This window comes from Alosa alosa, chromosome 18 (assembly GCF_017589495.1).
Source record: "Alosa alosa isolate M-15738 ecotype Scorff River chromosome 18, AALO_Geno_1.1, whole genome shotgun sequence".
NCBI classification, from domain to species: Eukaryota; Metazoa; Chordata; class Actinopteri; order Clupeiformes; family Clupeidae; genus Alosa; species Alosa alosa.
Window position 1 is genome coordinate 22686170 of NC_063206.1, and position 63506 is coordinate 22749675.

The window sequence follows — 63506 nt, forward strand, 5'->3', positions numbered from 1 at the left end:
TTTTTCTCTCGCCGGCTTTCACCTGCAGAGCGCAATTATGATGTTGGAAACTGTGAGCTGTTGGCTGTCAAGCTTGCCCTGGAGGAGTGGCGTCACTGGCTGGAGGGGTCCACAGTTCCGTTCCTGGTCTGGACCGATCACAAAAACCTCATACATCCGCATTGCCAAACGTCTTAACCCCAGACAGTCCCGCTGGGCCTTGTTTTTCACCAGATTCAACTTCACCCTGTCATACCGCCCAGGTTCTCGGAACACCAAGCCGGATGCTCTCCCGTCAGTTTCAGAAGGATGACTCCCCTTCCCAGGAACCTGCATCAATTCTGCCCGATCCCTGCGTCGTAGCTGCCCTGACCTGGGATATCGAGGAGGAAATTCAAGAGGCCCTCTGTGACCATCCCAGTCCCAGTGCATGCCCAGACGGGTCGCCTCTTCGTTCCCAGAGAATTTGAGGTCCCCGGTCATACAGTGGGGACACAACTCCCCGCCTTGCCTGCCACCCGGGCTCACCAAGACCTGCCATCTCCCTTGCCCAGCTTCTGGTGGTCTTCTTTGAGAAGGGATGTCCGAGAATTCGTCCGTGCCTGCCCCACCTGCAATCAGAACAAGTCCTCCACTCGGCCCCCCGCTGGTTTACTCCAGCCCTTGCCTGTGCCCACACGACCCTGGTCCCACGTCTCCTTGGACTTTGTAACTGGCCTCCCACCATCAGGTGGGATGACTGTCATTCTCACTGTGGTTGACCAGTTCAGCAAGATGGCACACTTCATTCCCCTCCCTAAACTGCCATCTGCCAGAGAGACTGCCCAGGCTGTTCTTGATCATGTCTTCCGTCTACACGGGCTGCCCAGGGATGTTGTCTCTGACCGAGGCCCGCAATTCACCTCTACATTCTGGAAGGAGTTCTGCCGTCTTCTAGGAGCCACAGTGAGTCTCACCTCTGGGTTCCCCCCCGAGTCCAATGGTCAGTCCGAGTGGGCAAACCAGGAGTTGGAGAAGGCGCTGCGGTGCATGGTTTTCGCAAACCCCAGGCTTTGGCGCAACAACTGATGTGGATAGAGTATGCTCACAACTCCCTCACCTGCTCTGCCACTGGTATGTCACCTTTCCAGTGTGTGTATGGCTACCCGTCTGCCCTCGCCTATGCCCGCTGTTGCCGTCGTACCTAGTCACAAGCTCGTGCCACGCTACTCAAGTCAGCTGTCAGCTATGCCACTAGCCCAACCGCAGTCCGGCTCCAGTTGCCAACATCCATGAGGGTGCACCCTACTTTCCATGTTTCGAAAGTCAAGCCGACGCATGAAAGCCCGCTGGTCCCTGTGGTGCTTCCTCCTCGCCTCGTTGACGGTGGGCTGGTGTACACCATTCGATGCCTGCTTCGGTCCAGACGGCGAGGTAGGGGCCTCCAGTATCTCGTCGACTGGGAGGGCTATGGACCTGAGGAGAGGACCTGGGTGCCAGCCAGTCGGATTGTGGACCGGACACTCGTCGCCGACTTCCACCGTCTGCATCCTGATCAACCTGCAATCCGTAGGGGCCGCCCCAGAGGGATCCCTAACCGGCCTGCCCGCCCGGCTTCCTGTCCTGTGCCTGACCCTGTCTCGGTACCTGTCCCGTCTTCTGTCCACGACCCTCCAGCTCCCTCCGAGGATGAGGATGTTCACTGACCGCCGGAGGAATTCTAGCCTCCACCGGCTCCCCTCCTCCCCTCGGCGTGGTGTCACTCTTGGGGACTTCTGGGGCCGTCCCTTAGGGGGGGGGGGGTTCTGTCATGAGCGCTCTCTCTGCCTGGTAACACACGCTGATTGAAGTCTGATGACCTCCACCTGTTCCTGCTCTGCTCTGCTCTGCCTCACCCTCGTTACCTACCAGCTGCACTGCATTCACCACTCATCATGCCCTGTATATAAAGCCTTGCTTTTCAGTCTACACTTGTCAGATCGTCTGCAACCAGCACCAGTTACCTGCCTGTTTTGGAAAACGCCTCTGACTCTTTGCCTGTGATCCCGGACCCGCTCGACTACTTCTGTGTTCTCCAGCCCCGGTAATCTTGACCTGCCTTCTGTCCCTCTTCTACGAATACCGCCTAGTCCTTGACTGTACTGCTGCTTCGTTTCAATTGTGTGTGTGTGTGTGTGTGTGTGTGTGTGTGTGTGTGTGTGTGTCCCAGGACTTCCTGGATCATCCAGCTCCTGCCATCGCTGTTCGGCTACTGGGGTAACACACACACGCAGACTCTTGGAACTCCCGGAACCCCTGAAACCCCCATAATCCCCAACCCTTAAACTTTTGAACGTGACGCTTTTGTGGTCCTTGTCCTGTTTGGTGTCTGACACTGTGTATTTAGTGAAGCATATCCTTAAGGTATGCCTTTTGTATGTGAACATATGTTCTAAGAAGCATATAATAGGGCATTTATTCCATGTTTTTAACTACCAGTGGTAATGCTGGTCATACGCCATGAAGTTTAAATAGTTCTGCATGCTCACAATAAAAAAAAAAAAAAAAAATACCACAAGCTGTAACTTAACATCTCTTATATGTAACTCTCTTTTTTAATTATCACATGATGCCTCAGGCATCTGAGGCAGAATGGGCATCATATGTTTTTCAGAAACCACTTATGTGCTTCTGATATGAACTAATAAAGACCAGCTGTCCACCTCAATATTCTCTGTCAGGTAACCCCAGAGAGAGCCTAGTGTGTGTTTTTGTGAGTGTTTACGATTGGTCACATGCCCGAGGGCAGACAATTCTTCAGGTCAAGTTGTGGCCTGACAGTAAGATTTCATGCTTGGGCCAAGTAGATGAACAAAATAAACAAAACAAAGTTGTTTAAGGAAACACATCACTGACTAATGTGGAATTTAATTTTCTGTATATGTAGTGTGATTCTCTTTTTGTACAGAGTTTTCTCACTATGACAGCATCACCACTGAGGGATAAAGATGAAGCATGAATTCAGTCATTTTTATAAGCCAAAATAAGTATCACCAAGGTATCATTTAATGATATTCCTTCTCTTATGCTGCAGAAAAGAGACCATAGACTTCGGTTTGCATCCATATAAGTTAAGCACCTTTGAAGGAAAGTTCCCCTCCCTTTCCCTGTACAGTTTCCCTCCTAGATGCCGTAAAACCATCTCTGTTTCTGTTAATTAGACAGTAGATGGTGGGAGGCCTGATATTATCTCACACCACAAAACCAACCATCTCTCTCCAGGAGGCACCTCTGGGAAGTCGCTGCAAAGGTGGATATTACCACAGCCACAGTTAATCAGCTTGTTTCTGTGGTTCCCCCTTTTTGGACCAGCACACCCACAAAATCTGTTGTGTCAGACTGACTAACAAGCGTTTTAAGGAGTGTCATGTAAACAAAAATAACAGGAACGCATATAAACATATAACAAACCAAAAATGGTCCAAAGCTCAACTGTGTTTCTGAGAGGGGAAAATACTGGGGTGTATATAAGTCTGTAAGTCTGTATGCAGTTGTTATTGTAGGGCCACACAGTAACTCAACTGTGTGCTAATTTTTCTCGAGAAAGTTATGCTCCCTATATGTGCACAATGTGGAAGCAAAGGATTTCTGAGAGGCCACTCTCTGTTTAAGACCCAGATACAGACACGGTGTGCAAGGGCAAGACTAAATGACTACAGTGTCCGTCCTTCACACAAGGAGATTATATTGTCAAATTAACTCCTCATGGAAATGCACGGAATTTCCTATTATTTCCTGCCCGCTATTTCCCTACATGCCACATATATTTGAAATATGAGGTCCAAGCTCGGGCTATTTTTAACGAATGCAATTAAGGTACATAGACCATTTTTGTTTCTTTTTCTACTTTCTATCACTTTTTGGGGTTTGTTTTATTTTTCACCTCACCATGAGTCCAGTTTCCCACCTCTCTCTAAAGCAGCCTTTTATTACACCCAGATTTACTTTACATTACTGCTTGTATCATACCATGCCAACCTATGAAGGAATTCAAAATGATCTCACACTCCGACACACTAGACCATGTTATTTGGGACGGCAGGCTACGGGCAAGTCATGTGCAGTAAAAATAAACAACTCAGACATGGCTATCTGATATAGAATGCAATTTTGACTTTGTGCCTCCCAAGAGAGGGAAAGATAATACTCCCATAGCTAATTAGGTTATATTATGGCTCAGAGCCCATGGAAGAGGCCACAGTCAAGATCATAAACATTTAGGCCTCAAGGCTACCTTCTGTGTGAGCACTATGAACTTAAGGTCTTCCTTTGTCAAGCTCGGACTGCAGTCTGTAATATTGCACGTTTAGACATTTATTTTTATTTCAAGTGACAGTGTTTAAAACCACTAGGGTCAAGGTCAGTTCATGACTACATAATGTAAATATGGCACTATGACACTAATTATTTTGCTAAACATTGCATTATTGGAAGCATTCAGCAGTGTTCATTTTTATACCAAACACGATTGAAGTTTTCTCCTGAAAAGGATGATGGTTGTTTCCTGATACCAAGCATAACAACTATACAGGCCCCCTCTTATTTCTTCAGTGTTAACCACAATTACCCTACCCTTGAAATCACAAGCTTATGATGTGACTATTGCGTGCTCTGGAGAGAGAGATGCAGCTGGTCATTAAGTTGAAATGGCTGATCAGATGTGCTTTGAAAGGAAAGAAACAAAACATTCTCCCTGCACAACACTGACACAGACATGTGTCGATGCAGCTCCTTTGACATGTATGCAGAGGCATGGAGCTGTTTTAGAAACAAAACTGGAAAGAATGTGAAAAGTTAACCCATCATGTGAAAAGGAACCTTCTGTCAGACCTACACTTGAAATTAATTGTATGGTGTGTGTGTGTGTGTGTGTGTGTGTTTGTGGTATGTGTGTATGTGTGGGGGGGGCACAGACAAAGTCTGAGGCCCTTCAGGAGACTGACATTTCCCTGTGTAAAGTGTGGAGGCCTACGGTGGCAGTGAAAACAGACGCTTGACATGCTGCACACCACGCTACTGGGGCTTGAAAGGGCCTCTTCAGTTATGGCACATACCGCCCTCAGAGAAATAAAAATACTAAAATCCAAGACCCCTGTTTACCCTGGGGGTGGGCGTGTATATATGTGTGTGTGTGTGTGTGTGTGTGTGTGTGTGTGCATGTTAATGTGAGTATATATGTGTGTATGCTTACATTTTTGAGTGTGTGTGTGTGTGTGTGTGTTTGTGTGTGTGTGTGTGTGTGTGTGCGTGTTAATGTGAGTATATATGTGTGTATGATTACATTTTGTGTGTGTGTGTGTGTGTGTGTGTGTGTGTGTGTGTGTGTTGCACACATGTTTGAGTATGAGTGTGCATGTGGGTGCGGTGTGTATTTTCATTCCTCTCCACCTGGTTTTGGACTTTGGCTCGTGAGCAGAAATAAAAGGCAGCCCATGGGGTAGCCTGCAGAGCCTGTTTTCACACTGCGAGCACAAGGTCGGCTTTTACACCCCTAACACACACACAAACATGGCTCGCTCTCAGACTGTCAAAGCCCATCACTGATCAACAGACGTCTAGAGAGTGAAAACATCAATGCCTCAGATTTTTTGAAACATTGAATATGGCTATTTGAAGCACTGGACACTGACAGTCACAGTCAATTTGTGGTCAATACAATTACTGGAAATAATAGCATGGGAGGGGTCAGAGACAATCCCTGAAATTAAAATATAGTGCTCCTGTCTTTCCTTCAGACCTCAAGGTAATATTTCATTCAGAGGCTTCAACTAAACAAATCATAAGCTATCACACACACACATCAGCAGAAAGGTTGTACAGCATAGTTTAAAACCAACAGGGGCAGGCCTCCTCGGGTGAACGGGAGAGAAAAGCAGTGATTTACAACTTTACTCCTCCTGTAGGTGGCAGGTAGCCCCTTTGAAAATGTCTCAGGCATGAATGATGGGACATGGGGTCGGTCAGATGCTCTGCCAGGCTCAACAAAAATGCTATGACCTGCCCTGTGATGACATGTTCATACATTAACACAGCCCACAGGCTGTACTGCTGAAGACATGTCTCCCATATAATATAATATATGATCATTCAGTCACGCCCTGGATATACATTATCCATCTCTTCTCTCACCTGTGTGTTCATGTCATGACATTTATTAATCCAAACACAGGCATATTATACATGAAGGATAAGCCTGCTATGAAGCCTTTTCCATCAAATGTTTGATGGAATCACTATGACATGCAATTTCACCTAATTACAAAGGTAGAACATATGATTAAAGTCAGTGATGTGGGTTTTTCTTCCAGTAAGTGCACAATGTGAAACTGAATTTCAGCTGTTTCAACAAAATAAGGATAAGACAGGAATCTTGTCAAGACACTTGTATAATCTAGTAAGGCAGAAACAGGGTCTAATGTTTGATGTGGGCGACATCATGTCCCAGAAGCACGAGGCAAATAACTATCAACAGGATGCAATACACGTTCTGTACAGCAGTTTTTTCACCAGCGACCTTGGCTGCCCTATTACACTTTCCATGCCACGTTTGCTGTATGTCATGATATCATTCCTAACATTTCTTAAGTCAGGGTTTAGTTGTAGCCTACCAGTTAAAACACTTCAATCCCTTGAGATGCAGTGACCTTATTCTCTGGCTAATTGTTTGTGTTGTGCTGCCTTCTAGTGGTACAGCACTTTCATTATCCATCTATTTTCTATAAGGTCTATGTGAATGGTTAGCATTTGAAGTGTTGTATTTGAACAAAATGGACTGTAAATGAACAGAACTTCTGTTGATAGTAAATTAATTTATCAACAGAAGAGGTATACCTTACCTAGGCTATATCACCTATCAGGTTTGATTAAAATTACAGTATGCATCATTTTAATCAAACCTGATATTTTAGAATATTAGCCTGAACAAAACACAAACTGTGGTAAGGACATGCAGGTTATAATTGTCATACACATGAGAAATCATGCAGCTCTTCAACGAGTTGCAATAAATAGGAATTTCATGAGAGCAGATCTGATGAAAACTCTTCACACAAAATATCTATTTTCTAAGAGAACAGTCTGGATATTTCAAATAGGCTAGCTGATATTTTCATAATCAGTCACCTGCTTCTGAAATGTGTTTTTGCTTTGGCTATTCCCTAACTTGTGAAAATATTGGCATTAGGCTATCGTTTTTAATAAAACCATAGTTACTTTTAGACTTTGTTAAATAGGCCTAATTCAAGACAGACTTTTTATAAATCCTTTGCAATATCTATGCCCACCAAAATATTTGATGTCTGTCAACCATAGTGTCTGCCCTTCCTTTCAGGCCATAGTGACAAGGTTGACAATCCAGCCTTTTCATTCGTAGATCAAGCAGCTTCAAGCGATCAATATAAACCACGCCCGGAATTATTTTTCAGCAAATCGGTTGTCTTTAACGCTGTCAAGTGACCAATCCCCTTAGTCTTACGTAATTTCTTGAACGATTTGTACACGCCTCTTACCTGTCTAAACAAAATGACCAATCAGAGTCAGCTATGAAAAAACAGCAGCCAATCGGTCGTCTCCAAATCCTACAGCACGGTAGCCGAGTTATGCCAAACTGTACTAAGGGTATACATTTGGCACCACTCCGATGAACTGGTTCAAGCTTTTGTTCTTCCAAAACTGACTTTGTCAACCGTGCGGCTAGCTACATTTTGAAGATTTGACTGGGCCTTTTACAGAAGTGTTGTGTTAAACATTTTATCATATACTGATACAATCCACTTTAACCATCATCAGTCGACAGCTCCTTTTGCCGTTCACTAGCTGTCCTTATTTTTCCACACTTTTTCCTCTGATAACGGTTGTAGCTGACCAAGATAGGAGGCTCGAGTGCTAAGATGTCGAACCGAATGGTGTGCAGAGAAGCAAGTCATGCCGGCAGCTGGTACACGGCCTCAGGTAATGTTAGGCTAGAACCGGAGACAAGGGGTGTACAAATGTTTTTTCGCCCGAGGTCCGGGGAAGCAACAACGGGTGGTGGTGGTGATCAGCTGTGCATGTTTAAATGCCTCAAGAGGTTTCTTTAAAGGAGAAGGCCGTGCTATCAAATCCCTGCAATTGTCCCCAGCTAGGACTCGCTATCACTTTTCATTGCAACGTTACTCATTATTTCTAGTAATTCGAGCAGTCATTCAAGCAGTCTCGTTCATGTCCCTTTTTTTTTTTTTTTTTTTACTTTTTTGAGTGGAAGCTAACTGTAGCAACCTCTACAACCAATTGAACCGGTAACGTTAGTCCTAAAGATTACTGGATACTTAGCTATCAGTCGGTACTAGCTAACAGTTAGCGCTACTTTTAAACTAACATTAATTCACTATCAATCCTTTGTCACCACTTTAATTGTGCTAGGTGCCACTGCTATAACGTTCAAGCCTGTGATGGGATGGATATAATCTGCCATTGGCTGTTATTATGCTGCAACGTTAAATGTTTACTCAAGCATACTATGCTAGCGATAACTCGCTAGCTTGCATGTCCAGACTTGGTGCTATGTCTGAACAAGTCGACAACTATAATGTTTTTATGTTACCTTTACCCATCCTTGTTTGTTGTATTGGATGTTTATTATGGAATAGCAAGTCCAAGATGGATGAACTGAAACCATCAAAGTTCGCATGTCCAGTTTGCAACTCACAAAAGTAGTAAAATGTGATCTTTAAGTGTATAAAGAAGCATGGCGCTCTTAGAAAGATGATTTCAAAGGAATGGGTGGATGTTGGACTTATGTAAAACTACTCTTGGACAGGAAGAGTAAAGGGTAAATAATATGCACAATTCGGGCAACAGTAGTTTGAGGCTACACAAGGCAAGCTGAACTTGTCAAAATGTGTCCTTCTCACGGAAAAACAAACAACATATAGCGCTGGCCAACATTTATTTTTAGCAAAGCTAGCCAAGATTTTTCTTTCCGGTTGGCTAACGCTAACCTAGCCTTGTGCGCTCTCCGTTGTATTTCGGTGTTTGAAATGAAGAATAGAAAAGGGGAAAATACCAATAGCTGCACTATTTAGCTGGCTCACATAGTGATCTGGCTTACTCGGCACATTCACACTGTTCGAGTGCCTTTGTTGGAGGGGGTGACAATCCCAACGTAGTCTTATCACAATGGATGTATAGCCTACTAGCTACTATATGGTTTATGCAGAGAATGTCTAGGCTCTGGTTTATGTCAGCTTGCCGAAGTGAACTGCAAATGACAAGCATATTTTTGGAATGATGACAGGTTTTGCTATACATAGTCTACTAACACAAGACACGCCCCACGTCTTTTAACGTTGGTAGATCTGTTTAATTGCGATGAAATCATCGAACGTTATTGTGTCGGCCTGTTTGGTAGCAAGCTAACGTTAGCTATATGTAAACGACCATAGGAATAGTTAGCTTTGCCCTAGATATGTCTTTGTCCGTCCAAGAAACCCGATTCCTACGATATATCCATCCAATATCGATGGCCAGACGTTGAACTAATATGTAACATGTTATTTCTGCCCTTTAACCCTTCCAATAGTGCCTTTGAGATCATTTGACTCCTCCATAATAAATGCACTGTTTTGGCAGATCGCATGGGAAACAAAAGAATGGACAAGGCCCCTAAGGTGTCATATTGCACAAACAAATTTGCGTTCCAATGCCATTTAAACTGGGAATGTGGATGAGTAAATAGGCTTACACAAATTGGATACTGTTCTTTGAACTTATCAGTAACAACATAACACTGATCATGTCAAACTTTGCAGCAAATTAAATTCTGCTTTTCACTAGCAGAGTAAAGAAGATGTCAATAACACAAGTGTGTTGTCTGACACTTTCCATCACCACTGACATGAACACCATTTCAGAAATGGCCTGCCTTTTGAGTGTTCTGCTAACCCTTAATTTTCCTAGACTTCAGTGGTATAAGTATAATACTCTGGGGGCCCATTCGACTGCAGTGTTAGACCATGGTATGCATGGATATACTGTATGGTAACCTCATTAAATCTGCTGGCTCAATCTCTCTGACTCCCGTGGCCTTGCACACGTACTGTACCACTTCCACAGTAGCTGTGAAAGTCAAACCACATCCGACTGGAACAATAAGAAACACTATAAATATTGTATGGAAAAAAAAAACACATTTACAATATACTAATGGCGAAACGGCTGAACTCCCGTTCAGTTAAACTTTCATTGATTGTATTATGTCTCCTATTCTGCATGCTTGGGCATTAATATAGATACTACGGCAGTCAGCCTCAATGACGTCAGTGATAAAATGGTCAGAGGTCATGCTGCCTCGACCACATAGCAGTCTCTCTCCTCATGCCAAATGGCTTGCGATGCCTCTCAAAGGTCAGCAGGTCCAAGAATGGGATTAGGTTGCATAGACTGTCTCAATTGATGGTGGAAGACCGACTGTTTGGGATGAACCTGTTTGGTTTCTCTTTGTACCAAAGAATGTTGCTGAGCTTGGTCAAAGGTTTTGTTTCAAGCAAATTCCTGGACAATCTAATAACATAGCTTAGATTTGGTTGGTCACCCTATGTAAAGTCAGTCTAGCAGTACACTCTGAGGTCATCTGACAGTGCCACATAAGATGCATGTTTCCATTAATTTGTTTGTCAGTGCTGCTGTCACAATTAGAATGACAAATTAGAGGCAGCTCGATGAGTCATAGATTGATCAATTCTAATCACCCCCTGTTCTTCCTCTATTTTTCTCTGAAGGATCCCAGCTGAACGCACAATTAGAGGGCTGGTTATCTCAAGCACAAGGCACAGATAAGCCTGCGAGAGCCATCATTGCACCGTAAGCATTGTGAAAATTTCTTCTGTTGCAGAAAATGTCATCCAGCAAGTTTTTTTTTTCTCCGTTGGTGCAAAACACCTAAGGCTATTGATCTTAATTTGCCTCTGCAGTCACCACATGCTTTTGATTCAAAAGCGCAGACTGATACACTGCCGGTTAAAGTTTGAGGTCACTTAGAAATTTCCATTCCACTCCATTATAGACAGAATACCAGCTGAGATCAGTTAAATTGTTTTTTTAATCAGGGCAGCAGTTTACATAATTGCAAAAGGGTTCTCCCATGTTTTCTCAGTTAGCCTTTTAAAATGAGATCAGATTAGTAAACAGAATGTGCCTTTGAAACATTGGAAGAATGGTTGTTAATAATGGGCAATGTAGATACTGCATTAAAGATCAGCAGTCGAGAACTATTTTGCAATTATGTAAGCACATAATGTAATCTGAAAACTGTTGCCCTGATTAAAAAAAACAATGCAACTGATCTCGGCTGGTATTCTGTCTATAATGGAGTGGAATGGACATTTCTAAGTGACCCCAAGCTTTTGACCGGTAGTGTATTTTGTGACATATATTTCCTGTTTTGCAGACATGCTGGATATACCTACTGCGGCGCTTGTGCTGCACACGCTTACAAACAGGTTGACCCCTCTGTCACGTGAGTGCTTTTCTCTCCATCCTTAAGCGATCTCTTAAACAGGCCTGACTTGAGTAGTTAGTAAAGATAAACACTATCAATGTCAGCCTGTCTGCTGTGAGCGCAAAAAAAAAAGCTGTATATTTCAACTGCGAGCCTCCATACTTTCTGGGAAAGTGACGGCGGAACCAGCTCTGTGAGAGTGATAAGGAGCTTTAACATTAAGTGGACCTAAACACTGTCAATGTCGACCTGTCTGCTGTGAATGCAAAAAAAATGCTGTATACTGTTGGGCTCCACAACACAACTTTCAACTGCGAGCCTCCATACTTTCTTGGAAAGTAATGTTGGAACCATCTCTGTATGGGTGATAAAGAGCTGTGACCTAAAGTGGACATAAACTGTAAAGAGCGAGACTCCCTTACCAGATCCCAGTTCTAACCTAAAACATTTCCAGCCTTAACACCAGGGATTAGAAATGGGTCGAAGAACGAAAATGAAAACTGGAAAATAACACAATTCTTGGATGAACGTAGCCGAAAACGGGAACAAAACTAATTTCACTTGTTCCGGAGTGAAAATGCTTATTTTTCAAAAGTCCAAGTCACCTGCCTACACAGTGTTCCACAGACCCCTTATAGGATGTATTTAGTCAGATTGTATGAATCTGTGTCTCCCCACCTACTACTTGATAAAGGATTTTCATATCCAACACTATCTAACTGCCTTTTCCAAGTATGTAGCCTAAATTACTGAAACGTGTGAAATAACATGGGCTACTACAGACACTAGGGAAATATCTATAGGCCTGTCATGCAGTTTGTTGCACCACACATAGATTAGGCTATTACAGGGCAGACATTTAAGATCTGATATTATATAGGCTAATTGCCTACTTTCAAATCTCGCCCCATACACCTGAATTCAGGCACAGTGTTTTTAACAGTTATCCTTGTTATATCAGTACATCAGTTATATCTAATATGCTTTGCTTTTAAAGCTTTAAGGCTGTTGGGCAAAAGAAAGCCTATAGTATTGTGCCACCGGCCATAAATCAATTTGTAAAGGCAATGTCATTTTTAAAGGAACGTTATTCACCGTTCTTCTAAAATGTTCTAGCCGGTTACCATTTAGAGAAGAGGCCTTGGAACACTGGAACAGCAACAAAAAAAATAATGTTTCCCCCAAAAGTGGTGTTCAGCTACCTGGCCTGTATTCCTTACAGGGCTGCTGTTAATCTTCTTATTCATATTCAGCCACAAATACCACTAAAAGATGGCGAGACATTTCGACCACTCTTTCTGGCTTAAGAGGCTGTAGTTTACATTGATCAACACAGTTGACATCAATGTTGACTCTGCTTTAATGGAACCCTCTCTCTGCTGCCATGACGCCCTGTGACTGCAGCCGGAGGGTGTTCATCCTGGGACCCTCGCACCACGTACCGCTGTCCCGCTGCGCACTCTCGCCTGCTGAAGTCTACAGAACTCCGCTGTACGACCTCAAGATTGACCAGAAGGGTAACTCATCACACCCATCTACCTAGATCCTATTTGACCTGGTGTAGAAGTTCTTCTTGAAAAATGTTCAGAAATCTATATTGAGTTTGCAAAAAAAAACATAATTTATAAACAATGCATTAACATACTGGAATCTGAACAGCACATACTTAAATACAAGACTCTTGTTAAAGTTTTGTCAAAAGTCCTATCATCTGAAGTAATTGTTATATCTATAGTATTGACTTATTCTGAAAAGTGCTATCTGAGTAACTTTTGTTTACAGGGAAACTGCTAAAATGTCTGTTGTTTATAAAATACTGACCCTGTGGTCAGCCGTTGGGCTTGGTATCGCACGCTCACATCTGCAGACTTGGATGGAAAAATGTGCCTCTGTGTTTGTTTTGTCAGATGTTGTTGTCTTAATCGCTGTCGTCATCAAACCACAGTTTTGTGCACTAGCCTCAAAAACAACCCTCCAGGAAGCCGGCGCTCCGGCATGAGTTTGTCTCCTTTCAGGCACTGCCAAGAAATTCCACTGAGAGAGACCCACGCTCACAGTTTAGTGTATTTGCATAACTAGAGTAGTTGCGGTGCCGTGGGCTGTTGTATTTCACCTCCTTGGCGGCTTGTATTTGCACAGTTTATGCTGACCTCTGGAAAACGGGGATGTTTGAGCGGATGAGCCTCCAGACGGACGAGGACGAGCACAGCATCGAGATGCACCTGCCTTACACTGCTAAAGCCATGGAGAGGTAGGGCTGCAGGGGCTCTCATCGCCTGAGGCGCAGTGTCTCAGTGCTACTTCCCAGCCAGTTCAGTCCTCCAAAACGAATTTCTGAGTTCATTTAGTACTGTAAAGTGCAAGTTAATGCTGTAAGTGCACCTCCATGTGCTTAATGTTGTTATGATGTCCTGTGATGATTATTATTCTGTGTGACGAAATTTTAAGTCTTAAAACGGTTTCATCGGTGCCATAAATTTCATACTGGGTGAAGTACAATCCATCTTCTAAATTGATGCATGTTTTTACAAGATATAAGGAATTAAGGTTAGCAGCAGCAGTAATATTATGCATGTTTATCAGAAATACATTATTATGCAAAGACCGTGTGGGACAGTGAGATTTCCTCATTGGTCTGTGCAGCTTCTATGTGAGCCCACTCAGCAGACTGCAGTCCTGCCCTCATCAGCATGCAAAGCGGGAGACGGGCATTATTGAGCCCCAGCACTCGCTCTCTCTAATTCATCACCTCCCGCTCCTGCCTTTAGGCCTGCAGTCGGATCTGTTTACACTTTCTAGAGGAAGTCTTAATTAGTTCTCAGAAATGGATGTCCAGTGATAAATGGATCCTGCTATTAATGCAGGAGCTGTCAACCGCCCGCGCGCCCGCCCACTCACCACCCCCACCGTCCTCCCATCTCCATCCTGCACTCACACATATAGTCTGTAACTCCGAAGTGTTGGCTCAGCACATCAGGGTGAGGTTGTTTTTTTTTTTGCGGCTGCAGCCATAAAGAGGAGTTCAGCATCGTCCCTGTGCTGGTGGGGGCCTTGAGCGAGTCCAAAGAGCAGGAGTATGGGAAGCTGCTCAGCAAGTACTTGGCTGACCCCAGCAACCTCTTCATCATCTCGTCAGACTTCTGCCACTGGGGTAGGCACTCCCCCCACCCCCACCCTCTCCTCACACTGGGATTGGGTTTTACTCAAGCTCTTGACTGGTATGGGTCCGTACTTTACCAGGCCAGACTCTATACCAGAATAGGATGCAACCAAGGAGTATTGTATCCATGTTATAAACATGTTTTAACTTTATCTGTAATCTATTGCTGAAATTGGTATGAAAGGTCATGTAGATTTCGTGTCTTAGTGGCAGACCACTATGCGTACCTTTTAAGCGTACCTTTTAGAGGTTTACCTGTAAGTTTATGTCTGTGCTTGTGTGGCTCTTCTGTGTCCTTTTAAAGGTCAGCGGTTCCGGTACACATACTATGACGAAAGCCAAGGAGAGATTTACAGATCCATTGAACATATTGACAAAATGGTAAATACTTACCTTTTCAGCATTTCGCTGACATTCAACAAAGCTGTGGTGTGCTACATAGGTGAGCTACGAAAAGCAATCAAACTGAGCTCTGATGTAACACTGGCAGGATACCTCCTGTGGACAGTGTTCCCTTGGCAGGATGTTGCCATGCGAACAGTGATGTGTCATCGCTGGAATTTTAATTGCTGCCTCAGAGGTTTATCCAGTGCCAGATATGCTCAACCAAAATTTCCCTCATTATTAGATTTTGTTAGACACACACACACACACACACACACATACACACATACACACACACACACACACACACACACACACACACACACACACACACTTCTTCCTTTAAAAAGCTGTCTGAGGAAATTGTGCATCACCTACTTTGAAATCTTTTAAATTAGTCCTGTGTCCAGCCATATTTTTTAATCATGTTTGCATGGCTATAAGAGAAATCATGAATTGCATGCATATAATTGAATACTATACTGTTGTGTTAGAAATTATAAATTTTTTCCACAGGGAATGGGAATCATAGAGCAGTTGGATCCTATGTCTTTTAGCAACTACTTGAAGAAGTACCACAATACTATTTGTGGTCGCCATCCTATTGGAGTGCTTCTAAATGTGAGTGTTTTTCCAAGGGATGGCCTCATATCAGCTGACTCATTATGTTTACAGGCTTAACTGAATTACAGAAAGGGAATAAAAAGCCCATATTCATTTAATTTGGAACTGATTGGCGTCACGGTTCATTTGCCATGTAATGTTACTGATTTTGTGTGTGTGTGTGTGTTTGTTTGCTTGCAGGCTGTGGCTGAACTGAAGAAGACTGGTATGGACATGAACTTCTCTTTCCTGAACTATGCCCAGTCGAGCCAATGCAGGAACTGGCAGGACAGCTCTGTGAGCTACGCTGCTGGGACCCTCACCGTTCATTGAGGTCAAACTTCTCAGGCGCCATTGGAGCTCCCAGAACCCCCCCCCATCCTCCTTGTTTTCCTCCCTAATGCCCCTCTCCAAACCTATTTCCCCAGTCAGGGATGGATAGCTTAGCTCCCTTCACCCCCCACACACACACCCCCCTTTCCCCCTTTTTAGTAGAATGACCTGCAAAGTCTGATGCAGTTTGGGATCCTTTTACTTGCAGAGCTGATGTATAATGCATTACAAACTAACTCCTTCTTTCTCTCTCTCTCTTTCTTTTTCTCTTTCTCTCTCTTTCTCTTTCTCTCTCTCTTTCTCTCTCTTTCTCTCTCTCTCTCTCTTTCTCTCTCTCATTACCGAGAGCACCGAGTTGAAATTCCAACTCCAAGTTGCAGTCTGGAATGGTCTTGGATGGCGTTTAGTGTTTGTTCCTCGGTTGGGGTTTGCTGAATGGTAGTAGGAACAGATTTTGGGGTCTAAAGGGGACTTAAGTTATCTGTCAAGTCATTATTATCCAGTCAAATACTGATATGATATTAGAAGTAAAAAAAAAGAATCACAAAGACTTAAAATATGTGCACTCTTTGTAGATATGTGCATATGTAACCTTGTGATAAAAATAATAAAAAATACTTATGAAACATATGGAAGTGATAACAAATTTCACCAAGTCATACTTGATGAGAAAGAAAAAGCAGAGTGCTACTAGCTATATCCTTGTAAGCCCTTGAGAGTAGCAGCATAAGTAGCTACTGCCATATGTTTTCAATGTAGGCCTGTTGTTTATTGTTGCTAACAAAGGGCTACACACTACCAAGTTCACTAACCCGCAGCCGTATGAAAATATATATACTATATATAGATATATATATAAACCAAAAAATGTTTTTTATGCTTTCACAGTAGTCTATTAAAATGTCTCCCTTTCCTTTGCATTCATATATTTTTGTTTATTTAGGGTAAGCGTCTTTTCCTCTTTTAATTTGTAGTATTTGTCATTATTACCCTATTTTGTATGTATACAAGTAGGCAGTGTGGTAGTGGATTTGAGAGGTGCCCCGACTTAAGGCCTTTGCACACTGAAATCCGTAATTTTGTATGAATCCATTTTTTTCGGTCCATCAAATTCAGAACGCTGCAGTCAAAAACTTAATTCTCTGACAGTATACAGATGCAAAAAACGTAAATGCACAAAAACAAAAAACATTTTTGTCAGACTAAAATTTCAGAGTCAGTGTGCAAATGTGATTGAGACAACGTGAGATTATATATATTTTTCAATCTGACAATTTTGCACGAAAATACGAACTCTGTGCAAAAGGCCTTTAGAGGGTGCCCTGTGTTGGTAGTCTTCTGGGCACATAGAACAGCTCCAAGAGCCCCTGGTAGCAGTGGGTTTTTACAGCTGAGAGACTGGCGTGCCCCTGAAAAAAAGAAGATAAGAAGGAGGGGGGCGGGGGGCAGGGGTGTAATAAACCCTGAATAAACGTAGGATCCTGACGCACTGTAATAGTTCCGCTCTACTGTAGGCTAGTTGTCTAACCCCCATGTATTGTACTATTTCCATAACCTCCCCCCGATGAGCACAACGCAACAAGAGACACCCTCTTCCTCTCCACATCAAGTCCTGTGACACCTGTCAATCAAAGCCTGTGCCCTCCACAACTCCACCAAGGGAAGAAAAAAAAACATGTAGAGTTTGAGTGCTTCAAACTGTTCTGTGGAAACAGTGGGGCAGTTCACACCATGCAGATGTGCCTTGGGTCACTGTTACAACGTCTTTATTATTATTCTTTTTTTTGTTTGTTGATGTAATGCTCTGTGTTCTCCTCCTGGTTCTTCTGCTCCTGCCCCCCACCCCACCCCACCTCCAAAAAAAACCTCAGTCTTTTGCAGCGCTGGACCAGCTGTTTGTTTTTGAACTCCACAACCCTTGTCTTTCTCAGAGGAAGGACTGCATCCATGTCTACTGTCCGCTAAAGTCAGCACAACCCCCTCACTCCCATCTGGAGGATGTTCCCCTTGTTGTGATTGTTTTTCATTGTTTTTGTTTTTCATTATGTCTGTTTTACTTCATAGCAAGTAACGTTCTTAAGTTTTTAATGCGTTGTCACACATCAATGTCAAGGAGTCAACTGATGCTCCAACTGGAGCTTGATTATTATGTTTATTTTAATCTCAGGTTACATTGATGAAGCATCACAGGATGCTTGCCAGATATGACAAGGGTCATGCCCAATGTTACAAAGAAGAAAAAAAACAGAGTAAAATAAGTGAAAAGTGTCCCTGCGCTGAGGTGTTTTCCTTCCTTGTGTGTTCAATTCAAGCTTCAAGTTTTATTGTCACATGTACTTTGCAATACAACAACATTTCACACATTCTTATGCCACAATTACAGTAGTGTAAGGATAAAAGGGGAAAATAAACGTGGGGAGGGGGGGGGCATAGATAAAGAGAGTTGTAGAAGAGACTTGGTTTGGAGCTCTTTGGCACTAAATAATAGTTTATTTTTCCCTGTGAACCAAGTCATTCCAGGATTCCGGTATGCACCCGACACCCTCTGCTGATGACTCATCCTTGGTTCCATTCTAAACTGGTGGAAATGCAGACTGGTTCACTAGATGGCACCAAGATTTTGCCAAGATACCAAAGAATTCGGAATGAAATCGGTTCAAGAAGCAGTTCTTTGTTGGTCAAGAAATGCTTTTAGTGTTTCAGACTTTGCAGACAGTGATGAAATATGAATTTCTATATGTTTGTGTTGGAAAAATTCTTTACCCCCCAGTGTAAGGAGATTTGCATTGTGTTGGTCAGTTGAGCCAGCCGACACGAAACTGAAACAGGATTCATGATGGAACCGGATTGCATTCTAGTCAGATTTCAGCTGATTGTACAATCAGATGTTATGTCATCATCGCGAGAAATGACTCATTAGGAGGCTTTCCCCAAAGGGTCATGATCGAGTCCATAGTGGAATTAAATAAAGTTGAGCCTTATGTTCCTTTATGAAAGTGCTGCTACAGCAGGATCACGTGATCCTCCTAACAGAATCCCTCCAGTCAGAAGGGGGAGCTTCAGTTTAGTGAGTTTAGCCAAGTCAATTCAAGTTTGTGGGAAATGCAAAACATAATTTATTGTATTATACATCTATCTAGCCTACCGTTTATAACACCATTTATTTGGATCATATTATCAATATTCTTCATTATCATTATACTGCTATAAATATGTTAAAAATGTATCCATTTAAACATTTTAATAGATCCCAGATTAGTTTGTGCAGACAGTGTGAGATCATGACTTCAAACAACTCAGTAAATAGGCAGTATAGACAAATAGAAAGCTGTTCCATTGGCCAGTTGGGCTCATATTGCAACTCTGGGGAGTCCCTGTTCCGATGGGTAAGGCCTGGCCCTTTTAACCAGTGCTGTGATCTGTACCGGATATCTGTGGTCCGGCTGAATAAATATAACAGGACTGGATAGCTGCAAAGTAAATGAACCATGCTGTGTAGCCAATGGTAGAGGTCTGTTATTGCAGCCCCAGCTAGGAAGCCTGCGTGCAGCTGAGAGAAAGTATCTGTAAGTCCTAAATATCCTCTATTCACATCTCAGGCAAAAATTAACTCTTCTGTGCTGTCTTGCATCAGTTTAGGCTTTCTTGTGCCCAGGTTCTATTAAGACCATGTCAGTTTCCTTAATGTGGAAGGGAAACCTATTTGTGTGTGAGAAATAGGAAATATTAAAACTTAAATGTACAGTATGTGACCTTAATGCGACCAGACAGGCACCATCTGTGTGAGTTAATGCCTCTTTCAACAGACAATAGTGGGTTGTGTATGAGTATATGCTGTGGTTCAGCAAGACTGCATAGCCAACAGTGGATTGTTAACCTGCCTTGTATTTGGTAAGACTGTGAGCGCAACATTAGAAAGTGTGGGTATCTTTTGCCTCAGTAAGAGCACACAAGAGGACAGTGCGTTTTCTACTGGTTATTGAACAAGCAGAAGCGGATTATGCTAAAACATCTGTGTATCACATTCCTCTGAATTGTATGGTATTCAGGGCATGTTGTGGGAACAAGCATTAAGCATGCCGAGCCATCTGTAGAGTGCATCCAGATTTATCATTCAGATTTCTGGGACACCGTTTCACAGTATTTTCCTAACCAAGATTAGGAAATAGGTTTCAACACCTGTGCACCTATATTTTGGTCAGGGATAGCTCTGTCCTTCATTACATCACACCTACCATGCGTGTCCAGTTTCTTAAGCCAAATAAAAGTTTAATAATTTCCTGCTCTGCTGATTTTCATGTTGGGGAAACTGCTTTCCTGTTTAGAGCTATAATTAATTACAAAAGCATTTGTGCACTCTGTTTACGGGTCAGTGCCACAACCACACCCAGCTAATCCTCTTATATAGCAAGACAAAGGACATAATCAGAGGTATTGTGACAAAACCGAAGCAAGATTGTAGACCTAAATTGTTGATTTTGGTCTAGATCAGCACTGATCAGCACTATCCTGGCATTGTTACATGCATGCTTAACTAAAGCCCTTATTCCATCAAGTCAGATGCCTTTATTCTTCTATTTGTTTTGATGAGGCTTGAAGTGTTATCACTGTTGTTCCTCAGCTGGAGTTGTAAACCTGGCTGTCTTCAGTCTGTCCAGTCTGAGGAAACAGGGAAATGTCATCACTGTTTGATTCAGTCAGCCTTTGCATTTTATTGTGTAATGTCAGTAATTACACAACGATTAGTTAAGATGGTGTTAAGACAGTGAACTTGCTGCATGTGCAAAATTAAAAAAAGGCCAAAAATGTGCAGGAATCAATGTTAAGAACTTGCTTCCAACATTATACAGTTGTGTTAAATAAATGGTTAAGATGGCACAGATTAAAACTGCAAAATTGTTTTAATCATTTTATTTCCATATTTCAAATGTAATGGAAACATTCCGCATTCAATTCCAAATCAAATTCAGTAACAAATCATTTATCAAGTCTGGATTATTTTTTACAGGAAGCAAAGAAAAGGAATATTAGTATGTTAAAAACAATAACAGTGTTGACATTTTTCTCTTCAATCTCAAAGAGTTGACATAGCTGAATAATTTTTTCAAGATTTAACTTAATAACATTGAATTAATATTTAGTTGCAGAACCATTGCTTCTGATAACTGCTGCACATCTGCATTGCATATTCAACTTCTGCTTCTGCTTCCTATGGTATTTCTGCCAGAATGAACAAACACAGAGACTCAGCTGGCCATTCCATTATCTCAATCCTTTATGCCTGGAACCAAGATTTTGTTTATTTACTTGTGTGTTCGGGGTTGTTGTCTTGTTGGAAAACCAATGTCAAGGGCATTTCCTCTTTGGTGGCAACATGATCTATTCAACTATTTGTATGTATTCAAACTGATCCATGACACCTGGTAAACAGGTCCAACACTGCTGTTAGAAAAATATCCCCATACATGATTTTTGCACCACCATTTTTCACTTTCTTCAGTGTACTGTGGCTTGAATTCAGTAGTTTTTTTAACACAACTGTATAAACAACCCATGTACTGAAATCAAGCCACAGTACACTGAAGCATGATGCCAACAGTGTTGGACCTGTTTATCGTATACCATCGTATATTTTAAAAGGTTTGTAGGCCAAAACATGATTCACGTCTCTTTGACAGAGTGGGCGAGTCCAAAAAGTCGCAACCCTATCTGAATCTCCCACAACCCCCCTCGTAAGCTTGCAGGTTTTTAAACATGGCGTCTAGTGAAGCAACGAGGCGCAAACGTGGTGACTTTCTGCAAAGACGAAGCAATGCTAGATTACACATGAATGTAGTACGAGTTGAAATGGTCTATAAAAAACTGATTTATTTTGTCTAATATGATGTATGAGCGCCCTCTACTCGTGCTACTGCAGACATTACGAGCATTTTCTAGTAGCGTGTTCTATGTTTTACTTTGGCAACTATCCGACCTGTGAAACATACAAATTCTGTTATCTGAATTAACTGCTTGGTGCCAAAAGGAGTGATAACTGTATGAGTTGATTGCACAAAGCAAGAGGGTACACAACTGCTACGTAGGCTAGACCAGTGTTTCTCAAAGTGTGGTCCGGGGACCACTGGTGGTCCGCAAGCTATCCCAAGTGGTCCGCGGGCAGACGTGATAAAATATAAATAAGTTGTTTGCAATATTGAACCAACTTGTATGTAAATCCAAACAGTTCTGCAACACTGTCTATGTAACCTATGCCAGTTTAAATCACATGAATCCTCTAACACAATAAGCAAGGTGCCAAGACAATAAGTAAGGTTGTTCAGTGAGTATGCCTATTGTGTAATATACTGTTGAAGTAGGTCTACTGTTTTTTTTAGCTACACCTATTACAGTAGGTGGTCCGTGAGGTTTCTATTTATTGGTTAAGTGGTCCTTGGTCTGAAAAAGTTTGAGAAACACTGGGCTAGACTGTGTATGGCTGAGATGACTTGAATCGACTTGACTTGACTTAAAACTTAAGGTTACTTTCGTAACCCCGGTTCTTTGAGAATATTCACTCGGTATCTCAAATATGGGAATGCGCTCCGCGCGTGCCCAATCACAGAAGCTCCAATGACACCACGTCTGCCTATGCCAGACCAATGGCGTGCGCCGTGCTGGGGCCACGCCCCCGATATATATCTACACGCGTACGTCCATCTCGCCTCATTCTGTGAACATATCTCTTTTCGTGCGCAGCAAGGTGGGCTGTCTGGTGAGATACCTCACTCATATTCTCAAAGAACCGGGGTTACAAAAGTAACCTTAAGTTCTTTTTCAAATATTCACTCGGTATCTTACATATGGGAGATATAGACAACTCCCGCCTTGCAGATACGCTCACCGAAGCAGCTCTGCCACAGACAGATCACAAGGTCACCTAGGTCCACCACTCCTAGAGTGTGCGTCCTATCCCTTTTTTTTCCCCCCCGGCTAGTTAGATCATAGAACCGGATTCACTGTTAAAACAGACTGTGCGAGGGAAGGCCTAGTCACATCAAGTCTGTAAAATCTCACAAAAGTGTCTGGCGAAGCCCAAGAGGCAGCTGCCATAATCTCCTGCAATGATACACCCTTGAATAAAGCCCAAGATGTAGCCTTGCCCCTGGTAAAGTGCGCACGAACCACCACCGGAGACTGCAAGCCACTCCTTATATAAGCCAATCCTATAGCGTCCACAATCCAATGTGAGAGGCGCTGAGTAGATATAGGTAACCCTCTATGTGATGATGCCCATGACACAAAGAGCTGGTCCGCCTTACACCACGGCCTAGTCTTCTCCACATATACCCGGAGTACCCGCACCGGACACAGTGCTCGCAACCTTCTATTCTCAGCCGAAGATGCGTCAGCTGAGCTTAATGCTGCTAACTCCAAAGTATCACAATTCACCCCACACTTTGGCACAAATGTTGGGTTCGGCCGCAAAAATACCTTAATGCCACTCGGCGAAAACTGCATGCATGCTGCATTTACTGACAGTGCATGCAGATCACTCACCCGCTTAGCGGACGCGAACGCCAACAACAGCGCTGTTTTTAAGGACAAAATTCTCATGTCCACAGACTCAATTAGTTCAAACGGACTCTGAGATAGAGCTTCCAGCACCACTCCCAGGTCCCAGGACGGCACCAGCGTCCTCGCAATCGGTCGTAGCCGATGGGCTCCCTTCAAAAAACGACACACCAATGGGTGCTGTCCCACCGGTTTCCCATCAAAGCCAACGTGACATGCTGCTATCGCAGCCACATACACATACACTACGGGGCATTGAAAAGACACCTGACGCCGTTCCTCGCACCATTTCTCAAACACCTGCATTTCCTATCATATAATGACCTAGTGGAATGGGCTCTGGCACTTTGTATTGTAGCTACTACCCTTGGAGGGAGCCCTGCAGTGCCAAGGTTTAACCTCTCACGGGCCAAGCCCAAAGCGCCACCCTCTCGGAGTGTGGGTGATAAATCTCTCCATTCGCCTGAGACAACAGATCCGTGCGTAATGGTAGAGCCCAGGGCTGGGCATATAGCAGCGGCATTATTTCCGCCATCCACGGCGACTTGGGCCATCGAGGCGCCACCAAAATGACAGTCAAGCCCGTCTCCCCCCACTTTGTTCAGCGAGGGTGTAATCAGGCTGAGCGGCGGGAACGCGTACAGTAGGACGCTTGGCTATGGGTGGGCCAGTGCATCCAACCCCAATGGGTTCCCCTCTTCCCTTTAGAGAGAAGAACATAGGACATTGGGCGTTTTCCCTTGAGGCGTACAGATCTACGACGGCCTGACCGTACCTCTGCCATATCATTTTCACCACCTCCGGATGCAACTGCCATTCCCCAAACAGTGGGTTCCCCCGTGACAACAGGTCCGCCGCTCCATTTAGAACCCCCGGCACATGTGTTGCACGAACAGATAGAAAGTGGCTGCTGCCCCACATCCACAACCTCTCTGCCAATCTGTGTATGTGTACTGAGCGCGTCCCGCCCTGGCGATTGATGTACGCCACTGTCGTTGTATTGTCTGATCTGACTAACACATGATGCCCCTTGAGGGCTGAGAGAAAATGTTTCAGTGCTAGCAACACTGTCATCAACTCTAAATAATTTATATGGGCCCCGTGCAGGCTCCTGGGCCATATCCCATTCACTGTCCACCCTTCGTGGGTCGCCCCCCAGCCTCGGAGGCTGGCATCCGTCGATATCACCTTCCTCATTGACACTGCCCCTATCGGGGTCCCCTGTGCAATGAACTGGGGATCTAACCAGTGACACAATGTCTCCTCACATTCCTGTGTGATCACTACGCGTCTGTGCAAATCGCGTTTTGGGTTCAATTGCAAAGCGCCCATCCAGTGCAGAAACGCTCTCATTCTGAGTAGCCCCAGTGGCAATACATGTATCGCCGATGCCATCAGACCTTGAAGGCGTAAACACTGTCTGAATGACACCCGTGCCCCCAACGTGAAATGTGTTAGACATTGCTGAAAGGAGGCAATCCGGTCTGTTGACAGCATTGCCGTCATTGCCACCGAATTCAGCCTGAGGCCCAGAAAGGTTGTTTGACGTGAAGGGATCAGGTTGCTTTTCGCTTGATTTATGGTGAAACCCAACATGGTTATGTGCTGTACTACAGTCGCCGTATCTCGCACGGCTTTTGAGTGAGAGTGACTTAGTATCAGCCAGTCGTCTATATAAGTCAAAATTCTTATCCCCTTTAATCTGAGTGGAGCTAATGCTGCTTCCACGCAAAGGCAGAATGTTCTCGGACTGAGGGCTAACCCAAATGGTAGAACCTGATACTCGTAACCCACGTTCTGAAAAGCAAATCTGAGAAATTTCCTGTGTGGTGGATAAATACTCAGATGCCAGTAGGCGTGTGACGTGAACCAATCGTTCTTCCGTATTAAACGTGACAGAACGTTGTGTGTTAACATTTTGAATTTGTATTTTCTGAGATAACTGTTCAAGCCCCTTAAATCCAAAATAGGCCGTAGCCGTCCGTCTTTTTTGGGAATCAGAAAGTACCGGGAGAAAAACCCCTGTGTGCTTTGGTCGGGTGGAACGACTCTGACCACTCCTTTGCGTAACAGCGACGCAATTTCTTGCTCTAAAACGTGCTCCGTACCCACTCTTGCCACTGATTGGCGAATGCCGTTGAAGGGAGGTGGTTTCCGAGCAAACTGGAGTCTAACCCTAACCCTAACCCAAACCCAAACATTTACAAATATTGTTGAGCAGTCTTCCCTCCCTCGTTTGAGGGGAAGAGGTGAACAGCCCTCCTCCTCCTCCGAAGCCAAAGAAACGTCAGGGCTGTCATTTGCGTTTCCCTTCGGCGGCCGGGGGCTGGGGTTTCTTCGCTGTAGCAGCCTCCGCTGCTGCAAAGGATTGCTTGCCCCAAGGCTTTGCTCCTGCTGTCGAGGTTTCGGCCCGCGGAAGCCCATAGCGGCCGGCCTATTAGTCTGAGCCGCTGGGAAGCGATTCACCTGACAAGGCTGCGGTACAAACTTGCGCGGCAGGCAGAGGTTGAAGGCTTCTCCCTCCTTCTTTTTATCCTCTGACCGTTTCTGCATTTGACCCACCGCTTCGCCGAAGAGGCCTTTGGGGTCCACTGTGGCGTCCATGAGCTCCGCCTTGTCTTTCTCGGACAGGCTGGAGAGGTTCAGCCATAAACCCCTTTCTCCAGTGACTGACAGTGCCATGACGCGACCACAGCCCTGAACACCTCCGCGCACCGAGCGCATGATGAGGTCGTTGACCACCACAATCTCCTCGAAGAGCTCAGGCGTAGCATCAACCTTCATGAGCCGTGACCCCAGTTCCTCCAGCAGTTCCGCTTGGTATGCGGTGAGGAGCGTAGAGACATTGAGTGCCCTCGCACCCTGGGCTGCAGCCCAGTAGGAATTCTGATGGATAGCGGCAGTGAACCGCTCCATTTTCCCTAGGAGGTTGGGCTTCGATGTGGTCAGAACGCCCCGCTGCTTTGGGTTGAGGTGGTACGCCACTGACGCCTCTACCGCAGGCGGGTTGTATAATCCGTCCTCCTCCATTCGCTCCACACCATTCCCGTGGAAAGATCTGGCCGAAACATTCGTGGAGAAGGGGGTCACCCTCTGGTCTTTGAGGACTTTGAGCCATGAGGGGACGGTTGGGAGTGCGGCTTTCTTCTGCGCTTGGCGGAGAGGGAGCCGCTTTCCATCATACAGATCCCGTTGCAGGCCCAGTTCGCCCTGTGGGGCTGGCCATGGGATGTTCAGTCGCGCCGCTGCTCGTCGGCAGACCTCCAGGCTGGCTCTGCCAGACCCAGAGTTCGCTAAGCGTGGGCGCTGAGTGAGAGGCAGGACGTTGTCCTCCTCATCTGAGCCTCCCAGAAGGGCTGAGTAGCTCGGAGACGCTATCATCATCGTCCTCTTCGTCACCTTCCTCTGTCACCTCACCGGCACATACGCTGGGAAACAGCTCCCGAAGGGTGACGTCGGGGAAGAGGGGGTCGTCCTCTTCCACCGATTCAGCCCATGACGCCTTAGCCTGCGGTTGCTGGGAAGCTTCCACGGCCGACGCCTCCATGAGGTTCGGGTCGGAGCCGGTTGAGGCAGCCACCTTAAGGCGCCTTCGCGATCAGCGAGCGGCAATCCTCGCACCGCAGCCCGATGGGCAATTGCGGGATTTCTTCTTCTCCCCATGGTACCACGACGGCGGGAAACCATGCGTAACCACAGAGGAATGTCGTGTAAATGCTAGCTGGGTAGCGAACACTGAGTAACCGTATAGCTGGGAAGCTATTCGATTTTACTTTATTTAACTCCAACTCCTGCGAGCGGTAGCTAGTCCACTTTCGGCGGAGGCTATCCTTAACGGGTCCTCCTAGGAACAGTTCAGTGGTTGCCAGCTAGAATCCACCCAAGAGCTGAAGAGGGGAGCTTTCTTGCGATTGCTCACGAGAAGAGAAGCAGAATGAGGCGAGATGGACGTGCACGTGTAGATATATATTGGGGGCGTGGCCCCAGCACGCCGCACGCCATTGGTCTGGCATAGGCAGACGTGGTGTCATTGGAGCTTCTGTGATTGGGCACGCGCGGAGCGCATTCCCATATGTGAGATACCGAGTGAATATTTGAAAAAGAACCCATTCGAATCCTAGCAGTCTACACAAAACCATGGCTTTTCGGGAGAAGTTACTTTAATAGATATAAAAGGTTCTGTACCTGATGGAACGAATTGACAGACGTAGAAGGATTATCTTGCGCTGTTGACCCGCTAGCTGATCTGGTGTGGCTGACCAGGGCACAGCCACAGTATGTGCAGGTAGCTTTACCACCATCTACAGCCTCAAATTCCTCACACTGTCCACAGGAGAGGTATGCACCCCGAAACACGCCGCGTTTGTCCCTCATGCTCTTGTCGACTATCCTGTGTTGATGAGGGACGCACTGAATTTCGCGGTAAGGTCAGAGGTTACGCTTGTTTCACTTTACTGGCGAATCGTAGCCCTTGATGAAGTCACATGAGCTGCAATAAAGTTTGGGAACGTAGTAAACAAATTGGCAGCATCTTTGTGGATATTCGGTCATGAAAAATTCTAACTCATTGAATGCCAAGCTGTTTTCGGAATCTTTGTCCTAGAGTGCCAGCAATCTAGACCATTGTTGATGATTTTTGTACAGCCACAGCATATTCTGTGTTATAGCTATGAACACATACAATGGCTCGTCAGTATACAGACGTTAGCAGGTGTTGACTCGACGTCTGCGAGTGTTAGCCAGGTATGATGTCTCTCTGAAGAAAAAAAAACACTATAAAACACACACAAGTAACAAATAACACTACTTACCCATCCAGGTAATCCACCGGTCGCTTCCATGTTGATCTTGTAGTTGCGATTGAGGCCAGAACCGGATACCAATGACTGTACAGCCAGAGCCTAGCTGTCGTTGCACAACGCCTTTGCACAACACTGCCATCTGCTGGTTGTTCAGTGGAGGGTGTCTTCGCATTCAAATCTAGTGGTATTTATTTGTGGATCTTGGTGTGCAGTAGGAATGTCTCAAAATTCCGTCATCGACATAAAAGCAAAAAGGAGATTCACAAATGCAGATTCCACATACAAAGTCAAGCATATTTATTTTCAAATCTCGAAAATATATTTACAAAAGACACGTTTATTTATATAAATTTGTTTATTTATTTGTATGTCACATTTTTATATTTGTATTTGGATATTTATAAATGTATTTATATGTATATATATCCTTTTATATATATTTAAATCATTTTGAGACAATCCTCACTCCATATTTTTCGACCAGTGGAAATTTTTCGACCCTGGAAAAATAATTTGACCAGGGGGGAGGGCCAGGCAGAACATTTTTAACCCGACTCTTCATGAGATCATAGGACTTTCAGTCATTAGCTCATGAACCCAAATGCTTATAGAGGCAACAAAGGCTATAGTGGGAAGTGTGAAACAATGGGAGAATGGGATACTCGTTTGATTTCCCAGACATTTTGTGTCTCCTCCTTCACCCTGCATTTCAGAGAGAGCTCACTCTGCCAAGTGGAGTCGAGTCACATTTAATTTTAGCCACAGCACAGGGCAGCCACAACTTGACTGCTTCTCACTGCTAACTCTGCTTACTTACTGCTGCTGCAGAAGGAGAGAAGCTGATCAGACCAGGGCAGCAGTGGGCTACCCCCCAACTGTGACAAGCAGTCTTCTACAGGTAGGTCCACGAAATAGGATAAGGACTCCACCCATTAAGACCAGGAGTGTGTGTGTGTGGAAAGGACCCAGGAGAAAACCAGAACCTTAACTTGAACTATAACAACAGCAACGCCCCCCATGGAGTGCCAGGGGGTCCTGCTGCATTTCCTGAGCATCGTCTTCATCCTGAGCTCCCTGTTCAATCTGGCGCGCTTCTGGAGAACGCCTGCATTTTACGGACGCTACCAGGACCCCTCTGGCAGTGGTTGTGTGGTGCCAGCCAAAGTGGCCTGGTTTCTGCAGGAGCTTCCAGCCTTTCTGTGTCCCCTGCTGCTACTTTTGTTCACCTCAAATGAAGCCTCCGCAGTGGGCATGTACATACTGTTTGGAATGTTTGGCCTGCACTACTTTCACAGGTAGGTCAGTGTGTCCTCAAAGTGGATTATAATCCCATGTGATAATTACCTAAGTGCAAAGATTCTTGATTTTTGATAGAAAATGAGAATAGTTATTTTCAGACTGTGTCAATTAAGTTAAAGTTCAGTCAAGATAAGATAGACATGACTGAAGCAGTGGTGTTTTCCCCTGACTGAATGTTCACCTCAGATTTGCCTCAATTCACGTAAGGTGTAGCAACAGGTTTTACTTTGTGGAAACTTTTCAAACACAATTTGTCTAATACGAGCTGATATTCATAAATCTAATAAATTGTGTATATATGCAGTTGTCTATTCTCTTGTTACACCCATACGTCTGGTGATAAACACACCAATTATGCTGATTCTATAATTGACCAGATAATGTTGGCAGAGTACACAATTAAACATAGCACTACTATACATTTTTTGCATTGTTACTGCATTTTGTGTAGCTTTTGTACTTGTATAATCTGCATAGAAAGGAACAGTGCAGAAGCATTTTCCACCAGGTATGTCTACTTCCCCCAGCTAGTGTAACGTTATGACTGGCAATGCTTCTGATGTAATAAATATCAAATATCAGCTGTGAACAAACCTTTCCCAAGGCGGAGCTGGCATAGCTTTCGTCTGCACTTCAAGTCCATTGGCTCTAATTTAAACGTGGGGTAAAGTGAAAAGTCAGTCTACTGTACTGTATGAGAAAAGTTCTCGAGCATGAACTAAAGCCAGGTTAGGATCACATGGCATGTGAGAGCTTTTAGCTGATCCACCAATGTTTGTGCTGGTTGTGCTTTGTTGCTCATGTAATCAAATTTGCAAATAGATTTTGCATAGGTATTAAGTTATCTTTAGTCAGACTTAAGACTTTGCACAGCATTTAAATTTGGGGCCCATAAGTCACATCACCTCCACATTTATACCTTAAGAATTTGTCTAGAATTTAGAATTGGTCTAGTCTTTAGCAAGCTTCAGCAGAGATGCGACAATGTATTATGGAAAGGAGAAGAATTGCCTTCATTGATGGGGATCTGGACCTAGTGAAATCAAAAAGAAGGGAATTGAGGTCAATTATAAAGAAGCATAGAGTAAAATACAAAGATAAAGTCAGCTCTGCTCTGGTGATGCCAGGGAAGCCTGGAATGGATTTAATGTAATGATGGGCAGGGAGAGGACAAAACAGGATGTTCTACTCAGTAAAGGGGTACCTTTGGTCAATGATCTGAATACATTTTACTCAAGATTTGACAATTTCTCATTCACTTATTCTAATACTGAAAAGGTTGATATACTTAATAGCACAACTACATTCCCCAATTGTATTGACAGGCAGAAAAGCAGCCAGCTGTTGGTAAAAATATGGCATACCAGGAGACATCCAGGCTGCGCTAATCAATGACACCAATGGCATTTGACGCAAAACAAACAACAAGAAGTGTTATCAACCCTGGCGCCTTGCATTATCCATGGTTGGGACAGATATCATGCAGGGCGATAAAGTAGGAACATTCTTTTAGTGTCAAAGTGACCTACTAATGAGAAATGCAGAATATTAAACCACATATTGGAATATTGGACCTAATGTTCTATTCCACTTTCTCTCACAGCCTAGAATCAAACCGAGTAAAGCACCTGGACTGAATGGACTTAGGGGCAGGGTGCTGAAGGCTTGCAGGTTTGAGCTCACAGCAGATCTAACTAAATTGTTCCAGCTTCTGTTAAATAATCATTCTGTCCCAAAATTATGTAAAATATCCAATATCATACCTGTCCCTAAGAAACCCAGAGCTGCAGAGCTCAATGATAGACCAGTTTAGACCAGTTGCGCTGACCAGCATCCTGTGCAAATGCATGGATCATTCAATCTCTCTCAGTAAATGATATGACCTACTTCAGTTTGCATATAAGAAGGACCGGTGCAACACTGACACTAATGAACACTTTCACTGTATTGGGGAGCTCACTAGATGGTGTGATGACAGTGCCCTTTTTATAAATGAAAAGAAGACTAAGGAACTGGTGATTTTGAGCCATCACAATGTCTGTACAGGATTTACCACCTGTTATGGTTCATGATCAGCCTGTAGAGGAGGTAAGGGAACATTCTTTGACTCAGCCTTGAGTTTTATTACGAACACAAAAATCAATGCAGCGTCTTTATTTATGCATATGAAATTAAATGCATATGAAATTAGCAAATCTATTTTAGAGACTGTGTATACGTCTTGTTGAGAGGGTCTAAACTTTTTAATATGCACACCTGGTATGGGAACCTGGGGGTAAGAATAAAACTGTCAATATGGCCAGTAAAATTATTGGGAAAGGGCAAAGACAAATGGGAGACATATACAAAACATACATACACAGTTGAGACAAAATGCCCAACAAATGGTGTCTGACTCAGTACATCCTCTTTTTAGGGAATTTATAAAACTGCCTTCAGGGAGATGTTATACAGCTGCTACAGCTACCAAGAACACATATAAAAGTCATTCATACCAAGTGCAATAACATTGCTTAACTCAAAATAAGTAATTTATATGGAACTATATATTTATTCTTGCTGTCGGTTGTCTGTATACATGCTATTTATTAGTATTGTGTCTTTTCATGTCTTTAAAGGTGCCATGTGTAATGTCTGCCAAAAAATCAATTCATACTCCACATTCCATAAAAGATGGAGCAGTATACCTCCAGAAAGTGAGTTTGTCTACCCTAGAGTAACAACCGAGACACGTGTATTGCAGTTTGGCTGGCGGTTATGTTACCCGCATACTGCCTCCCATGGCCGAAACTGGTATTATGACACTTGTCGGGCCGTGGCTAGTAATTTAGCATGCTAATTCAGGTTGATATCTCTTCAGCACTATACCTTGTCATTTTTTTAATGACATCATCACCCTTATTTCCTTCCATTCTTTTGATGCGTGTAGCTCATTTTTTGGATATTTTTACCTCAATTCTTACACATGGCACCTTTAACTAACCTGTGAAGTCAAAGACAAATTTCCACTTTTGTAGACAATAATGATTATTATTATTAGTTTCTGTAAAGTTCTTGCAAGCAGGCCATCCATCTACATTATCATGCTATAGCATCTGTAAATCATGATATGCCTTCTGACTCCAGGACATTTATCTACGCCCCACTGACCTGTGGACAGCCATTTCCTGTTGATGTCATGGTGTCGGGAGCAGCCTTCTGTACGGGTAATGGCTTCATGCAAGGACACTACTTGTTGCACTGTGCCGCCTATGAAACAACATGGCTGACAGTTATACAGCTTGTGATTGGTGAATCCCTTTTTTAGATTATAATGTTATGTAGAAATTCAATTGTACATACTGTATTTATATTTGAGATGTTCTACAACCTTCAACAACGAATGTTTTATTTTAGGATCAATATTGTTTTACCTTGGAATGGCCATCAATATCCACAGTGACCGCATTCTTCGCAACCTCAGAAAACCTGATGAGAAAACTTACAAGATCCCCAGAGGTGACAGTGACACCGTGTAGTTTTGAATGATCATAGAGATCAGAGAGATCTTCTGGTCACACAATCTCTCAGCTGACCTCTTGTGTCCACCCCACTGCAGGAGGCCTATTTGAGTATGTGTCCTGTGCCAACTATTTCGGGGAGATTCTGGAGTGGCTGGGTTACGCCATAGCAGCCTGTTCCTTACCCTCCTTCTCCTTCACCTTCTTCTCGTGGTGTTTCATCATCCCCAGAGCCCACAATCATCACAGGTACCAGCAGACTTTATACAGCATACAGGCCCCATTTCACACAGCTACTTTGGTAAAACAAATACTTAACCAATCCAGTTTATAAAGAATATTATATCTTTGCATCAGTGTTAATTTAAAAGAGAATTTTAGAAGGATTTAAGGCATATCTGTCAACACTCCCGTTTTTCCCGGGTTTCTCCCGTATTTCAAGGTCATCTCCCAGCACCCTCCCGCATTTCTCCCGGAAAATTTGCATGGCCATCAAACTTCATTTTAAAATCATTGATACATTCAGGTTGCCAGATTATGTATGAAATACACCCTACACACACACGATCACTTAGTTTCAATTTCAACCGTTTTGTCATAGGCTAAAACCTGGCAACCCAAAACCCAAATAAGGAAGCGGGTGCCGACTGCGCAGCCTGAGTCTCGTCGTAAGCAAGCGGGCTAGTTGAATTGGCCTACTCCAGAACTAGCTGTTGTGAAATTGTTGGGAATTTAATTGATTAACACAGTGGTCCCCAAACTTTTTCTTCCGAGGGCCAGCTCACTATGCCTGGCTCTAAGAGAGGGCCAGAGACTCGGAGTATATCAGTAACCATAAATAGCTTAGCGCTGTGAACAAAGGCAGTCTACCTTAGTTGAATATTCCATTACATTTAATCTATAGGCTATTGCAATTTAATACCATTGTTATCTGTGTTTATATTGCCATCATGCCATATCAGTGTAAAATGTAGCTCAAATGAAATAATACTAATAATAGCATTCTCAAAACTATAAGCAGGGAGTCCCAAAAGTATATTTTGAACTCTGAACTTTGCATACACAGCTCAAATTGTGAACAAGCAATATCCTACAAATAATTTAAAGTTCTCAAACTATGAGTTTTATGAAGTGGTGGCAGAAACATCTGAAATGACCACCATTCTAACTTTCACTCACCTGATGAGAACTTTGTGAACTCTGTATGAACATTTGAACGAGTGAATAAAAAATATAAATAATTATACCAGACAGTTCCAGACTTATGACTTGAATAGAAGTTAGTTAGTTATTAACAATTAATTGATACATTTTTAGAATACTTTGAGCACTGATGCAGTCAGCAGAGGTCTCTTACATTGTTTGCAGGTAGGCCTACTATACATTTCATTCCGTTTTCGATGGCAAACGCGAAACAGCGCCAAAACAACCACCAGTGGACAAAAAGAGTATTACATGTGTACTGTTAAGACCCGCCATAGAGAATGAATGGGGAAATTACGGAGGTTATAGTTTGACGATGTCGTACTCCCGTGCGGGCCGGATCCTATATACCTCGGACATGTTTTGGGGGGCCACGTAAAATGAGGTGGCGGGCCGTAGTTTGGGGACCACTGGATTAACACATCACATAAACTGTTATTGAGTGTTGTTGATACACTGAACTTGTGCCCTCGGAACCAAATCTGACAGCAGCTTTGTAGTTTTGGAAGTAGGGCCTAGGCTGCAGGCAAGCAGCTGGTGGATAACTGGCATGCGTAAGGTAATGGTAAGGTAAAAGCAATGACCGAAATGCAGAGTTGAAACACGTATATGAAACGTATTAAATATGCAAACACAGATCCGGTATATGTGAACCAGTCGTGAACGGTAATGTGTTTCTTTTTAATAAACTGCCTGTACACTTACAAAGTTCTCAATGCTTCGGTTTACATGTAGAGACCATCATTATGCTACTGTGTAAGTGTGGTGCTATTTTGAGCCTTGTTAGTGGTATAGAAATAGCGATTTCTTTTTACTGTACGTGTGCCCCGAAGGCTAGCGTTAAACGCTAATTAGCGGTTTGCAATAAAACTGGTCACAGTTCAGGACACATGTTATTAACGCCTAGGTTGATTTTGCGCCGGAATTGTCCTTTAACTGACAACATTAAAAAGAATCAAACGCTTAGCGATCATGAAATAATACAATAAATGGTAAGATGTGAACAAGCAGAGAGATAACTAGATGTGCGGTACAAAAATATGACCGCCGCTCAGTCCTGTAGGCCTACGTTCCGCGAAAATAAATCACACTAATAAATGTGTCTCCATCTTTTACTCCATCACCCACTCTTGAAACTTTTGTGTATGCTTGTTTGGCATGCCTATGTGTGTGTGCGGCTGCACAGAAAGTAGCCTACTGGCGCTGCAAAGGTGAATAGATTGCAGAATAGCCAAAAAAGTTGTAGCATTGTTATAAAACCTTTAAAATCTCTAAACAATCATAAGGGCAGTTCATCACAGTTCATCCATTGCAACTAGATTGATGAAAGGTCATTTACACCTGTAGGCTACATTGTATTTGGGGAAAGCAGAAGGTATCAGCATAATAGATAGATAGATACTTTATTGATCCCCAGGGGAAATTCAAGGTCTCAGCAGCATACAGACAACACAAACACATTCTTTAACAGCAGAAAGAGTAATTAAAGTATATAATATAAAAACACAACTAAGCAATAAGGACAGTAGAAGATAAAGAATATGCTAAATATACTAAAATACAAATTATACTAACACTTAATCTAAATCAATTCTAAAAACAGTATCCACATAGTGGTGATTAATCAATCAGAGGCGCTTGCAATGACTGAGGCAGGGACTGAGCCTGTGATTCTCTGTGCATAGTAAGGTAAGGTAAGGTGCTCTGTGTGAATGAGTGTCATGGTGATAGTGGTCATGGTGATAGTGCAAATGAGTAAGTCCAACAGTGCAACAATGCAGAAATAAAGTAAAGTCTATATATCTATATATTTAACTATTTTAAGAAAAGGTATAAGTGTGGCCACAGTTCGGCTGTGGCATGGAGGGAGGGGTTATGCATATGTGCTAATGTGCTAATATAGCATGCAAACAGTGAGACAGAAAGACAGTGGTAAAAGTGGCTAGTGGACAGACAGTATCCAAACATGAGTGGGTGGGGGTGAAGAGGCAGACAGACTATGCAGAGAAGTCTCTCCTCTTCCCTTAAGTGAAGCATTGAACAGTTCAATGGCCCTGGGGACAAATTACTTTCTCAGTCTGTCTGTTGTGCAGAGGACAAGTATCTGGGTCTCCACCTGGAAAGCTGGCTCTGTAGTGGGAGCTGAACTGGAGTGCATCACTTCACTATCTGACAAAAGGACCCTGAACAAACTGATTAACATCTTGGACAATGAGTGTCACCCACTCCACAGCACTATTGTTAAGCAGAAGAGCCTGATCAGCTGGAGACTTCGCTCACTGCCTTGCACAACAGACAGACTGAGAAAGTCATTTATCCCCAGGGCCAACTAGGAGCATCTCGCTGCAGCCTGCGGGAAGGCGGGGCTTGACATCAAGCCCAGCCCACATCCAAGTCAGCCATGTTTTTTTGTATTACGTCACACAGTTTGAAATTGCTGGCGGCGAGAGGGAGGCAGTCAGCAGAGAGAGCCAGGACTCGCAACGAGACTGAGCGAGCTGCTACATTCTACAAACCAGCAACTTACTGCAAAACATGTTTTATTGTGTAATTCAACACGTAAACTGTGGATTCAAACCAGTGCAACAACTCGCAACAGCACCAACGTTTCCATAAGAACGCCGTTGTCACACTACTCGTTCGTCAGATAGGAATAGCTAGCTGGCTAGCTAGCCAGCAAAGTTAACCACCCAGATGGCAAGAGGCTGGCGGCGGCCCACCGGTTTCTCTGTCGCTGGCGGACCGCTGAGTTTTTGCACATCGGTTCTACCGCGGTCCGCTGGGCTAACGAGCTTTGACCACCTTTTCTTTATCCATTTATACGGCGGACTGCCGGTGGCCTAACGTTACCATCGCGGGTTGCTTAAAAGTAGCCTATCTACCGGTGGTCCGATAGCTGCTTGCTATCTGGGCTGTAGCCTATATTTGAGATGAGGATATGTCTAGCTTGATCTAATCAGTTAACGTTACACAATGCATGCTTTTGGTTCACCTGTTAATAAAGCAAAATCGCCCCTTTGTAGGCTACATTTGGTTGTAATGGAGAATTCTTGCTGTTAAACTGATAGTCCATGATAATGAAACAACACACCATTCTACTTTTGAGGGCTAAATTAAATGAAATATGGCTCGTTTTCCGTTTGAACACATTGTCATCAATGACCATTTTTTTATGAATGTGTATGTTATTGTTTCAAAACCGGAAATCAAATGAACGAAAAAGTACACGAACCCAATTACAATAACTAGCCTAGGCCTACATGAAAAATTCACTGTGGTTGCATGAAATGTCATTTGTGTTTAGCCTACATCATCAGTTTCTATCATCTAATATGAAACAATATACTATATAATTCGCTACCGGGCTGTCGGTAGCTAGATTGTATGTCTACGGTCGGTAGTAAAGCCAAAGCGTATGGGGAGTGACGTAGGCAAAGAAAACATGGCTGAGTTGGATGTGGGCGGGGCTTGATGTCAAGCCACGCCTTCCCGCAGGCTGCAGCGAGGTGTACTTGGGGAGGTGCTAACCACCTCCACATTGACCCCATCAATGTGGACTGGTAGCAGAGTGGGCTTAGAGCTGCGGAAATCCACCACCATCTCCTTGGTCTTTGAAGTGTTGAGTTGAAGATGATTTCAAGATGAGTTTGCACCATTGCACAAAGTCCTCCACCAGGCTCCTGTACTCCTCCTGCCCGTTCCTGATACACCCCACAATTGCAGTATCATCAGAAAATGTCTGCATGTGGCATGACTCGGTGTTGTAGCAGAAGTCAGATGTGTACAGGGTGAACAGGACTGGAGAGAGCACAGTTCCCTGTGGCACTCCGGTGCTGCAGATCACAGTGTCAGAGAGACAGTTCTTCAGTCTGACTAACTGTGGTCGCCGGGTCAGGTAATCTGTAATCCAGGTTACCAGGTGAGCGCCCACACCCATCTGCAAGAGCTTGTCTCCCAATCTGAGGGGTTGGATGGTGTTAAAAGCACTTGAGAAATCAAAGAACATGATTCTCACAGCACTTTTCCCCTTGTCTAGGTGGGAATGTGTCCTGTGTAGAAGATAAGTGATGGCATCGTCCACGCCCACTTTCTCCTGGTATGCAAACTGTAACGGGTCTAGTGCATGGCGTACCTGGGGTCTGAGCATACCTAAGACCAATCGCTCCATTGTCTTCATCACATGTAATGTAAGAGCGACAGGTCTGTAGTCATTAAGCTCACTAGGGTGTGGCTTCTTAGGGACAGGGGTAAGACATGATGTCTTCCACAGTGTTGGAACTTGTCCAAGGCGTAGGCTCAAATTGAAGATGTGCTTCAGTGGCTCCCCAGTTCAGCAGCACAGGCCTTTGGTAATGTTTATTATTTATGTATGTATGTATGTATGTATGTATGTATGTATGTATTACAGTTTTTCTCAGTCGCTTTGGTGCTTTTCTCACATCACTATTAACATTTGCACAGCAGTTAGTGCATTTCTCAAAACAATTAGTGCAAACTGCAAAACCTAGTGGATAACCTGCAAAAGCACGTCACTTGCTCAAAATGGATAGTCCATTCCTCAAAAGCAAGTATTTATGTCAATGAAACTGCCAGTGTCATCAAAATGAGAAGTCTAGACACCATCGTTTATGAACAGTAAGACAGTGAAATGGCTTTGTCATGTTTTCATTACGACAGTTTATGCTCTCAGAACTCGGTGACACTACCTGAAAATGCTCAAGACAGCGCTATACAGTACTTGTACAGCCATTTGAAAACTACAGTAAAGTTACAAATTGCTGTAGTTAGGGGAGTAAGTGAGTACAAGACACTGAATATGTACGTTTCACAGTGTTACTGTATATGCACTTTGCAATTCTACAGCATTGTGACAGAATTTGATAACTAGTTCACCAATTGTGTATGTAATGACTCAAGCAATTAAATGAAGACTAGATTAGTTTTATTGGGAACGACTATTCAGCATCCATAAGTATAGTTAATTTTGACTGACATGACAAAGCAACTGATACATGTTCAAAAGCATTTGCAATTTGTTCAGAGGAAGGAGAAATTGCTACTATGATGTGCACAAATGACTAAATGTTGTGGAGGTTGAACTAAGTTATGAGAATTTTCATTCTGATCTGAGAAAAGCACCAAAGCGACTGAGAAAAACTGTAATAAACAAAAACATCTCTGTCAGTTCCATGCAATTTTTAACAGTTATCAAAAAGAAAGGTCATTTTTGGATGGATGGGTTTTTTGTGAATGTTTCTTCTTCTACCTAAGATTTTAGTCATCTTTAGTTCATGTGATACTTTATTGTCTATGCACAAATTAAGTACCAGTAGTCTGAAAAGAAATGCAGTTTTACATCTAACCAGTGGTGCAAATAAATGACATGTCCCAATGGGCCTTCATGAAATGCGTCGCTAGACTGTTCATACACATTTTAACGGGCCAAGTTGAAGAGCTGTTGTCCGTTATTGTTCGTGCAAATATAGGCTGATTTATGTTCCCTTGCATTGTGTAACTGAGGTCCATGGCTAGTCTGGCTTTTACCAGACCAAGCTCAATCTTTCAAGAAATCAAAAAATAAATTGCCGGCAGATCAGGCTGGGTTCACCCAGCCTAGTCCATGGTAGGCGCCCGATATTGTTTAATTTTCCTATTGAGATATCCACGCTCTGGCAAAAATGCATCAGGGAGTTATGACAAAACTGTGACTGTTAACAAACTAGATCCTAATAGAAAGCTGTTAGCTTCCCTAAGCTACAGGTATAAGGTAGCCTATTTACAACACAAATTGTCAATAGGCTATGCTGACGACACAAATAAAATCTCCATTGGAAACCAATGGCTTACGCCTTACAGTATCAGCGGACTTAAGTTGCCACATCATGGCGAAAAGTTGTAATAAAATTCACGCAGCTCCGTGAATCACAGAAAGCGCGAATGAAGTAGCCACTTCTAAATGGGACCCACTGCACAGTAGCTGAAGATCTGTGGCTAAAGCAGCCATAATGAAAGCCATAATGAAGGTGTCATTGTTTGGATACTTCACACACACATGCTTTTTAATCTCACAGACTACAACTACCAAGCTGGAATCAAAGCACATCGATTCCCCGCTCACACCCTGCACACACGTAAAACAAAACTAAACAGGCGTCTCAGTCTCACGCATGTAGGCCTATAGCCATAGGCAAAACTGTATCGGACCGGTGTAACGTTGGTAAATCATCCATTGCACAGAAAGATTTTTGTAGCACGTGCAACAAATAATATTACGATTATGTGTACAGCCCTGCCTTGGATACATCTCTCAAAGTGCGCTCTAAAATATTTGGTTTAGATGTAGATCACGGGTGCGTTAATTTTGAAAATAGAGTATTGAAGTAGCCTAGTGGGTGTTTGGGAATGAACGTTAGCTCAGATGCTTTTTGAGACTTTTGTGGTCTTAATGCAACACTTTACAAAGCACTGACAGGGCCACCAAGGACTGTGACCAAATCAACAGCAGAAAAAAACATATTTAGCAAGCAGAAATGTCCCAGCCCGGTGTTTGCATCATAGACAGGTTATCTTTCAGGTATATTTTCCATTAGAAAACCATCGCATTAGGGAACGTTGTGGCTAACTTACTTAGCTTGTTAGTAGGCCAGAATGAGATGACAGTCGAAAGATACAATAGTGCTGCTATCAATTTGCTTGGTATAACCGCATTTATAGTTTTCTACAAATGCAATCAAATTGGCCTCCATCACTCAACCAATGCTAACGGTAACATTATTGTACCTAGGTCCTATACATAGATTTCTATGCAACGTCACGAAAACATGCGCAACCAAAGTCCTTTTAGGCAAGTCCCTTCACTCGGCCAACGTTTTATGGGCACTCATCGGGCACAGTCTTTGGGTCGAACTGCGCGTGCGCAAGGCTTCACGACACCAATCTTGCTCCAGCGGCGAGATCACAACACATGATTGGCACGATGTCTTCACAACACACCATATGATTGGCTCAATGTATTCACATCACACCACATGATTGGCTCAATGTATTCACATGTCGACGTTTTGCCGAGGAAGGGGTGGGATATGTGTAGACAACGGCCACATTGGCGTGACAAACTAGCCCCATGCATTTCTATGGAGTATTTTTTGAGTGCTGTGTCTCCACATTAGAAAGTCTCTGGCGCAACTAAGAGGCAGAAAGCACCATAGAACAGCATAGAGCAATGCTGTCCATGAAAAGAATAAAATGAGTTTTTGTGCTGAAAACTGCACCAATTCGAAATCATGATGGTTAGAGATTGTTCAATATGTTCAATATCCCTAACAGAATGCATGTCTTCGCCAAAAATGACAAAATACGATGTTATATTAATAATTCAAATGAACGTCAAACTCTGAAATATAGTCTGAAATGAGATGTTATTATCATTGAGGCAACAGGGGTATACAAAAAAATCCGATTGTAGCTTAGTTTATAACGTTGTGGACGGCCACCAAGTGTCTTCTGCCCCACGGCTACGCGCGCATCTAATTTTGTTGGTAAACGGGAAACCCGTGTATAGCTATTGATATTATAAGATTAACGTACCTGCAGAAAAAAACAAGCATGTCCAATAAACATTCTCAGATTTATTTCGGCTTCAAGAAGAAATGGGAATTACATTTCATGTGAAAATCGTCCTATCCTTATTAGACGTTCTCTGCGGTAAACTACAGTCCTTGTAGGAAGCGTCCATTGTTTTTCCAACCCACTTTAGACTAACTTCCAACAAAATTACGTCTCACTGCAGTGATGAGCCATCTGGTGGACAAATGACTACGTATCGCCAATACTGGAAATGCAGCCATGATGATGATGATGAATATTTAGAAAATTGCTGCATCACTCAGGGCATTTCTTCAGAACATTCAGTTGTGCTTCAAAACAAGGAACTACACATCCTGACATTTGGAGGTTGGTATCATGGCTGGACGTACACCACTGGCTTTCACTATGGCAATGGAGCAATTACTGTATAAGGGCATCTAAATGGGTTGTTGGAAGTGAAAGGGTCCAGGGCAGCACTTGGTTATGTCCCACCTGAGCTTATATGGATTCTACAGTGTGTGATATTGTTGGGCAATGGCAGAGTTAAAGAGTAAGGCTGGTCCTGGTACCAGTTGGAAAGTATTTAAGGCTACATAACAGGAGAGGAGGCAGGTGCTAACCTGCTTTGTTCACGAGCAAGAAGAAACTAAACAATCAACAGTGATGCCTCAAAAAGAATCAAGGGAAATGGATGAACTGTGATATTGAGAAGAGGAAGGTCACCTGCAGAGAGCTGTAGGCTTAGGCTATGAATGCTAACCACAATCAATTCATTGTTGGAGCCACTTATGATGTCCTTCCAACTCCGCAGAACCACAGTAAATAGGTGAAGAGGGTGAGTGTGTAATCTGAGTGTGACTGAATTGCTTACTATTTTAGGGTGATTCAATAACTCCCTTTGGCAATACTTCAGAGGAAGATTTTGAAAGGAAAGGAAGAAGCTAAACCATGCGGAATTGGTAGCGGAAGTAAGGGACGCAGCTGGCAAGCACACGCAAGATAAATGGAGATTAGTGTTAGGGGCTTTGTAGCTAAATAAAACATAACACTTCTGTTGAAATTTGGTTTTTACAGATGGTCACCTAGAAAGTTATACCTTGAGGTGTACCTGATGGTGTCTCTTGGTGTGACATGTGTCCAAACCCAACATGACTGTACAGGGGGGTGGGTCTGAGACTCCAGATCCCACTGTTTTTTGAGGTGTTGTGGGTTTATTTCAATGAAACACTAGTAAAATGCTCACAAAGGCAGCTTTGTTGTTGACGTTGTTGACATTGTTTTGTGCTGAAGGATCTATGGTTGTGTTTAACTGTAGTTGGCTGTGGGCAACATATGTCATACTGTGAAGGAGTGCCTTTATGTACCCAGGGACAACCTGCAGCCAATTGCGGGTTGCTGTTGGATCCTTCACCCTCTTTTATATTAGGCTAGATTGTCAATCAGCTGCTGTTGGAAGGCCCCAACTAAAAGCACAAGGAATTTACATATTTTCCTGTGTATTACTGAAATTGACTAATAGTATAACACATACTATACTATGTTATCTTTTCCAGGTTTTACCATGAGAAATTTGAAGATTACCCCAAATCTCGAAGATGCATCATTCCTTTTATCTATTAGAGCCTGTGTACACTTAACTGTAACATACCAGAGCACTGGAGCATTGCCTTTGTGATTTTATAGAAAATGTTCATATAATACAGGACCCATGTTAAATGTAATTTTCTGATGTTGTTTAAAACTCCTATTTCTAAATAACAAAATCTGTTCATTTAACTTTAAAATATAAACAGTGACACTTTAGGTTACTTCATAAGAGTGACATGACACTCTTATAACCCTAACACTAACCCTTACCTGTCATGACAAAAACCGAATGACACTAGACAGAAGCGAGTGACAGAAGTGTGACACATTCATGACAGTGTCATGTCACTCTTATGTAGATACTGTACCTTCAAGTAAAGTGTAACCATAGAAACAAACAGAAGAAAAGAGTTTTGGTTGCAGGTCCTTTATGCACATTGTCCTTCAATTAAAAGATGAAATATGAACAGTAAATATTTTTTATTTGTGTTTATATCTAGGCAGATTCTATTCTGTGTGACTTGTCTTCATGCTCTGAATCCTTCTACAACCCATGCTGTATATTATGCCTTAATGAGTTCATTCATCACCAGCCCTTATTACAACTGACAGTACATCTTCTAATTGCAGGGCAAGTTTCACAATTGGCACAAAAAGACATTATAATAGAGAAATTGTGCCTTGATGATCTGTGCATCATATTTGACAGGGCAAGGCAAATGGAAGCACATTCTTGAATAAGTATTCTGTGCATAGTCCCACCCCATACAGCTACATATCTCATACACTGTTGTGCTAACTATTAAGTAGAAATGTTAGATTATATTTCCATTCACATTCTAATTTTGAGCTACAATTTCAATCTCATACTGTACTTGACATAAATCTTTATGAACAAGCTCTGTGTTTTCACATCTGACAGTCACAGACACCCCGGAGACCCAATCCCTGACTATCGGCTAAATTAGTTTTTGGAGTTTGAGGGCCCATCTGTGATTTTGTTCAGGCTAGTGAATGAGTGTAGTTTACTGAAATACTTAAGGAATGAATTTGCTTTGGTGGTATGGATGTACTGCTCCGCGATCAATATAATGTTCAATTAAGAGAGCATTGATTGTGAAATGTATTGGACAACACCTGTCTATCACTTAATTCACATCCCTAAGCATGTACCTTACCTCAAGGAGGAAGCTGGCCATCTCTACAGCCACATTCAGAGCACTGAGTTTGGCCAGAAAGGAGTCTAGCACACACACCTGAGAAGATGAGCTTGTTGGGGGCACTGGACAGAAATCAGGGTATTTCGTGTTGAGGTGGGTCCACTGCAATGCTGAACTGTTCGATATCAAACCACAGCTACAGGAGCGGGCTTGGTTGGTATGCACGCCTTCATATGAGGTGGAGGTCCAGCGGTGGGCGTGCGTCAGGTCGATTAGGGAGTCACCGCCATCGTGCTCAAGCGCTGCTGCCACAGCTTCCAGCGACTGACAAAAAGCATCTGCCCCCTGCAGGAGGTCTGAGCGAGAGCAGTCCAGTGCAGTGGAAACATCCAACAGATTTTCCTGACTCTGTGGTAGTCCATGAAAAACAAGTTACTCCAGTCCCAATTTGATAAAATACATTCAGAAAAAATTCCTAGTGTCTGAAGTTTAGTTGACACTGTGACATTCTAATGTGCATTGACGATCACCTGAATATTTATATTTATACATTTTATACAAAAAAACCTGAACAGTTAATATTAAATAACTGAACCAACACCAGAAAGGAAATGCAAAAAGCATTGTAATGATAACTTGTATAAGTTTCATTAAATTAAATGAAATAGAGCATTCCAACAAGAGGAATACATCAAAAGCAACAAAGTTGATATTAAATTGCATTATATATGACCAAACTGTCTACAACACTAACCGTAAGGGATAACCAAGTAAAAGGGGGACAAACCATGTGGCGGATGTAGGCAGCTAGATGTGTCTCCATGCAGCCACCCCCCAGCAGTGCATAAGGGTCTTTCAGAGTCAGCCGCAACACATGAGCTGCCCTCTCACATGCCAACTGTTATTTACAGACGAAGCCATTTTTAGCTAAAACAGTTCTCTGATGAGAACAAAATGGTTTGCATTCGAATACACTTATTTTGTTATTCTCAGTTGAGATTAAGGATGGTGACTGGCACAATAGTTTGCTACATCAGCTTACCTTAAGTTCATCCAGCATGGTCTCATTCCTGTGGCAAAGCACCATGGTACACACCACAGGGTCCCCAGAGGGTATTAGGTGCAGCATCTTTCTAGATCCAAAACACTGTATCCGCAGTGCATTCACCTGTCCATAGGTCTCTGCAGGAACTGGAGTGCGGGAAGTTGCCATGGCCTGAGCACCTGTCACAAAGATTCATTTCCAAAAATGAACTGACATTGCACGGAGATATTTACCTAGACAAATCAAATAAGTGTAATCCTCTATACTGACATAATTCCAATCAGTTATAACAACCCTTACAGAAATTTCAGGTTTCTGGCGAACAGTTGCTGCAAATTTGCGGCAAGGTCATATTTTCACATGCAAATTAGGTTTCTGGCAAACAGTTGCAGTTAACTTTTGGCCTGCAATGTTGCCGTAAATTTGCAGCAATGTCATAGGCAAACTAGGTTTTTAACTAATTCATTGGAAGTTTGCCATTATTGGCTAAGAGTGTGGCAAATCACTGGCGGCAAACTTCTCATTGTTGCCAGAACTTTGCTGGAAGTTTGCCTCTAGCGGCCAACAGGCAATCTTCTGGCAATATTTTCTAGTGAACTCATTTGTTTCCTACAATTCAACCACACATTTATTGCAAATATGCCGCAAAGTGCCCAAACATTTAATTTGTGTAAGGGAAATCGCATTTATTTGACTGGCTGTCCATATGACTAAGAAATCAAACCTGTCGTGGTGATGACTGGATCCAAGAGAGCGATGCCCAGCCTCTCCACCACTATCACACCACGTTCTTCCAGGTACTGCTGCAGGATGGGGTGGATCACCCTCTGGCACATGAACAGGGTCACCCCGTCCCTGATCACCTGCTCACCCAGCTTCAGAAGTGTGCCTAGGAGGTCTGCTTCTGGGTCAGCTCCATGGTGGATCTCAAGGGTCTTCTCCCCAATCTCTGACAGATCTCCAGACAGTGAGGCACTGAACACCGCTACTCTATAGGGACCAGATTCAAGTCTCTCTATAGCTTCAGATGGAAACAACTCAGGCATGTCTACTAAAATCCCTGGAAAGACAGCCGATTTCTCCACTGCCTCCCCCACCAAAGGAACCACTACTGTCTTTCCAAGCTGCACACTGTCAGAACAATTGGTGGAAATTGTTTGTAGGAAGGCCTTTATCACCAAAGTACTAATGTAATGTGTTTCAGTGGGATTAAGTCCACAAGCTGGTTTGCTCATGATACTGCTTCGAGCTAAGGCCAGAAGTTCCTGACAGCTGTTGAAATCTATTTTGACCTTACAGTTGCAGTCCCTTTCCATTAGGTATGTGTTACATAGCTTCTGTAGATGTCTGATCACGGAGATCACAACGCCGGTCCTAATATCAAGTCTTTTAATGTTTTCGACGAGTTCAAGACAAAGAATAGCGGCAAATAATCCACAGTCACTGAAACGCTGTATGTGATTCTGTAAGGAAACAACCAACAGCTTCAGTAAAGGTTCGGACGTTTGCACAGTTCTGAAGAGCACTGCCGATGTGGAGGTGGTTTGAACGTGGCCTCCAACATTGTTGTGAACTTGCTTTAGTCTGCCGTATGGACCATAACATGATGTTACAATGCGCCGCAGCAATGTAATTTTCTTACCTACTTCATCATCAGACAGAGGATCATCCGTGCAGACAGACTGCGTTTTATTGCAGAGGCGTGACATGTTTATCTAATATGAGGTAGGCTATGCTAACTGCTGACTGATATACGTGTTTTGCTTGTTAAATACAAACTAGTTGATATCTTCCAACCCCGTCCATAAAAGGCCTACTTTCCAGAGTTTACCATAGACCGTAAAAACAACTAAATAAAATGCGATCCCGTCCAACGTTTTTGACTTAAGCAGAGCCCGTCTACATTCTCTGATTTAAGCGTCTACTTGCTACCCTAATCCTACATCCATGCGTTCCTGCGATTGCCAGTAAGTAATAATGAGTAAGTATTCTTCGTTTGGTTAAGACAAATTACCATTAACGATGTGCTTTAAAGGTTACATCGAACTTATTTCCATATATGGATATAGGTCAGATGCATAGGGTAATTTTTCTACTATATCTGTTTTTATTATTCAGGCATTGAATTCAGTTGCCTTGTTGGTTTCCATAGCAGTAGGGTCCTTACACACACGTGATGAAAACATACAGGGCATGTTCGTGCTTGCCACGTGTTGGAGGTTGGCTCTCTGCGTGATTTGCCTACTCTCGATTTGAACTCAACAGCGGCTAAATTTCATAGTGGGAGTTAAAAAAAAACCACTAGCCTACTCGTATTAAAATATGAACTGTAGGAAAGGGTATTATCTTCCTTTTATAGGCAACCCTATTTGGAGATATGGGTAGTTCGATTTGTATGGCTTTATTAAACAGGTTATGTGTTTGTTTTATTATTAGGTTTTTGTTTGTTGTGTTTAATTGTTCTGCTTTAACTGGTCCAAAGTAATGCAAAGTAAGCTTAATAGTTGAACTTAGAGCTGGCTGAACCATTTAGTAAATCACAGGCATCTGTAGTCACACCTACAGTCACAAGGGGGAGACGTAGGCTTACAAACCAATAATAGCCCTATTTTTCTTGTGCACATTTACTGTGTTGACATGGACCTTTGTTTTTTTTTTTTTTTTCCTTTTAAAAAAATACGTTTTAACTATTTAAATTCCAAACAGAGGTGATAGTAGGCTACATTAGGGTCAGTTTATTAAAGACCTATGATACACACTTTGAGTGCAGGTCAACAAATAAAGAGACAATCTAACAGTCACGGACATAAAGAAGTCCAAAAGTCCAGTGTTCGAATTATACCGTGAGCTTCGGAGGGTACAGCTATTTCGACTGGTGACGTCACTCTTCATTTTATATAGGCTTACACATGATTTCAAACTTGTGGTTCACAGTCAAATTTCCTTCGAAATATAGGTCATATGACCGTGGCTGGCTGGTCGACAAGTTAAAAGAAACTACTGCATCATACGCAAGCACAATATACCTTGTACGTTATGGGAAGGGTTGAATTTGGGTAAACACTGTTTCAAGGTGCGCCCCGTGCGTAAAATTGCGCAATGCAAACATGGACATGCATAGACCAATAGCACGGAAATGGCGAACATAGGCCTACTACTTAAATTTAAGACCCAGAATTGTTTACAGATGGGCCACAGAAAGTCTCCCGTTTAATAGCCAAGTTCACCTAGCCTAATTCAAGGCCTGCCTTTGGTTCATTTGATTATTTTTTCTTGGATAGCTAAGCCTACCAAACGTCAAGCAAATAAAAAATTGACTTGTTCGCGGTTGGAAAACAAATATCTTCATGTTATTTAGCATAGGCATTTCATATGTAGCCTAGTGGATTGTGCGCCTGGTGTTCTATCACAAAACGTTTCTGCAGCAATACGCTTTTAAGGCTGATCTCTAATAATGGCAACAAAGAAACACATTTCAGGTCCAATTGATTCTTATATGTTCACCTAGCATTTCAAACAAAGTGTAGGTAACGTTGCAATTATGGGTGTATGGGCATTTGCTTAAAAAGGTTGAGAACCATGTACATGCGAAATTCCCTGAATATTAGTTCCCTCTTGTTAAGACATTAAGAATGAAATTGCACAAAATGATAAATCGACTCATTAAACCTCTCCCCGTGTCAGTATATCTATGGAACTCCTCCTATGGCGTGTGATTGTAGGCCTGATTTTGAAGCTAAGCAGCAGCGATGGTCGTGGCCGCTGAGTGGAAGGGAGACCTCCAGTTAAACCATAGCGATCTTGCGACTCAATGTTTTTCTAAGGTTGACTATCAATATGTTACAAAGGCAGTGAAATATTAGACAAATGTATGGCCAGTTGGCCACCGCTTGTATATCAGGCGTTTGCAGCCTACACTGTGCATTTGTTTTAATTCGTCAGTATTATATCATAGCAAAGAACACAGTCTGAATGTACCAGAGAAATGGTACAGCCCAATGGGGATGAGGGGTTGAAAATCGTATTTCATTAGATTATATCCTGAATTGTTGGTATGTGATAGTAATACATTTTAATTACATGCAATATAGGATAACATTACATTTTATTACATTTTTTCAGTACCCCCCAAACTATTATTTTCATCCCATTTGGGAGGGTCCAAGTCTCATCTAGGGGAGTCGGACCCCCCCAATCCCCCCCCGTAATTCGAACTATGCAAAAGTCTGCTTAATTTGTCTGTTGACTTACCAAGTTACCGATGTTACTCATGCGACACAGTTTTGAATGAGTCATAGGCTGTGTTCACACATACTATCTTATGGCATATCTCAGTGGTTCTCAAATGGGGGTATGTGTACCCCTGGGGGTACGTGAAGGCACTCCAGGGGTAGGCCTACGTGAGATTTAAAATATAGCCTACATATATTTTAAAAGTAGAATCCATGCAAAAATACTTTAAAAACAATTATTTAATAAATATTTCAGGAAAATATAAGTTCATAAAATTAATTTTATATTTCAGTAGGCTGTGGTCACTGACTACATTTGAATCATTCACTCACTACATTAGTTTGAATCATTTGCAATAAATTTAGTTATGGATTATTAAAATGTAAAATGTTCAAAATATTTTTTTCCAAATGTTTGAATTTTGTATGTGTTTATCAGTTCCAAAGTTTAATAAATTAGACACTGATGGCACAGTGCTCTGTTTTAAGTATTTTTTTTCTCAACTAAAAATGCTTTGCGCTGGTTAGGGGGGTACTTGGCTGAAAAAATATTTCACAGGGGGTACATCACTATATAAAGGTTGAGAACCACTGGCATATCTGATAGAAACTATGCACCTACTAGATTTGCATTTGTTTATTCAATCAATAAAGCTGTAAAGAATCATATGTTTTAATGTAGCCTATGTATTGTGTGTAATGCGCTGACTATTTCTGTGATCCAAATTGCCCCTCGGTGACATTAAAAGATTATCCAATCCAAGAATGACTTAATGATATAAGTAATTTAATCTGTATGTGGGCTGTCAGTCAAATGTGTGACTTTAGTAGGCTTTACATCCCTCTGCATTTTTATTCTGTGGTGGTGTTGTGTTTAGATTTGATTCAGACACGTCAGGCTTATTCGTCCTCAAAAATATTTCCTAACCTCACTGGGAGCATTCAGTGAGGCTTTCCAAGTTTCAACTATGAAATTAGCGTTGTAACCCCATTTTAACACGGTGTTATACATCACATATGCCTATCTATTAGATTTCAAACCGCTAGGCCTATGTATCATTGTTCTTCATGCTCATATTTGATGCAAAAAAAAAAAGTTTTTTGTGGAGGATTAAGGGATGTTTTTTGTGAGCCATAAAACAAACAGAAAATAACGACTCTCAGTCTGCCACCCCACCTCCCCCAATGATGGGCCACGGCAGTAAAGGGGACAGCTGGTGTCGGGTCCCCATTCGGCCCCTGGTTTTCTGGGAACCCCACTTTCCCATGCGCTTTCCCTGCTCTCTCTGTCCCCTCACTGGTCCCAGGGCTGCCCATCCCGCTGGTATAGTGTGTGTGTGTGTGTGTGTGTGTGTGTGTGCGTAAGCATTGTGCCTCAATTATTAAAACGGCAGCAGAAACTCATGGAATATTTAAACTCATTACAAGCCCCGAATGAAAAGCCAACCTTGTTCGGGCAGCAGGGTGCAGAGGAACGTGGTGCAACGATGCCCCCCGTTGCCAGGTGGATAAAGCCGTGGCAACAGCAGTGAGGCAATGGGCCATCTCATGCATATTTTAATGTGGAGGACTCGTTAAAACTAGAAAAAAAAGAGCAGCCAGGGTACCTGCCTCACACCTGTTGTCCATTCATAGTAAAAATGTACGGCTTTCTCTCTCTGTGTGTATGTGTGTGTGTGTGTGTCTGTGTGTGAGTATATCGACTTGCGTATGTGTTTGCGACTTGCGTATGTGTTTGCGTGTGGTGGCCAGCTTGATTACAGACCTGCTGTGCTTGATGGCCACCTTTCACCGCTGTTCCACCTGGCCAGGCTGCAATTGGGAATGGTTAGAGGTGTCAGATGCCGCGTAGTGGGTGCGGTTCTTAAAGACCTGCTGCTGTCCTCCAGTCATCAACATGAGGCCCCAGGTAAGTAAACAACTCATTTGGCTTTACAAGGATGACTTTAGTGTAGATGGAGGGATCATGAGATACATTTTCCATACCCATTTTTTGTCTTGTGAGTTTTCTAAACCCCCATTATTCCATCCACACCCGGGTGGGTGAGTAAGAAATTCAACCAACTGTGTGTTACCATGGCTTCAGATGCCAAGAGCGCATGTTTGGCATTTGACTGCCTCTTACTATGACCATTCCCAAGGTCGTCGCTTTGAGGCAAACCTCAGATGAGTGTAACTCAATCCACTTGCTGTGCATTCCTCAGGCTAACTGGCTGCCAATATCTTCACTCCTTAACACATCTCCCCATGACCCCTCCGGTCAGCACGGGTGAAAATTGCGTGCTCGGCTGGACACAGGGTTTTAGCCAACAGCTGCTTGCCGTTAGCCCTGGTGCTCGTGGAGGTGAAGCATGGTACCAGCTGTACGGTCATGTGACCCACCCCGTGGTGGCTGCCACCCCACAGCTGCCGCGCCTGGTGCCCGCCAGCTGCCGCAGATGTTTTTCTTCTCCGACGAGGCGGCGCAGATGCCACCATCAGTGCTGTCCATAAAACAGGGCGGCTTGTGTTGGAGTGGGCGACTCACCTTCAGGTGGTCAGGATAGTTCTGAGATTTTTTTGTTTTTTTGTTTGTTTGTTTTATTTTGGTACCAGGGAATGCTAATGTCTTGTTTTTCCTCAGTTGTTCTTGGTTGTTTTTAAGTACTTCTGCTTTCAAGGTAGGTCACAGGGGGAGAGGGAGCTCAGGGGCTTTCTTTGTTTTCTGTTTTGTTTTGGTTCGCATATCTCGAGTGTGAGTCATTTTCCACGTGTGTCAATGAAATGTTTCCTCACTTTCTCACAAAGCCATGAAAGTGTCTCTATTACCTCAGCACTCACAGGCAGACAGTGGTGGAAAGGAACGGTATATCGCTGACATGAGGACAGAAGGCAAAGCCCTTTTTTCCTTTTTGGGGACTTCTTGGGATGTGGGAGAGGACTGACGTAATTGAGTGGCCCTTTGATCTTGACACACACACCAATATACACACTCCCCAGCTATACAGAGCCACACACACACACACACACACACATAAAGACACACATACACAAAGAATCATGCTACTACACGTACATGATTCCAGTAACCTATCTTGAACCCTGTTTGAAAGTTTAACACCTGAACACACACCTGAACATGCACGCATGCACACACACATGCACAGGACATCATAGCCAATTTGATTTAGCTTTTCAGTGGCCTTTGAAGTAAAAAACATGTGTGTGTGTGTGTGTGTGTGTGTGTGTGTGCGTGTGTGTGTGAGAGAGAGAGAGAGAGAGAGAATGTGTGTGCGAGAGAGAGAGAGAGAGAATGTGTGTGTGTCTGTGTATGTGTGTGTGTGCATACAAAAGTGTTATATGAATAAGATAAGATGCTTGACAGACAGGAGGAGCAGCCATTTCCATTTTACAGTATCTTTACAATGCCTTTCAGCGCTTCACTGAACCCATCACCCTTTTCGCTCTTCTTCCTCCTTTCTTTCCTCCTCTCTATCTTCTTCTTTTCTCTCACCCCACCTCATTCCCACACAGAGAGCGATCCCCAGCCTGGTCTTATGCGCAGGGGCCATGCCTCAGCCTTGCCTCGGCTGTGACTGAAGACAACATATGGACGATGCCCTCCCTTCCTGTTTCAGGGGAATGTTGTTCTGGCTGGGCGGACCCCTTGGGAAAGGGAACGCGACCTCTGACCCCCGGGAGAGCTCATTTACCGCCGGCCGGTGGGGAGGAGGTGATGGGATCTCCAGGAAGGGATGCAGCCAGCCAGCTGTCACCCCCCTGAAGCAGCAGCAGCAGCAGCAGTAGCCTCTGTCATCGTCCCCAAACCCAGCAACAGCAGCAGAGGGCCAGACCTCGTTGTGGGCCCGGCGGCTCAGCACACTATGCTGGAGCGCTCCCGTCTTTCTAGGGACCCTTTTCAAAAATGGAAGGGAGGAGATTGGAGGTGAGAGAAGGGTGACCGGGGTATGGGCAGCAGGGGGTGAAGGAGCTGTCACCATACCCTGAAGGGATTCTTGTCCACTTTTTAGCCTGGTGCTCTGCCGATTCTGAGCCAGGGTGAATGTTTCATAATTATTGTTTAGATTTGAGGTGGATGATGGGAGACTGAATGGAATTACAGGTCTGCTAATAATGATGTTTAGATGGACAGGGCTTTGCATCAACTGTAAGAGTCCCATTATTTTGTTCCTAAAAAGAAGAGGAGGAGGGGGCAGTGATGTCAGCATGGCCTTTTGGCAAGGTTGTGTTGTGTCTCTGGGGTTGCCTGGTCATGCGTGGATAGTTAATAACTGGTCATTTGTTTGAGCAATGATAATAATATATCACTGAATAGAAGACATGACTTGGTGTCTTGGTCAAGGTGTTCATATGGAAAATACTTTCTGGCAATAACCTTTGTCTGTGCAGTGGTGGTTTGGTTTTATGTGATGTTCTTTTTTATTTTGTGTTGTATCAACATTAACCCTTACACACAAATGCAAACGGGCACATATCCATGTACATGCACACGTGCGCGCACGCACACACACACACACACACACACACACACTCACTCCAGTCCAGTGTGACAGCTGTGGGCCTGACATCACTTCCCTGGCTGTGCTCTGCTGATGCAGTAATTCAAGTAGCCAGTATTTACTGACTCTAACCCATCTTCCTGCTGTTAGCCATCACCTCAACACAGCTCAGCGCGACTGCCGAGCACTGGCAGGTCAGAGTGAGCTTGTGTGTGTGTGTGTGTGTGTGTGTGTGTGTGTGTGTGTGTGTGTGTGTGTGTGTGTATGCTGAAATCTAATCCATCCATGACACTCTAGTGAGGATGCCAAAGAGCATCGCACCCAAATGCAGGTCTTGGCTGAATAGATACCTTGTCTTGTCTTGATGTGACACATAGAGTTGTTTGGACAAGCTTTAGTGGAAGAGAGAGTTCAGATGTCACATACTGTTTAACAGTGAACACAGAGAAATGCATTTGTTACTTTTGACTATGGAACATCAAATAAAACAAAAAAACAAACAAACTGCAAAACACAAGCATGAGGACAAACATATGTTTTCTGTTCTATTTTTCAGTAATAACTAAGTTCAATCTGAGGCCTACCACTTTTATTTTTCCAGGTTCCTCGAACACACACTGTTTGGCGTGTAGAAGGATTAAATAAACATGTAACTCAGCAGGAACAAAAATACTCAGCTTGAGCCCAAAGCAAACAAACATACAAACCCAACGACTCCACAAACCCATCTTTCATCTTCGACCAGAAGAGGAACCCAAAAAAACCTGCAGAGTGTGTGGAACTATCATGTACACAAATGCATCCTTCCTTCCTTTCTTTTCTGAGTTCTGTACTGTGTTACATCCAGAGAAGGCCAGCAATAGACACATGCTTGCTTTGTAATTTGACATAAGGTAAGAACTATAATGCTTTGGAGGGAAAATGTGCAAACTGGTCACTGCAGATTTGTTCCCAGTGAGGATCTTTCCCACAATGAAGTGCTTCCAGAAGTGCTCTTTAAAAGACTACAAATATGCAGGTTGAAGTGTAATGTGGTAAAAGTTTAGTAATAAAGTACATTCGGTGTCGGTACCTGAGAAAGGCATCTGGAAACATGTTACGTGGGAAATGATTAAAATGTTCTTTGGCCTCGCTGTAAAAGTCACTCTAAAATAGCCAAATTTTCCAAGTTGTTAAGAATGACTGGTTCAAGCTGTTTGCAAATAATCCTTGATATTTTTTGAAAGCATTTGAAGTAAGCAAAAGTTTATTTTGAAATAAATCCCTGAAAAACTGAACTGCGCATGCAGCTTCACTAATCTGCCCTGTCAATCTCAGAAACAATGTCATCACAGGAAACGCTTCAAATCAGCTTAGCTTGTTCAGATGTGTTCTGTGAGAAAGATAATTGTCCCAAATCGTCTTAAGAACTAACAGCCAACAGTTGAGAAAGCAAGGCACTTTTACCCTGCAATTACATTGGTCACCACATAAATAGTAATTCATCTTGTCGGATGACAGTTGCCAGACCATAGCCAAACAAAGGCAACCAAACCTTTTAAAGGGGTCTAGAGTGTCCTCAATTCAGTCTTTGTATTTCAAGACAACAAACTATCCACTCTACTGCTAGAGACGCAGGACCTAGAATAAGAGTTCATGACACTTTTAAGATAAATAAAAAGTGACTTAATTGCTCAGCTGCCTAATTTAATCTATGAGTAGATGAGAATCTATGATAATAAAAATACAACTTTATCTGATCAGGAAAAGAGAATCTGCTATAACCTCTGGATTAGAAAACATTTGTCCACTGAAACTCATTTCTTCTCCATATCTCCTCAACAATCTGAGCAGTTAAAGCATCAATCCCATCTCCGTTAGTTTAGTTGATAGAGGTAGTGCAGCGTTTACACTAAAGGAAAATTCCATTTTTTAGCACTTTAAGGCCCTTTTCTGGTTTGTTTTGGATGAACTAGAGCAGTGTTTCCCAAACTTTTTTTCTGGGGACCCACTTTTTAAAAATGACAGACCATCGCGACCCATCTCACTTCAGATCTAACATGCAACCTGCATGCAATCATATTGTTTTAGGCCACAGGTTCTCAAACTTTTCTTCGGGGTATTCTTGCATACTACGCAGTCGTCACTCTTCAGCATAGCAAGCTGTTCCTATATTTCTAAAGAGAAATGTTGTAGGCTACGTTGCGTTGCAGACAAATGGACCCATAACAATTCCTATGTAAACATAGCAAGTAACTCAAGTCGTTATATTGTAGCCTATTTGTGGAGGTTTATTTAGAAAGTTGAATCCGCATTTTCCTCTGGAGTTAAACGTTTGTTTGTAGACCGTATACCAAGGCTGTGTATTGATGTTGTGGCAAGCTATGTTGTAAGAATATGAAATGAACAAATATCAGAACAAGAGGCTTTTGCGCAATAGTCAAAAGATAATGCGCCTTTACTGTAGCCTAGTAGAGTTTGCGAGGTGGAAAATGTCCATTTAAATAGTAGGCTAATATAATGCACTGTTGAGCGTTTTAAATCCGAAATAATAAGGAATGTGAGGAGGTTGCTATTAACTTTAAAGATTGCATCTACAATTGAAACTATCTACAGCCTATGACGCTAATTGATTAGCCATGTCTGGTATACGGATGTCTGCTTAGTTGACTAGATTTTAATCGGTCAAGTTGAAGAGCTGGTGTCCGTTAATGATTGTGCAAATAGGCTGATTCATGTCCCTTGCATTTTGCAACTGCGAGGTCCATGGCAGGTGCCCCACAGAAATGTTTCATTTTGCGAGTGAGATGTCCACGCTGTCCCTTCTGTGATGCGTTCGCCCCCCAGTTTCAGAGCTATTCTAAATGCAAAATTCCATGTGACTGTGGGAAACAAACTATATCCTAATAGAAAACTGATAGCTTTCCTGGCTAAGTTAGGCCTATTAGACAACATAAATTGTGCTGACGACCCAAATAAAATCTCCTACGACCCACCCGTGGGTCGCGACCCAGTCTTTGGGAAACACTGAACTAGAGTGGTGGACACCGAAATTTTGACGATTGGTCCTGTCTCGACTTTTCTGACTAGTTTTGAATCACCTTTGACTGCTCAGGGTGGCTGCCAACAGGCATATTGTAGTAGGCTACTCAAACATGTCCTAAAACAACCCTTAAAGTTCGTTTTCAAAACTGTGCAACTCACCGAGTGGTTAGTGGTGTTCGTAGCGAAATACAGTTTCTGTCGTGTTTTATTTGACATTTTGTAAAATCCTATTGATTTGTGTTGGAAGACTCATTGCACATTGATATTACTGTGCCACCGTCTATGCTTCAGGTTCAAATATTAAGCGGAAGTTTATACACGGTTGTGAGGTGTCTGAATAAATAGTTCCACAATGGGCCTAGCAAATAAGACGGCTGGAAATCATACATTGCGCCGATATATTTGCTTTTAATAGTCAACGAACTCCACTAACCACTCGGTGAGTGAGTTGCACAGTTTTGAAAACGAACGTTAAGGGTTGTTTTAGGACATGTTCAGAATGTCAGATATTTTTTCTCCTGCTGCACAGAGAAAAAAAAAACATGTGGATCATTTACAGACAGCTCAGCTCGAAAGTCCCTGTAGATTTTTATCGTTGCTTTTGTATAGTGACAATTTTTGTCAATACTGGCAATACTGACAATACTGTATGTTGACTATAAATGAAAGGGGCATACATAAACAAAAGTGTCTATGAACCTTTGAGTTGGTGGCCGGAGCTGGCCATGGGGAGGCAGACTAGGTCAGTGCAGCCATGGCGACAGGCCGGGGCCAGCCCACCCACCCCACCAACCCCCAAGAGCTGGGGACCTACTGGGCCCAGAGAAAACACTCACCAACCCTGTCTGACACCAGGGGTCACGGGGTCAACCCCAGCCACTGTAGGCAGCTTAGAAGGCAGGGGTCTGCCCGCCTGCCCCCACCACTCTCTCACCCACCCCTCCCTCTCTCACAATTCTCACAACACCCCAGCACCATCATTTTGAAGACCAAGCAGCTGGCAGGTGTCAGGGGGCTACAAAGAGCTACAAAGGGCCATCTGTGTACGAGGGACTGTCCCCAAACCAGCCCCTCACTAGCTACTTCATTAAACTTTCCACTTGATAAACCCACAGCGGCCTGGCTCTTGCTTGCCCTCACTCACTCACTCACTCTTGCCCTCTCTCTGCCTCTCTCTCTCTGTCTCTCTGTCTCTCTCTCTCCCTCGCTCACACTCTTGTGATTTCTCTCTCATACTCTATCTCGGTCTTTCTTAACCTAGTCTTGTTCTCTCTCTCTCTCTCTCTCTCTCTCTCCCCCACACACACACTCTCTCTCTCTGGTTCTCTTGCTCAGTGTCTTGATCTCTGTTGCTGTCTCTCCCTCACTCATTCTCTCTTTCGTTCTCGCTCTATTGCTCAGGCCAGGCAGGCCATTTTGTGCCACACACCTCTTTCTCTCTCTCCCTCTCTCTCTCTCTCCCTCTCATCTCTTTTTTTCTCCCTCACTCTTCCTCTTTTCTTCCTCAGCCTGTCCCTACCACATACAGAGGACCCCACATGAACTGAATGCTCATTACTTACTTTCACTCGTTCATTGCTCATTACTTACTTTCAGTCGTTCATTGCTTTTTCTCTTGTTGCTGTTGCTCTTGTCTTGTTGGATGATACAGAGAGTGGAATATAGAGAGGGCAACTGGCCTGATTATGTGGGTCAAGGGGGCATATTTGCTTGGATTTGTTTGGCTGGCTTTCCTGTTGTTGTTGCTTTCCTGTTGTTGGCATTTGTTGAATTCTAAATATACAGTTAAAAGGTGTGCTGAGTTTTTGTTTTAGAATACAGTATTTCTCAATTTCAAGGAATTTCATGGTTAGCAATAAAAAAAAAACCACAACAACAGGGAAACCGCATAGCTAGAACCCAGTTAGAATAACTTTGTGTAACTGACTATGAATAAGTTGCGGAATACAATCGTATTTGTTTTTGTTGAGAGGATGGATGATGAATACTCACTTTGACATAGCAGCACATTGCCAGTGTCAGGACTTGTTACTATGGCTTAACATTTCAACAAGTGGTTATGCAAGACAAGCAAATGAGTGCATATACTAAATACAGTAATCTTCACAAAACTTCACAAAACCTGATGAGGCAAAGGAAGGCTGTCACTGGAGGACAGCGTTGCTATCATCCTGCACACTACTGTGAGTTTCCCAAAAAGAAATTCAATTTTCAGGGATAACATAAAAACGTTCCACAACTGCAGGATAGTAACAGGGCCCACTCAGTCAAGGGTCAGCTCTCAAAATGCGATGACTAGACAAAAAAACGTCGACTCGGCGGGCACATTTTGGGCGCGTTCGGGATCGAGACCCCGACTGGGTTGGCGTGCCACTTCCCCTCTCGCCGTTTCCCCTTTTTTTCTCTCGGAGCGATGAAACGGTTAAGTGGGTAACGAGCCAACCTGGAAAAGGGTGGGCGCAGGATATGGGAGGGGAAATGGCTGGAGTAAGGAAAGCCTCATTCCCTGCTCCCGCTTGCATAGGAAATGGGCACAGATTCCAAGGAAACTGTCTTGTTCCTGACTAATCATTCTGGATGGACCCCCTCTGCAGCGACAAGGCCCTTTCCTCTCTATTTGTCTCGACCAGCCCAGAAACCCATTAACAGGACTGAAGGAGGCAGAGAGTGAGGCCTTGGCAGAGTGGCGGAGATGCCTGGGTAGGTATGCAATTAAGAGGAAGTCCTGTGTGTCCCTCTTTTTCTTTTTTACTCTGCCCCCGCTGGTAGACTGCCGTTCTTCGAGGATGAGTCGTGTGGAATGTAGAATTTATGAATTGCAGGAAAAGGCTAGGTCTGAGTTCAGTGATTTTTAAGCGCATCGAGGGAATGTGAGAGAGACTGAACTTCCTGAGGTGTCACTGTGACTTCAGTGGGTATTGCATTGCATCTCATTGTCTGAGTTGGTCAACATGAAGGTCAGGGGAGAGCACTCTAATAACACACGTCTGGACTTCAGATCTGCCCCTGATCTGGCTTTATGATCTGTGACCGAGAAAACAACTTAATTTCAAGTGCATGAGAGCAGAAATAAGCACTGCTCTCACAAAATGGCCAATTCCAAAACACTGAGTCATGTACAATAATGTAAAAATGATGCAGAATGAGCACTTGATACATTGGTGATATGATTGAGGGTGACCTGTCATAATTTTCACATGAATACAGTGACTGTTGTTGATGTTGTTGATATCTTGTTATATCACAAGATATTTCTCCTGCTTGCTTTTTCCACAGGAAATGTTTTCACCTTGACTGGTCTAAGAAAGTTGATCCTCTCTCTTGAATCCTGTCAAAATGATTAGATTAGATACAACTTTGTTGTCACTGCACAAGTAAAATACAATACAAGGAAAATACAAAAAGGGGAACAATGACGCTTTGATGACAACTTATTGGATGCAAACTAGCATAACTTCCTATTGGGTAGTGAATGATTGCAACACTTTCAATAGGCCTCAAAGACACTGCATTGAAATACTTAATTTTTTTTTTCATTTCACAATGGAAACCTTTTGAACATTGTGTAGGATGTGTTCTAGTAAAGTCAATGCAACCCCAGTCTGCATAACTATACAGCCGAGGGTCTCTTGGCAGCAGATGCAGACTCACTGGAAATCGATCATTTGAGTCAGGAACAGAAGACATGGCTATTTATTGGCTCTTAATGCTCTTTGAAAAACTCTCCTCCAGTGGGACCCTTATGCCCTCATTTCATCTCCCAGGGGGTGGGATGGATTGAGGATGACAAAGTGACTACTGTCACAGATGTTCTCGTAAGCATGCATCTCTCTCCCACAGCAACTGCCTCCAACTGAGCTTGGAGCAACTCCACTGCTAAGACCCCTTAGATCATTTTACTGGTTGAGCCAGGCTGTTTGAGCTAAGTTCTATCTTTCCTGTTTTGTTTTGTTTTTGCGCTAAAAGTGGGAAATTCTACGTGGAATTGACAATTCCAGATCTGATAAGATGATTCCCGAACAAGGTATTCACTGCTTGTCAGTGCAGAAAGAATTGCACAGTCATAGAGTGTTGAGCAAAAGCAGAGAAAACTTTCAAGTACTCCACTCCATTTGTTTGGCCTGTTTGTGTGTGTGTGTGTGTGTGTGTGTGTGTGTGTGCATATCTCTGTGGGTAATCTTGTGATAGCCACAGATTGGGTGTGATTAATGGATCTGGTTATGAGCCAGGGTTAATATCTTCTGCATCTCTGTATTGTTATCAATGAAGTGAAGAGATCTGGCAAAGATTAATGATGTTTTGCTATGAAAATTCTGGACTAAGTCCACTCCAGAAGTTAAGAGGCCCAGTTCCAACAGTTTGCCACAAGTAGTTTTAAACACATTAAACAATCACTAGTCCTAGTCCGTTGCCTTACATATCCACTTAACATAACACCAAAAAAACAACCAGATGTCTTTTTGTTGTGTTTTAACATGTGTGGGAACTCTCCTCATTCCCCAAATGTCACTTCATCCCTTGCTATGCTGGTATGTGAGCTCTTCTTGGAACCCTGCATATCATCAGAGAAAAGGGAAGTTCCTCTTATAAGTGACAGAATCCAAGTGGAACAGGTCACTGCATGGATTCTTCACTCGTTTTGCCCTCGGCCACTCCTGCCACTAGTGCTCTTGTGGTGTGATCTCTCTCTCTCTCTCTCTCTCTCTCTCTCTCTCTCTCTCTCTCTCTCTCTCTCTCTCTCTCCCCAGAACAGATACAGTTCATTTGGTTCGTTTTTGTTTCGCTTGTCTCTGGGTGTCTATACTGAACATGGCTTTTTTTCCCCTCTCCTCTGTCGTATTCTTTTTTTTTTTTTTGTCCGAGTGGTCCGAACAAAGCAACCCCTCCCTGTGGAGAGATACGGTGGCCACGGAGGTTAGGGAGGCCACTGCTGATACATGACCGCTCTATTATCTCGTTTTAATCAGTGAACCTGGCTGCCGCTGCCACTGAGAGATGACCGTGTGTCCCTTTCCTCTCAATCTTTACTTTTGTAAAACACACACACACACACACACACACACACACACACACACACACACACACACACACACACACACACACACATACACCATCGCACACTTTGGGGAAAAAAATATCTTTAGCCCTTTCATTTTTTGCTTGTAAATTGTGTATGCTATCTCAAAAAGAACTTCCAAAGCTTTTGTGTATGATGATTGACAGGCTCATGCTGTGGGTTGTGGTGTTAATGTGATAGCCTATAGGACTTATGCTGTGTTGTTGCATGTAAAAGCTGAGGGATGAGAGTGGAGCAGTAAACTAGCAAAAGTATGTGTCATCACACAACTAAAGAAGTAACTAAGGGTTTATGTAACTACAAACAGATTGTCATCCTTGTTTTCCTTCTTTTTTAGTCTTCTTGTGTCTTGGTCACTGTTTTAAAAGCCCCACCAAAGACTCCAGCAGATAAGGTCAGAAGTAAAATACACACACACACACACACACACACACACACACACACACACAGACATTCTCTCTCTCTCTCTCTCACACACACACACACACACACACACACACACACACACACACACACACACACACACACACACACACACACACACACACACACATACACCAAAACAACAGGGGTTGATAAAGTATGTTGTTTCTGACATTGCTGACAGGTTTGGCAGGCATGGTTGTGCATGGTTTCAGTCTGCCCTGCTGTGTGTCAGTTGGGTCAGGCTCCTGGGCTATGCAAGCCCAAACACGGAGGCTGACACACTTTTCACTCTACTGCTCACCAAACCAAGAAATTATCATGTATTTACAGGTATTACAGTTTTTTTCAATCGCTAACAAGCACTTACTTATTTCTAAACTCAACACAAACTCACATCTACAAAACACAATTGGCCAAATGGATAATTTTCTTCTCAAAAACACATTTTGTTAAATATATACTGACACATCTTTCTACATACACACTAACTTTACCAAAACACTGGAAATCTGACTCAAAATGTTTTCACTTCACATGGTACATGCAGTCAAGCAAAGTACA

The 63506-nt window shown here is 43.2% G+C and overlaps 3 protein-coding genes and 1 long non-coding RNA gene across 8 annotated transcripts; 2 read left to right on the top strand and 2 right to left on the bottom strand.

Annotated features, from left to right (window-relative positions):
- Positions 1–7607: 7607 nt before the first annotated feature.
- Positions 7608–18221, top strand: memo1 (mediator of cell motility 1). The gene is made up of 9 exons (XM_048270054.1): positions 7608–7947; positions 10755–10836; positions 11423–11491; positions 12878–12990; positions 13613–13724; positions 14482–14624; positions 14938–15014; positions 15534–15638; positions 15822–18221. The coding sequence occupies exons 1-9, from the start codon at positions 7887–7889 to the stop codon at positions 15951–15953; spliced, it is 894 nt and encodes a 297-aa protein (XP_048126011.1). The 5' UTR covers positions 7608–7886; the 3' UTR covers positions 15954–18221.
- Positions 18222–19146: 925 nt separating this feature from the next.
- Positions 19147–43949, top strand: LOC125311815 (3-oxo-5-alpha-steroid 4-dehydrogenase 2-like). Of its 3 annotated transcripts, XM_048270162.1 has the most exons (7): positions 19147–19519; positions 29135–29204; positions 29313–29601; positions 32732–32895; positions 33002–33103; positions 33204–33354; positions 43449–43949. In XM_048270162.1, exons 3-7 carry the CDS (start codon positions 29324–29326, stop codon positions 43513–43515), a joined length of 762 nt encoding a protein of 253 aa, XP_048126119.1. In that variant the 5' UTR covers positions 19147–19519; positions 29135–29204; positions 29313–29323; the 3' UTR covers positions 43516–43949. The 3 variants fall into 3 exon arrangements, with proteins under 3 accessions (XP_048126119.1, XP_048126118.1, XP_048126120.1); XM_048270161.1 differs by lacking the exon at positions 19147–19519 and having other exon boundaries at positions 28849–29601; XM_048270163.1 differs by lacking the exon at positions 19147–19519 and having other exon boundaries at positions 28850–29601; positions 32732–32811.
- LOC125311816 lies at positions 30401–33110 on the bottom strand. The gene is made up of 3 exons (XR_007196529.1): positions 33019–33110; positions 32756–32854; positions 30401–30638 (listed from the first exon to the last, which is right to left on the bottom strand). It is a non-coding gene; the product is annotated as an uncharacterized LOC125311816 (long non-coding RNA).
- Positions 43894–47637, bottom strand: mkks (MKKS centrosomal shuttling protein). Of its 3 annotated transcripts, none has more exons than XM_048270158.1 (5): positions 47330–47635; positions 46412–47150; positions 45685–45866; positions 45430–45540; positions 43894–45050 (listed from the first exon to the last, which is right to left on the bottom strand). In XM_048270158.1, the coding sequence occupies exons 2-5, from the start codon at positions 47001–47003 to the stop codon at positions 44631–44633; spliced, it is 1305 nt and encodes a 434-aa protein (XP_048126115.1). In that variant the 5' UTR covers positions 47004–47150; positions 47330–47635; the 3' UTR covers positions 43894–44630. The 3 variants fall into 3 exon arrangements, with proteins under 3 accessions (XP_048126115.1, XP_048126116.1, XP_048126114.1); XM_048270159.1 differs by having other exon boundaries at positions 46412–46677; positions 47330–47398; XM_048270157.1 differs by having other exon boundaries at positions 46412–47637.
- Between the last annotated feature and the right edge of the window lie 15869 nt (positions 47638–63506).

Coding starts and splice junctions, on each gene's coding strand:
- memo1 (XM_048270054.1), top strand. CDS start 7,887: ATGTCGAACCGAATGGTGTGCAGAGAAGCAAGTCATGCCGGCAGCTGG. Junction 10,837..11,422: donor GCGAGAGCCATCATTGCACC/GTAAGCATTGTG, acceptor CCTGTTTTGCAG/ACATGCTGGATATACCTACT. Junction 14,625..14,937: donor GTCAGACTTCTGCCACTGGG/GTAGGCACTCCC, acceptor GTCCTTTTAAAG/GTCAGCGGTTCCGGTACACA.
- LOC125311815 (XM_048270162.1), top strand. CDS start 29,324: ATGGAGTGCCAGGGGGTCCTGCTGCATTTCCTGAGCATCGTCTTCATC. Junction 33,104..33,203: donor AACTTACAAGATCCCCAGAG/GTGACAGTGACA, acceptor ACCCCACTGCAG/GAGGCCTATTTGAGTATGTG. Junction 33,355..43,448: donor AGAGCCCACAATCATCACAG/GTACCAGCAGAC, acceptor TATCTTTTCCAG/GTTTTACCATGAGAAATTTG.
- mkks (XM_048270157.1), bottom strand. CDS start 47,396: ATGTCACGCCTCTGCAATAAAACGCAGTCTGTCTGCACGGATGATCCT. Junction 45,867..46,411: donor TCCAGTCATCACCACGACAG/GTTTGATTTCTT, acceptor TCTTTGTGACAG/GTGCTCAGGCCATGGCAACT. Junction 45,541..45,684: donor CCATGCTGGATGAACTTAAG/GTAAGCTGATGT, acceptor TGTAAATAACAG/TTGGCATGTGAGAGGGCAGC.